This window comes from Cotesia glomerata, linkage group LG7 (genome assembly GCF_020080835.1).
Source record: "Cotesia glomerata isolate CgM1 linkage group LG7, MPM_Cglom_v2.3, whole genome shotgun sequence".
In the NCBI taxonomy this organism is placed as follows: Eukaryota; Metazoa; Arthropoda; class Insecta; order Hymenoptera; family Braconidae; genus Cotesia; species Cotesia glomerata.
In genome coordinates, this window is record NC_058164.1 from 20,202,888 (window position 1) to 20,274,001 (window position 71,114).

A 71,114-nucleotide genomic window follows, 5' to 3' on the forward strand; every position below is an offset into this window, starting at 1 on the left:
ATATATTTTTATTTATATAAAAAAAGAATTTTAATTTTTGCATACATATCTAATATTTATTAAGCATACATGAAAATAAATATATAAGGTGTATATGTACTACTAGAAATAATGTGAGCGCGCAAGCACGTACCTGAATGTAGAACCATATTCATTTTCATGCTTATGATACCTTCAATCAATCACATAACGAATAAATTGGCTTCACGAACATTTCGTCTCAATTTTATTATGGGATAAAATAAGTAATATATAAAAAATTGTTTATATATTCGCAATGGACACTGTAAACAATTTTTTGGTTTCGGTGTGCTGCAAATGATTTTGTGGAAAAATTTGCTGTAGAAGTTACACCAAACACGGTGTTAAATTTAAAGAGTATAAATGTAATCGAGAGATGAAGAGAATAGTGAGTAGTAATAGTCGAAGTATCAGTAAAAGATAACACCTTGTGAAAAATACACTAACAAAATTTTCAAACTAAAAACATTTTACACCGTCATTTTATACTAGACATAGCCGTGTGAAGCCCTCAGAGAGCATTTTTACACCGAAATTTTTTACCAAACATAAGTTTTAGTAAACTAAAATTTTTCTTGCACTTACCCCGTTTTCCCTTCCTTTCTTACCAATAAAACAAAAGATTTCAACATCAAATCTAAATATTTACCTTTTAAAATTAATAGCATAATATTTGTCCCTTGAAGCTTTATAATAATACAAACACTTTATAAATAGCAAAAAGCGCTACATATACGCTGAAGCAGCTTCAATTCCATCAGGACTTGATTCATTTGATCCAATATTGTCCATCGTAAATTTTTCCACCATACAATAAATTATCTCACCTAGTGAGTTTTTTACAAGGTTCTTTATTAACTTATTTTATATTTACTACAAGCTTAGAATTTTTCCAGCATGTAATTAATTCATTAAAAAAATAATATTTTTTTACCGAAGGAAGCTAAATTTTTTAAAGATTCGTTCCAGTGGTAATAAATAACTCTGAAAAGTAAAAAATAGAAAATCTTTGAGGTGTTGCGGAACCCATGAGGCTTCGTTGTAGCTACTTGTTGGTAGTATTTTGATGAAGTCCTTAGTATTATTCGATGAGCTATTCGTTTGGTGTACCCTGTTAAAAAATTCACGCTAAAAAAATTCTACGGTCGTTATAACTTTAAAACCCTAATAGTAGGTTTATTATTTTATGGAAGTGCTTCATACATTTCGTACGTACACATGTATACCTATACCCATACCCCTAACTGTATTTAGAATCTTAGTAGCAGCCATACCTATAACTACCTATAAACGTCTCAGCAAACTTAGAACTCAAACAGTTTATGTTCCTTATTGCTCTGTCGTCATTTTTAAGTGAGTATAATAAGAATTGTAAATCATTTAGAATTTTTCAAGCCCGGTAGCTGTATGCAGACAAACCATAGATCTTTTTTCAATCCTCGTTTCCTTCGTAAATTTTCTTATTCTTTTTTCCTCAAGTTAATTTTCGTGTTGTCTTCATCTTTATCCTGCTACATTTCTTCGGTTATGTCAGTTTAGTGGATACTCATACTTCATTTTCCAAACATTCGACCTTCAAGGATTCCACCAAAAGTTACTGATTTTTGCTACTGCTCTTCAAGGTCTTAACTTTTACTGAATCCCTTATAATGTATACTCCATGTTTCATCATGATGCAGAAAAAAATAACTACCAAAAGAAAAATTACTCTCGGTTTTAATTTTTGAGATTTGTCTTACTGAAATAGCAGTATTGAATTATTTTTCTAACACTACTGTTTGTATAATGACTTGATTGTAGAAATAGTATATTACACCGCTAGGGAAGTAAAGTAAGAAAGGTCTCAGATCACATGCAATTGTTGGCCGAGGCGAAGCCGAGGTCAACAAACATGTGATCTGAGGCTTTCTTATTTACTTCCCGAGGAGTGTATACTATTTTTTTCCCCGAGGAAGGCGGAAAGCGGCAACTTCGTTTAGCGCAGTGGGGCTAAAGTTGCCGCTTTATGCCCAGAGGGGAAAAAAATTTACTATGTGTACTTTTGAATCATTTCGATGGCGTCGTAAATTTAAAATCAACGTTTAAAAAATTGAAAAATTATTTTTTTGATAAAGAAAAATGACTTCCACAATAATTCCAACAATCAATTCAAAATTATTCGAACTTTCCATTTGCAGAGATCAAGGACTAAACATTCAGTCACATACCATCGAAAATTTGTAAACCTATTTTAAAAACAATTTATAAGTAAAATATAGATTCTCTAAATTTATTGGAAGTTTGAAAATTCTAAGATTCTATGAAAATCAAATTTCTATAAGCCATATTAAAAATTCTATTAGATCATGAATCAATCTGAAATTTTACTAGCGGGAAGTTAAGAGTAAATATCAGGACTGAGTAGAAAGAATTCGTCGAACGCCATCAATCGGGACTTCAATTGAAAGAATGAAAATTTTGAAAGGATTGACTCTGTAGGTGATTATATCGATAAAATTTTCCAACATTTGGGTTTTTAGGAGTTTAAATAGCTCAAGAATAACACCTCTTGTCAACTAAAAATGTCGATATCTATTCGAAATTAGATTTTATTTAATCACACTGAAACCAATAACTTGTCGAATTATTTTGAATTTATAATTTAATAAACATGTTATAAATTATGAAAAAAGAATTTGAATATTTTTAATGTAAGTTTTGAACTTGCCACCAAGATAATTTATTTTTATTTTTTTAATTATAAGAACGAATTGAGATTTTGATTCGACATTATGGGAGTATATTTTTGAATAGTTTGGCAAACAATTTATAAAATAGAAAAAAATGTAGAAAACGGTTAACCCTGCAGGTCATTTCTGGAACTTCCTGCTCTATTCGAGATCAAAACCCTCGGAATATTTTTTAATCCTAACACGAAGTTTTGAGCTCATCAAGCTCAATAATACAACTTTTATAAATTTCGAACTCTTCGAGCTTAAAAAACGATCTGACGTAAAATTTTGAAGTTATGGGGGAAATCACGTTTTTGAAATTTTTTCGATAGGTCAGAACGGAAAGATCTGTTGAAAATTCGATTTTCGAACTTCGGGGTGAAAGAAATAAGTTCCCAATTTTTTAACATTACACGGAAAGAAAAATATGGGAGCTATTCCCATAAATTATGAGAACTGTTCCCATAATTATAGGAAATTTTCCCAGAATTATGGGAAAATTTGCTATAACGATGGGAATGGTTCCCATAATGTTATAGGAATGGTTTCTATAATTATAGGAATGATTCCTACACAATTATAGGAACCATTCCCATAATGATATAGTAATGGTTTCTATATCATTATGGGAACTATTCCCATAATGGTATAGGAAGGATTCCTAGAATATTATAGGAACCATTCCTATACCATTATGGGAATCATTCACATAATAAAATATAGATAAAATCTTCATACGGAGTGAGTTCGAAATGTTTCCTATAATATATATACAGAAAAAAAAATTAGGACGACGGTTGACCCTAAAGGCCATCCCTGCAACTTCCCGCTCATTTTGTACTTAAGGGCTCAAAATTACACATTACATTTTCGAGCTCTTCGACCTCACAAATATGATTTTTGTGTCATTTTGAGCTCTTCGAGCTCAAAACTCTAATAGCAGCTGCTAGCTAGTTTAATAAAACACAATTTTTTGAATTTTCAAACGGCAATAACTTTTGAATGAATGAACCGATTTTTATGCGGTTGGCGGCATTCGACGCATTTTTTAAAGCTCCATAAAAAATTTTCGAGTTTAAATCGATCGAGCCAGGAATTTCGAAGTAATTCCGAAAAAATACTTTTTTCGGTTTTCTTTCGACAACGATAACTCATGAACGAATCAACCGATTTTGACCGGGCTTGCAGTGATCGACGTGGTTTTTTTTATCTTAAGAGCTGATTAGATTTTGGAATTGATCGGTAAAGCCATTTAATTATTTAAAGCCATTTAGTAATTCCAAAAAAATCACATTTCAAAAAAATTTTTTTTGTAGTTTTTTTAAGATTTCTCAAAATCGACTGGTCCGAAGTATATTCAAAATCTAAGTTTGGTCAAACTCTTTCGAATGGCGCCAACCGCGATGAAATCGGTCAAGCCGTTCAAAAGTTATAAAAGGGTTACATACATACATACACACACACACATACATGCAGACACACGGACATCATCGTGAAACATTCAGGGAAGCTTCATAGGACCTCAAAACGTTGAGATCTGATGAAAACTCGATTTTCGAAAATCGAGGTGAAACCAATAACTTCCCGATTTTTGAAAATCTTCGATTTTCTTAGCGGGAAGTTAAAAATTGGGGCTGCCACAGGAATGTATCATGTGGCAGCCACATGATTTTCATGTGGTAGCAACATAATTTTCATAAAGTAGGCAATAATAGTTAAAACAAAAATAATAATAATAATAATAATCTATATTATTAAGAGAATAAGAAAAATTTTGTGGCCAGTGTATTTATATGATTAAATGGGTTTTTGCTTGGAGTCGTGCCTTTTCAAGGTTTCATATCATTCTCACCAATAGTCAATTTATTATAATAAGAATTTAGGCTGCATTCGAAAATGATCTGTGTCTAGATACATAATGAAGAAATGACCTTGTATCTGGTAAACTATTGACATTTTTGAAGATATAAGCTCATCCCGATGTACACTCATCAAGAGCTTTCATTTGAATACCCACATGCATTTTAATATATTTTTCATATATACATATATATATATCTATATATATATATATATATATATATATATATATATATATATATATAATATATATAAACTAGTATACGTTGCGCGCGCAAGCGCGCGTGTGAATTTAGTATGGAATTATCTATATTTTCATACTTATGATATATTTGACCAATCACGTTACGAATAGTTTGTCTTATTGTGTATATTTTCATATTTTTCATCTAAATTATAAGAGTGGATATATGAAAAATTGATGTAGGTACTCAAATGAAAGGTCTCGATGAGTGTAATGTCGGGATGAGCTTATATCTTGAAAAATGTCAATAATTCACAAGATACAAGGTCATTTCGTAATTATTGATATTTTTAAAAATATAAGCTCGTCTTGATGTTACACTCATCAAAAGCTTTCATTTGAGTACTCACATGCATTTTGATATATTTTTTATATTTACATATATATAATATATATAAATATATAAAATATATGAAAAATTGATGTGAGTACTCAAATGAAAGGTCTCGATGAGTGTAACATCGAGATGAGCTTATATCTTTAAAAATGTCAATAGTTCACAAGATACAAGGTCATTCCTCAATTATATGTTTAGAGATAGAGCATTTTCAAATGCAACTTAAATATCTATCATCATAAATTGACTATCGACGAGAATGATATGAAACCTTGAAAAGACACAAATTCAAGTCAAGTCCTTTGCAATGACACTAAATTTCACTAAAAAAATCGATTTTATCATGTGACTATCCGCAGGAGACAAAATTGTTCTTATTTTCTTAATAATATAAATTATTATTATTATTATTATTTAATTATTATTGTTGTTTTAACTATTATTGCCTGCCACATGAAAATCATGTTGCTGTCACATGAAAGTCATGTATCTTCCACCTGAATGTATCATTTCGCAGCCCCAATTTTTATTTTTTCGTGTAGGATTTAAACCTATATATTATATATTATAACTATTCCTATACTATTATGGGAATGGTTCCCATAAACTATGGAAACCATTCCTATAATAATATAGGAATGATTCCTTTAGCATTATGGGAACCATTCCCACACGAAAAAAAAAATTTCGTTCTGGTAACCTAACTGTAGAGTTACCACAACTATACAAAGTTTACTATTCGTTGTAGAGTTACAGTAACATAATGTTATTTAGTTCTGATAACTCAATGTTGTTGAGCTCTCAGAGCTCTACGGGATTGTTCTCAGAGCCAAACGGTATAGTTGGGAGCGCCCTACGTTGCGCAGTAGTGGAGTGCGCTGACATATTTCATAACCTTCTAAAATGACAAACAGAATTATTTTGTTACTCATCCATATTATTAAAAATATATGAGGACAATTAAGTTTCCAGTTTATTTATTTAAGGAAATAGGTTTTTTTTTTTGTCAAATTGAATTTCGTTAGAACAGTTTTGTATTTGTCGTTTTTCAAGGTTCATTTGCAGTGACTGTTAATTAAATTTATTAGTTGAATATATTGTGATAAGTAATAAGTTATCGGAATACATTCAAAAGACCCCATTTAACACAAAATAAAATTTGTTTTCGTTTATTTACCTTTTCTTGTGCATATACGGTAGTGATTTTATGTCCAATATTTATTAATATAATCAAAAAAATAAGATAATTTTGTGACGACCATATTTTTATTTTCAAATAATTTTTATTTGTAATATAAGTTCTATTATTATTTTATTTCTATTATAATACTATTCTTATTTGTCATATACAATGAATGTTGGAAATATAAATTCGTTCTGTCGCATTTATTTATTAAATTATCAATGCTAAATGGTAAAAAAAATTATTAATCAGACTGTCAAAAATTTGTTATAGTCTCAGAACGATCCTGTAGAGTTGTGAGACGTAAATAACGTTTAGCTCTCAGAGCTCAACGATATAGAGTTGCAGGAGCCAAACGGTATTGTTACTATAAGAAAACGTTAACCTACTGGAACTTTTTACAACTAACTAACTACTATAGAGTTCCTATAGCAAAATTTTTTTCTCCGTGCATAATATTATGGGATTAGTTCCCATAATGATATAGGAATAGTTTCCATAATAGTATAGGAATAGTTCCCATAATTTTCTTTCCGTGTATTGATTTTTATAAGTTAAAAATTAATTCAGAAGTTAAGAATAGAGTTCTTTGAGTCCTTTAAATTGAATCACTCTCTCTCTTTTAAATAATTTTCAGACTTTGTGGCCGATCAGTATACATATGACTTTATATTACTTTTTTCTCAAAAAAAATTGCTAGAAATGAAACAAACTTCATTAAATTCGAAAGATTGTTCAGAAAAATATTATTATCTGAAAATTTTCATTAAATATTCTCCTGACGTAACTTCTAGATTTTAGAAAGTTCCAAGATGTTTAAAAATGATATATTTTTGAACTCATGAATGTATAAAGGTTCATGTTCGGCGCATCAATCATAGTTTGAAATACATTATATTATACATAGCAAAATACAATGTACAATAATCTAAATAATTTAAAATTGTGAATATTTGGAGTGCAAAACCCTTTTTTTTCATCTTTTGAATAGAAGTATAATAATAACATGACATTTCGAGGCAAAAACCCTCTGAAATAAAGACGTTACATAACCTTGAAAAATTAGAGAAAGTGTTCTAACCTGTACCTAAACCCAATATTATTCAACATGACTTAAAGCGCATAAGTATTAACTAAACGTAAAATTGGAAAGTGCTGAAACGAGGATTTACAAGCCAATAATTTTGTTTAAAATAGATGAGGAAGATATGTCTTTTTCCTTAAATAAACATAATAACAAGACATCTATGGGCTTTTCTGCCCTTCCCTATTCGGGAGCTAATTTTTATTCTCATCTCTTGCTTTTGAGTTTAAAATTGACGTACAAATGGAAGTTATAGCTTTTAGCTCCTCCCGGTTATGCCCAGCACCTTGACTACGACGGAGTTCAATTCGTTAACAGGATGTCCAATTGTTTACTCAAGCCAACGAAATCATGGAGAAAAAGAAAGGGAAAAGAAAAACTGTCCTTGAGACGACTTACCGGTTTAATTTAAGCGAACACTTGTGTAAATCTTTTTTTTTTTTCTTTATAAATTTCTATCCTCTAGCAGAAAGAGGAGTAAACTTAGTAGGCCAGTCGGTCAATATTTCCAAAATATTTAGCACAAGGCTTAACCCCCTGCTGGAGCGGCGCGTGTCACGCTAGCCCTACTAACACTCCCCATGGGAGATTTTTTAAAAATCACAACAAGCTTTGATACACATTTTCACCTTGTAAGTCTTTTTACTTACTTTAGCCTTGACCGATTCTTCACACAATAGTTTCTACTTCCGTTTCATTTGAACGAAGTAGTTATGAAGAAAGAGTGATTATGTTGAATAATTAACAGCATTTTTTTTCTGTTCAACAATTTAATTTTTTAAGCTTAGAGGCAAGTAGGCACAATAATAGTGCATTAAAATTTTTAACTTCCCGCTGAGAAAATTGAAAATTTTCAAAAATCGGGAAGTAATTGTTTTTACCTCGCTTTTCGAAATCAAGTTTTCATCAGATCTCGACGTTTTAATTAAGGTCCTAGAATGCTTCCCTGACTATTCCCGCGGTGATGTGTGTGTGTGTGTGTGTGTTGTTTTATTTTATTAGGTAGAAAACTTTTATTAAAAAACCTAATTAAATATAAGTTATGCCTTAAACTAATACGCTTATTAATATTATCACTAACGCTAATACTTAACTCAAAAACATGCTTCTAGGCAACGCAGGTAGGTAGGAAATAATCCTTGAATATTGACACAGACTGGTCAAATATGATACTTTGATTACTTTTTTTAAAATAATAAAACAATTTTTAAATTATCTTTTTATGTTGATTAGATATAATTGTATAACATTCTTATCGTTCATTAATAACAAATTATTACCTTGATTCGATTGTAAAAAATTCTATATATCATATTTTTAATGATGGTAAATACTAATCGATCGTACACTTAGTCTATCAATAAACTGATAACAACTGTTTTACATTAAATTTTCTGACAACATATTAAAGTAGGTATATAAATTAAGTACGGGTTTCATTATTGAGATAATTTGTTATATTTTTATTGTATATTGAATTCCAGCAATGATGCTCACTGATACTAATTAATTCTTATAACGTGAAATTGAAAATTACGAAAATGAAAATGAATATCACCTCTATATCTATATGATATATTTTTCGAAATAAAAATTGTCAGAGACTGTCTAAAACACTATTACTCAAAGAAATATTTCTTTTTAACTTCCCGCTAAGGAAATTGAAAATTTTCAAAAATCGGGAAGTTATTGGTTTCACCCCGTTTTTCGAAAATCGAGTTTTCAACGGATGTTGACGTTTTGAGGTCCTAGCCTAGGACTCCTTGGAAGCCTCCCCGAATGTTTCCGCGATGATGTCCGTACGTCTGTATGTCTCTCTGTGTGTGTGTGTGTGTGTGTGTGTGTGTGTGTGTGTGTGTGTGTGTGTGTGTGTGTGTGTGTATGTGTGTACGGCCGTATGTAAACTTCTCATAGCTTTTGAACGGCTTGACCGATTTCATCGCGGTTGGCACCATTCGAAAGGGCTTGACTAAACTTAGATTTTGACCATAATTTGGACCGATTCAAACCAGTAGATTTTGAGAAATCTTAAAAAAACAGCAAAAACAAATTTTTTCAAATGTGGTTTTTTTGGAATAACTTTCAAATGGCTTAGCCGATCGATTCCAAAAACTAATCAGCTCTTAAAAATAAAAAAAACATTTCGATTGCCGCCAGCTCGGTCGAAATTGGTTAATTCGTTCGTGAGTTATCGTTAACGAAAAAAATCGTTTTTGGGAATTACTTTGAAATTCTTTGTTCGATCAATTCAAACTCAAAAGTTCTTTATGAGGCTTTAAAAACTTCGTTGAATGCCACCAATCACGTAAAAATCGGATTATTCATTCAAAAGTTATTGCGGTTTAAAAATTCGAAAAATAGTATTTTATTCAACTTCCAGCAGATTTTTGAGCTCGGAGAGCTGAGTCTGAAAATAGCAAAATTTTTCAAAAGTTCCATCATGAGGGCAAATGCAATAGTTAGATTTCTATGGAATCAGTTAAAATGACAATAAGTATGTTAAAATTGAAAATCCATTCATAGAGTCTGAAAACATATTTTATTTAAATGTTTCATCAACTCTCTTCATCGCTTCTGTCTGCAGAACCATCTTACCCTCTTTCATTAGTATTCAAAATTATTGTCACATAAATAATTTCTCGTAGGGATGTCTCAACCCTTTTGTGACCCTATCCCAACGTTTAGAATTTAGCTTTTGTCCTATAGAGCCACTGTTGTCTAGCTGGCTTCTGAATTATAATAAATGATTGCTAACAATAATCTTTCCTATCACTTAAAACCATTAACTTTAACACTTTTTAGGTATAAGAAAAGGAAGTAGCCAGCCTCTTTTTGAAGAAAATCTCTACAATAGTATTTTACATCGATACTTAAACATCCTGCTGGACTAGGATACTTTCTCACTGAGAACTATTAAGCTAAAAATGATGCTAATGCTAAGTGTCTAGTCACTAGTGTATCGAATCAAGTTTAAACGTCAAAATATTGTGTCAAGGTCGTTGTCAAAAGGTATTAACATCAATACTTAGAAGGATAAACATCCAACGGCATTTCCTTTTTACAATAAACTTGTTATTTACATCTAAGAAAGCCGAACTGTAACTAAATTTATCTTTTTTTATCTATATTTACTTTGAGTAGTACACGAATTCGGGATTAGTTTTATCTTATTGTACAAATCTAATTTAAACGATGAGTGATTATACCAGTAGGTTAGTAGCTTTAACCATAACTATAAGGACTTTCCACAGCGATATGATAATGTACTTGCATTAGTGTACACTAGTGTGTATTTCAAAAAAATTACAGGATTTAAGAATAAAATTTTCCTCTAAATTTTACTCTTGTTTCAAAATACTTATTCATGTTTCTTAATTTGATAATTTAGTTACTAATTAATAAATTAAAGCTCGATTGAAAGTTTTTTGCAAAAACGTTATTCTAACGAGGTATTTTACTGTTATCAAAAAAAAAAAAAAAATACATGCACAGATACTTTATCCAAGCATTTCCTTTCTCTTGGATTTTAATTTACGCGGTGACGTTCGTTTAACATATTGACAACTTTGTTTCAAGAATGCCATTAAAACTACTCTAAGAAAAAAAATTTACTTAATTTAAGGGAAAAATTCTTGACTTTAGAATTCTTTTGCTTGACACACTAGACGATGGAACTTTTGAATTTTTACTTTTGAATCGAGTAACAATAGTTATATCAGTCAAAGATATTGCTATTTCAAAATAGAAAATCGACAAATATAGGACTAAATAGGTTTTCTGAGATAAATAACAGATTTAGGTTCTAATTTTAAGTAAATTTGAGTAATTAATTTATGTTACAATTTTGAAACATCCAACTGTGCTTGGTTAACAATTTCCTAAACTTTTGTTCGTTTCAAATGAATTAATAGTAGATTTTATACCTAGAGTATAATGAGCACGCGGATTGGGATATCCTATACAGTTAGCAATTTTCCGTTATCGCGCCAAAAAAATGTTTGTGTTAAATATTTAATAATTTTATGTGTAAATTTAACTAAAAATTTTTTGACGCAATAACGCAAAATTTTTTCCTATGTACTTTCCTCTCTTGGTGTGAAATTTGCTGTTAATTGGCTGATAGTTCAAAATTCTCTAGTTCTGGTTGGCTGCACACATTAAAACTCGCACTATTAATGCATATTATATGAAAATTATGAAAAATATAATATATGACACGCGATGAAATACTATACTATTACGTAAATTATCTATCAATCGGGAAGCAAATTTCTGTAACACGAGCCAAGAAAACTACTATGGTCATATTAAACTAATTTTTAATAGAAAGTTATCACGCTTATAATGAAAAATAAAAATTAAGACGTATAAGAGCAAAGGGGATTACTTGTCAGTACAAAATAAGCTTGTTAGAAATAATTGTTATAAAACAAGTGATAAAACTCAATAACTAAAGTCGCCATGTTATAAAGGTATTACTGGGCGTGTAGGATAACATCGATAATACAATTGAGATGAACAAGATTAGGGTGCCAGCAAGCCAATAAAACAATCCCTATTGCATAGTATAGTCCATGGTACACAATTTGTGCTGAGAAAAATAGAGATTTCGGACAATTTATTGCGTCCCATCTTATCATTTCTTATTATCTCTTCGATGAGTTGACTAGATATTATATTATATTTATACTCCTTTTACTTTATTGGCAATCTCTACTTATAAGAAGAGCTCTAAGATATAATATTATATTCCGAGTTGATTTAGCTAAAAGATGAGCTGGTATAAGTGTACGTGTACGGTATCTATACATGTATACACCGTCTTTTGTTATTTATGAGGAAACACGATAATAGCACGTATGATGGGACTCCTTGCTACTGGGTGGTGAGGGCAATCTTTATTGTGTTGCCTTGGCAACCGGTGGAGGAGAAATTTATCCTGGTAAGGGTAGTCAGGGCGGTACATGCTGCCTGCCATGTTGGTCTCCAGCCAGCTATCGATAATAGCTCTGATAAAAAGTTTCCTTATTTCTCTTTTTCTCGACTATTAAATGAGAATAAATAAAATTTTATTGGCCTGAAACTTGGAAATATATTTTTAAATTAAGTTATTTTCCTTGATAAAATTCTGGAAGGAATAATGATGGGCTAACTGTTTGAATATTTAAAAATTTTTTATTCGTTGGTTTCGTTTCTAGATAAGCTTTTGTTAATCAATGAAAAACTAATTTCAGAAACTATAAGATAAGCCACCCAAAAATTAACATTTTTATTTTTGAATTTGATGATAAACTCATCAAATTTCTTCATTATTTAACAAAATAAATTTTGTGAATTAAGAAAATTGAAAATCTTGGAAGAAGAGTAAAATTTTAAGAATAAATTTTTTTTAATTAACTAGTTTTTTATTCAGTGTGATAAAAACTTTTTTATTGAAATACAGCAATAAATAATTGACTTTATTACGTTTTTTAGTGTTTTGTGTTTTATTTATATTTTTATCTATTAACAATTTAAAAATAAAAATAAAAATTTTGTTAAAATTTATACTTAAAAGTCACTCGAAAATATTCTAGAAAATAATAAAATGGTGAAAAGAAAAATGAAAAGCATTTTTTTACCATTTTGAAATTTTTTTTAAATTTTGAGCGGCTTCTAAAAAATTGTTTTTTCGATCTGTTTTTTGAAGGACACTTGAAAAAAAAAAATTAATCAATTTTTTTACGCCTCCCTGTCATATACATATTTATTATCATTTTTTTCCCGTGTAGAGTAGTATATTTTGTAGGATATAGTACTAAGGCACTAGATTAATGCTACCATCTATAAATCAGTACATTACGCTATCCTGATACGAAATGTACTGTATTCCACTGAACTATACCATACTATACATATGTACTCAGCGTATATATTATAATATATCTATAGAGCAAGTGGTAACAGAGCGAGCAGAGTTAGTGGTACGCTTCAATCTGTTTGAGAATTCTACACAGCAGGTCTCAGGTGGTGATGCTCAAAGCCAATTATGCGAACTCTCAGCGCAACCCCTACATTTTATAGATACCCAAGCTTATTCAGTTAACGTATACATATATACATTTACAGAGAGAGAGAGAGAAAAAGAGAAATTTATAAAGTGATAACTTACCTTCAGACTATAACAAATTAACAGATGCTATTTATTCAAGCTGAGTTGATTTTAATTAACACCTATTTTCTTGCTACTGATTAATTATCAAATTTAAACTTATACAAGTTTTATTTTCAACGGGGCAGCAGGGAAGAGAACTAAGACTTCACGGAAAGAAAAGAATAGATCTTATTCCTATGTAGAATGGTAACCAATACTGTGTTACATAGTAACGGAAATTTTTGTGAGAATCCTGTGTAAATTTGGTGAGAAAAATTAGAACAATTAGAAATTGTGATAAAAATATGAACAATCATTCATTTGATGCGGAATTAAACCCTAAAAATAATGTTGTTTTTTTATTTTTTTGATAAAAATTTCAATTTGTTATTAACAAAAAACATAAACAAAATAAAAAATCTCAGTATTCCGTAAATAACTCAACAACTATAGGTGATATCAAAAATCGGAAAAAAGACCTTTAAAGAAGAGGAAATTTCTGAAAAAAATCTTGACTCCCCCGGAACTCTAGCTTCGAAAACAATAATTTTTATTCAATGTTGAAAACAGGGTTCCACACGACTGCTGTCGTATTTTTTAGCATTGGCGCGGTCGTGGGAGAAAATTATCGTTTCTTTTTTATTATTAACTTTTTGAAAAAATTAGTAATAAATCATTTGTCTAGTAATAGATTTTTCAGAAAAATTATTGAAAATTTTCCATAAATCTTGAAATGTTCTTTTGCCTAGCACTGTTATTTACTAATACTAATCCCAGACTAGAGAGTATTAATATAGACCAGTTGCAGTCTACGGATATACTTCCTAATATAAATAGTGAAATCGTGCTTGGTCGCCTAACAATTAAGTATAAGAGCTACCCGCAAACTCTGTCGGCAAACAGAGCTCGTAAATAACACCAGAGGGGGGTCTCCGTATTTCTCTCAGTAGTCTGCCGTTCACAGCTTTACTGAAAGTTATTTTTTGTATTATCTATCCGACTATGTGTATAATACATCTCAATGGTTAAATGTCCCTTTACCTTTTATTGTTACTCATTGTCGCGGCATAGCTTACGACAGACACGCCAAATTAGATTCGCTCAATATACACGGACACACTGAAAACATCTACACCTACACCCACTCTTATACATTTATTTCTCTTTTTAGTTGTGTTGGTTTGGGGATAATCAATTTTCATACTTACTATGGGCGGTTTGTGTACATCTTCCAAGGAACGGATTTTCATTATCACTCTTTTAAGTAAATAATAAATCTTTGTTATTATTATAATAATTGGACAGAAGCGAAAAAATATTTTGAGAGGTTTCGGTATGGATTAATAGCTTAATGGAGGCTTCAACTATTCTCAACATTATATCGTAAATATTTTCTGAATTATTGTAATCATTTCTTCATGCCCTCCTCGAACCTTCGAAAATCCGTTGTGGACCATATGGATATACAGAAAAAGAATTTTTTTTTTTTTTATTATATTACATGTATAGAAGCTAATTTTCCATTCAATGTTTCTTTCCATAATTTTTAATAATATTTCTTATTATCCTGGAAATTAATTGGAACAAAATTAAAAAAGATGACCGCGATTTGAAAAAAAAAATGTATGGCTAAAAAAAATCAACTAAATTTAAATTGTTCGAGCGACTATTTTTGAGCGTAACTATGATAGTTTCAATATTACAATGAGATTAAAATTGATGCATTAAAAAATTTTTCTTTGTATCAAAATAGTTCAACTTTAAAAAATTCATTAAATTAATTAATGGAAATATTTTATTCCTCAAATTTAATAATTTTTTATTTTTTATGTAACTTTATATTGATTACTTCTATAAAATGTAAAGAAAGGCAGTGCAGCAGAATTTTTTTAAAGAAAATATAAAGAGTATTCAGTTCTTAAAAACAAAATGTTTTTTTTAATTGAAATCTTATAATTTATAAAAATAGAATGATCCGAATTGTAAATTATTAATTAGTACCTCTTTATCAATTATTTAGATGATGATCCATTTTTTAATTTTAATAAATAATGAAATAAATATTTTAAGTATTCATAAATTTTTTCTCATGTTATTGAATTTAAAATGACAATCCATAAATATGAAATTTCCCAGTAGTTGAAAAATCATTTTTTCTCAAATTTTTGAACTGCAATAACTTTAGAACACATTATTCAATTTTGATTCGCTTGACTCTATTTGACTGTAATAAAGTCAATTGGTTTTGAAAAACCTAAAAGTGATCTTAGAAAAAAAAAATTTTTTTTTGCAATTTTTATTTTTCAAATAACTCGACGTTCAAAAATCAAGATGAAAGTACTAAAAATATCGAGTTTTTCAAAATTCCGAAAGCGGGATATAATAAAGGATTTATCTTTACGCAGACATTAAAAAAATCAGTTTTACTCGACACAGATATGTTTATTCAAAATAATCATTGAAAACAACTGCTTAGACCTTGAAACGCCATCTGTTGAAAGCTCACGATCCTAAAAATTAATCCAAAACTCATAAACTTGTCCATGATTTCAAACTTTTAATTTCGATTCAAAAAATGGAAAAAGGGAAAAAGAGTTTATTTATGATTCGAGTAGAGATAAAAAAATCGGCATTGTAAGTGATAAACTGTGAGCTATTCACTCAAATGAATTTATGAGCATTGTGATTTGTGACAACAGATAAACTGTTATTTTCTGTCCATCAGATTAAACACTATTGGTTTTATTTCTGTCTGCAAAACGATTTAAAACTATAATTCTGGATAGTAACCAATGCATTGACCCTATGACATTTAAAATGGCCATATGGACGTATCCTTTTTATCTGCGGGGGTGGAAAATTTCATGGCTCGAGATTTAATGGCCTCTTTGATTTTTTTCACCCCAATACATTATTGAAAGTATAAAACCACACTGACCAATGACCAGTAATCAATGACAACACAATGAATAGAGAGGAAATTTTCCCACCTAATTTATCCTGTTATTAATATTATTAATTGTCGAATGCTGTGTGAACGCGTTTGACATTGCTTTAGAGTAAATTCACGATTCTCGGATGTATTTATAAAAGGTTTGGGTTTTTATTTTCCCCGAAGAAATCTCGTCGTTTATTCCAGGACAGAGTGACAATAAATCCCGACTCGATAGATTCGTTCAAAAAAAAGTAGAACGTCGTCGTAGGCGAGCGCAATCTCCTGGTGAATTAAACGCCATAAATAAGCCGGACCCGGGCAATAATTCCGTCTCGATTGATGACATCAATTGGGCTTGATAGAGACCTCGAATACATCGATGAGGTATATTCCTTGAGGATTGAAAGGTGTGCGAAGTGATGTGTGTGGAAATTGCGAAAAGATGTTGAGTGGTTTTTATTCTTTACTTTTTTTTTAAACATATATATATATATCAATCTACAGACTGCCGATAATTCAAAGTTTTATTGAAAAAAACTCGAGCTCAATATTTTTTCATAGTTTTATTCAAAATATAGATAAATTGGGTACTTTTGAAATGAAATTAAAGAATAATGTTGCTGTGATAGGATTCATTACCAATAATTTAATGGAATTAATTATCGAACAAGCTTATAGAATCAAAAAACTTGACAAAGCTTGTCCAAAAACTGAATATAAAAAAATTGTCTATCCCTAAAAAAATATATAAAGTTTTGAAAAGGAACAATTTCAAATCAAGATCTATCTGAACATCTGTTAAACTAGAATTGTAAAATTATTGTTGCAAACAAAACCAAATAGGCAGAATCGCTAAAACTTTGGCTAATAATTTAGTGATCATTCAGTGCTAAAAAATAAAATTTGACGCTCTGATAGGACATGATCAAAATATTAACTAAGTTAAAAGCGATTCTACCTATACTTAGCTCCTTATTTTCTCTTAATTATTAAGATGATAAATTGGCTATCGCTGAAAAAAATATCAAACCGTGCCAAAAACATGAATTCTGATGGTACCAAATTTTACTATAGAAACCCATTTCATAATTAAGACATGCCCGTCACAAAATTTTCCTTATTCTCATAATTACATTGATTAATGTTCACCAGATTTTAAAAAATTTTCGGAGTGAATGCGGAGTGGATGATTTTCAATTTATTTACTCCTTTCGGGACCGATTTAAATCATATTATTAATAAATTTCACTCCGCGGAGTACATTTTTTATTTTTAGTTTTTTAATAAAAATACAAAAATAGTTCTGACTCATTTGAAAATTATAAAATGCGTATTTAGAGATTTTAAAAATTACAATTAATAAACCGTTTTTAGTAGATTTCATAGAAATCTAAATATTGTATTGGTTCTCATGACGCAACTTTTGGAAAATTTTGCTATTTCCTCACTCAGCTGATCGAACTGATTCAGAAAATACATATGGTTCAAAAGTTTATATATGTATGTATATATATATATATATATACGATATAACGGGCTATGTCTCTACTCTAACTTCCGCAATTCTAATCGGATCTCAATAAAATTTAACATACTTATTTTTTGACCGGTTTCTGAGGTTAAGTTCTAAGATGAGCCAAATCGGCCGGTTATTTTAGAAATGAGAGCAATTTGAAATTTTTGAAAAATTTCAAAAATTCCCATTTTTTTACTGTTTTTCCATGTAAATACTATTGAACACAATATCCTAATAAATTTATGTTTAATGCATCTGAAAGCCTATTAAATAAGCTTTAATTCATATATCTATTGATTTTTTGCGTTAAGAATGACCCTCCCAAAAATGAAATTTTACTTTTGCATTCGTTTCGGAAATGATTTCATGTGTCAGCATTTATATACAGTTTAACAATACATTAAAACAGCTAGTCGATTCATTCTTTTTTTTTCTTTGATTTTTGTTTTCATACTCAATGCAACCTTGATTAGAAATTTTTTTTTATTCATCATGAAATCTACTTCCATTTCGGCTGCCGAATGGTCTTTTTTTTTTAATTTCTGTCAGAATACTAATTTTAAGTATTTTTTTAAACAAATCAAAAAAAAATTTTTTTTTTCGAAATTCCAATTTTTTCAAAAACTTTTTTTTCTAATTTAATTTTTTTTTCTTGAATTCGCATTATTAAACAAAATTTTTTCTTATTAATTGAAAAAAAATTTTTTCTAGAAATCAAACTTGTTTTAAATTTTAAACTTTTTCAAAATTTTGATTTTTTCAGTTTTGATTCTTTTCTATTTTCTATGTTTCACAAATATATATAAAATGAAAAATTCATGTGGATATTCAAATAAAAAGTTTCGATGAGTGTAATATCGGAATAAGCTCATACCATATAGATAAGTCAATAATTTAGAAATGACATTCAATCTTGTTTTTACTCCCGATTTTTACAGTGTATATAACCACATTCATATGTTTAAAACAACATAAATAAACACACTTTGTCCGGAGCGAAATTCGAATCTATTACTATTATTGTTAAAAGTGAATAATTTAAAAATTTTAAAATAATTTTTATTAATACAGGAATAACAACTTATTATTGTTACTATATACATGACGCACATATCACAATTAAATACTTTACATAATAAAATTATCAGATACTACTATTATTATTTAGTAAAACGTTCAAAAAAAAATAAAAAAAAAACTAGTTTCGTGTTTTTTCATGTGCTTATTTAAGAACTAATTAATAAATATTTATTCAAAGAATACTTATAACATAAAAACAATAATGTTTTTTTTTTTTTTTTTTTTTCTTCTCCGTTATGAAAAACCAAGTTTTTACTGGAAATTACGAATTAATGACATAATTTATCCAATCGACTGTCTTAGCAACTCGATGGTATATACCCGGCTGCCCTGATTGAGCGCATGAGTAACCAGCGGAAACTATGCCGATAAGATACCATCTGCCGGTTTTTTCAAGCATTAAAGGACCTCCACTGTCACCCTGTAAGAATTCATATTGATCAGCATCTAACAATTATATATTCATCCCTTATCAATTAGTAGCAGACTGATGTCAATATTTACTGATACGTCTATGACGCATATTGACAAAATCTGTTAAATTTCTATTTTGTCACTAAAATGACAGTACTCTGATAGTCACCTTAACTGAAACTTGCCGTCAATCTACTGCCGCAATTTGAAGCCAACTTGACAGAAAGAGTTCGAAAAGCAAGCGGTTTTCAGTTAAGTTGCCTATAAGTTACTCTGCGATTTGACGTCAAGACTTGCTGTGCAAGTATTTCAGTCAAGTTGTAGTCAAGTTAAAAGGGAATTTAACTACAAGTTTGATTATTAACTTGTATTCAAATTGCGGCCGTAGATTTTCGTCAATTTGCTTAGAATTGTTATTCAGTGAAAAATTACCGCAAACTTGATGTTAAGTTAATTGTAACTGCTGAAAGTCAACTACTTTTTAAGGAAGCGTTGGTTATCAGGGTAAGTTAAACTAAGACTGAACATCAAACATTAGTATCGATTTGTATACAAACCGACACAATGCTTGGCTTCTCAAATTTTTACAATAGATTGATGTCAATCTGACAGAAATATTTGAAGTGATAACCTAGTTAGCACGAGTTGACAATTAACTAATTGATGTTCAATAGCTTCACCTCAATTTTACGTTAACTTCGCGTCAACTTTTGCATTTGCAACAGTTTCACGGCACTTGACTTTAACTTACGCATCAAGTTAGCGTAAACTTACTGCCGGAATTGACCGAAAAGTTCGCATCAAGGATGACGTGAAATTTGCGGAAAGTTGACGTTAACAAGTTATAAGTACAACTGTTGCCTTACTGTTAGCGTAAACTTTATATCAAATTCCGGCTGCAGGTTTACGTGAACTTCATCTCATTTGGGCTAACTGGATATAAAGTTTGCAGGGGTAGTAATTTGTTAGCAAATTTTGATATTACCTGACATGAATCTTTGCCTCCTCCGCGGTATCCTGCACACATCATTTCATCGTAAATGACAACATTAATACCATTGGAACGATGCCATCGCTCGCAGACTCTGTTATCGATGACTGGGACATCTACAGACTGCAAAGTCTTGGGTCTTAATCTCGATCCTGAAATGTAAACAATTATAGTTATAATGATAGTAGAGGAAATTTATCACTAATTATGATAAGCACCATCTTACAAAATAAATAGGATAATGATACTTTTAAAATGGTCTTTGGAAAGTTAATTGCATTTTTCCTACTCTTATATTCGAATAATAAATAACATTCAGTTAATTGGTTGAAAGTTACAGTTGTATTAATAATTAGATAATTTTTACAGCAGTTTTATTGGGTAGTTTTTATTAATTAAGATTATAACGAGGCTCAGGCTTGGAGCAACCATGGAGAAAATAAAGTGACCAAATTTTCTAAAATTGAAAAATTATTGTTTTTAATCGATTTTTAGAAATACAATTTCATCAAACAATTTATTATAATTTTTGAAAAAATTGGCTGATCCAAATGCGGTTTGCTAGATTCTAAAGAGGTTAGCTGAGTTTTAGATTTTTTTTTAATTTTAACCATTTCAGCTCGGTATATTGCAAGTGTTCTAAAAAATAGAAATGTAAGAAAAACTCTACGTTGAAATTACTTTTAGATGACTGTATCAATTAATTTCAAAATATGATTAACCTAAACAAAAACTTTGAATATGTAACAAAACGCATCCAAATTAGTTGATATGTTCAAAAGATATCGCGGGAGGAACTTTTTTAAAATAATTTCCAAAATTCTAGTTAGTTCGAATTTTAGAATTCTATCACTTTTTCTGTAATTAAGGGGTTTTACAGCAAAATTGAGAGTATTACTAAAAATTTAAATTTTTGTTCATCAATTGATACATGAGTACTGAATATATTTCCATTAAAAAAGAAAAAAAAATATCAAATGCACAAATATTCGTCAAACTTTTGATTTTGAAACCGTGTTAAGAAGTATTTTATGACGGGAGCAAAAATATTTGGTATGAAATTCCTGTTTTATACATTCACAAATAAAAACTGACTTAATTCATAAGAAATGATATTGAACCAAAAACATAATTTAGACGAATTTGATCATCTTAAATTAAACATAATATTCTTGAGCTCAGAAATTATTCTTGATTCACGATTTTTTCTCTTGATTGAAATTAATTTTTTTGTAAGCGTAAAACTAAGAGTGATTAGATTGTTAAGTTATTTAATCTTAAACTAAATGATTAATAAAACAATAATGAATTACTTACCAGCTTGCAAAGCACCCCATCCAGCGGCCCATCCATATTGCCCCAGAAAATCTTCATTTTTTTCCGGTAAACAAATTGGAGAAATATGCGGCATGTAATGAACCGGACGATCCAATCTCAAAACAGCTACATCAAATCGGTCAGCCTGGGGCGTGAATTTAAAATAAGGGTGCACTCGAATTTCTCTAACTCCAAAAGTATAAGCTGGTAAATTTTCGGTTGCTGAATTGACCACGTAGTCACCCAAAGTGACTTGTACTTGCCTTGCAGACGCCCTAAAGCACAGAAAGAAAACTTAAAATTATATAGCCTTTACAATTACATAATGGGTATTACAGAACCATAGTAATAATGGTTAATAATGGCTCTTATTTTGACCATGACTATTGATAGTTTACTTAGCAACACAATGACCGGCTGTGACAACGTGGTAACGGTTAACTAATGTCCCTCCGCATCTACTTGACCCGATCCGTATGTAAGCCTAAAGTTTGAATTAAAAGTGTAATTAAAGTTCGAGGTCAGTTACATATTTGAAAATAAATTAGTGTTTAGAGAAATTTTTATAATTGTTAAATACCTGCCAAGGAAAACTCCCGAAGCCTGCGTCATCACCTCCAACGATTCGTCTTTGTGCTGTTTGTTTGCTTGACGAAATCCCGCATTCTGAAAAAGATAATTTGACGTAATAAGTGTTATTATGGGAATTTTCTTTTTCTCATATGGTGTAAGGTGAAAAATCCAATTACCAAACATGTCGCAACAGATTCCAGATTACGTATTACTTATTTTAATTATTTAATGATAAAATTCCTAAAAGGTTAAACAAATTGTACAATTTTATTATTAATTGTTTTTCATATAATTTTTAATTTTATGAGGTGTCATTTCTTACACCAAAAAAAAATTATTTGAGCGAAGAAAATATTTCCTTCAAAAATTCAATCGTTATTCAAGACATTTTTTCTTAATTGAAGAAATTAGTTTGCGAATCAATAAATTGAAACTCGAGGATGAGCAAAAAATTCTTCAGAAGAATATTACTATAACGAAGAAATTACAAAAAAAAAATTAGGAAAACGGTTGACTGTGAAGGCCATTCCTGCAACTTCCCGCTACTTTCATAATTAAGCGCTCAAAATTGCACTTATTATGTTTTTGAGCTCTTCGAGCTCAAAAATATACTTTTCGTGTAGTTTTGAGCTCTCCGAGCTCAAAAGTCTGATAGAAGTTTAATAAAACACTATTTTTTGAATTTTCAAACCGCAATAACTTTTGAATGAATATACCGATGAATAAACCGATTTTCACGCGGTTGGCGGCATTAGACGCAGTTTTTCAAATTCTATAATAAACTATCGAACACAAATTGATCAAACCAGATATTTTGGTGTAATTCGAAAAAAAAAACACTTTTTTTTATTTCTTTCGTCAATGATAATTCACGAACGAATCAACCGATTTTGACCGGCTTGGTGGCGATCGACGTGGTTTTTTTATGTTAAGAGCTGATTAGTTTTTGGAATTGATCGGTCAAGCCGTTTAGAAGTTATTCGAAAAAATCACATTTGAAAACATTTTTTTTCATCGTTTTTTTGAGATTTATCAAAATCTACTGTTCCGAATCAGTCTAAACTGTATTCAAAATCTAAATTCAGTCGAATCCTTTCGATTGGCACCAACCACGATCAAATCGGTCAAACCGTTCAAAAGTTATGAGAGGTTTACACACACTTACACACACACACACACACACACACACACACACACACACACACACACACACACACACACACACACACACACACACACACACACATACACACACACACACACACACGCACACACACACACACACACACACACACACACACACATACATACATACACACACACACATACATACATACACACACACACACACACACACATACACACATACATACATACATATACATACATACATACATACATACATACACCATCGCGGGAATAGTCAAGGAAGTTTCCTAGGACCTCAAAACGTCGAGATCTGATGAATACTCGATTTTCGAAAAACGGGGTAAAAACAATAACTTCCCGATTTTTGAAAATTTTCAATTTTCTTAGCGGGAAGTTAAAAACTATATGTGAAAATTACATGCCCAATTTATTTATATTCACAACAATTAATTATCAAAGGGCATAGCCGGATTAATATGGGAATTTCGCCTCCATGGCTTTTTTGACTTATACTTAGGGAGTCGATTTGGTGTTGAATGAAAATAATTCACATCAATTTTTAGCTCTTTAACTCAAACGGTACTCGAGAATTTTAAAAAAACCTGTTTTTGCAAAATTATTTTTATTTTTATAGTAAAATTCGGAATTATTTAATGATGATTTTTGTCCTAATTCTTACGAGTCCAAAACATGAAAAAGTCATATGATTATGATTCTCAAACAGAAAACCGATTTTTAACGGAGAAAAGAAAATTATATTTTTTTTTTTTTAGCCTTCTTGAAATATGTCACTCACCAAAATTTGTCAGAAAATGTCTTTTATACTCCTCTATTCAAAATCTATTCAAAATATTTTCCAATAGTATAAGAAAATATATAAGTATTACCTTCAAGTGTCTTTTGAATCATAAATAAACCTTCTAATCACTTTAACCTACGGATTCTTTCTGTTTATCTTTTGCAAAGATATATTTTGGTAAAAAAAAAATTTTCTACGTATTTATGTGTACTAAATAAAAATGTAAGTTTATTAAAACGCAAGATTTTGAGAAAAAAATCAGTTTTTAATTTTTCTTAAATTGTTCCACCACTTCAAAAAATTCAAAAAAATTCCTGAGTATATAGGAGTATAAAAGACATTTTCTAACGAATTTTAGTGAGTGACATATTTCAAGAAAGCTAAAAAAAAAAAAAATAATTTTCTTTTCCCCGTTAAAAATCGGTTTTCTGTTTGAGAATCATGATCATATGATTTTTTCATGTTTTGGACTCGTAAGAATTAGGAAAAAAATCATCATTCAATAATTTCGAATTTTACTATAAAAATAAAAATAATTTTGAAAAAATAGTTTTTTTTTAAATTCTCGAATACTCTTTGAGTTAAAGAGCTCAAAATTGTTGTGAATTATTTTTATTCGACACCAAATCCACCTCTTAAGTATAAGTCAAAAAAGCCATGGGGGCAGAATTCCCATACTAATCCGGCTATACCCTTTACAGGTATGAATATGTATATAAAATTGAATTTATTCAGTTAAGTAATGTCATATTTACAACGAGCAGGCCTAATTTATCTTTTTTTTTTTTCTAGAGAGAGACAGTTTTCTGGTAGTTTTTATGAAGATAACAGTCCTTAAACGCAGGATACAGTTTATTAAAGCCTGACAACTGCTTATTGTCTATGAATTAATATTCTTTCATGACGATTATTTCTATTTAACAAGATATGTTTTTTGTCAGTAAGCAATTTGAGCTTTTGACATCAAATCTTTTGCATATTTTCTCAGTAATATTTGGAAGTCATCAATTAAATAAATTTGGAAGCGCCCTATGAATAAAATGCTTTTATCAAATACTGTAACTTTTGTATAAAAAAACCGAGTAAATAAGTGATGCGATTCCAATTAAGTTTTCAGCACTTGATGCAGTTTTTTAGATGCAATATTAACTTGACTCAGTAAATGTATGCATAGAACAAAATCAAATTTAAATATACGATTTCCATTTCAAAATTTTACAGAGTATTAAGTTTTTCAAATTTCCAATTGCAATTTCATATGAAAAATTATACTTTGACACAAAAAATTTATAAATCTATAGAAATGGCGCCATTCTGAAGCTTATTATGAAGCTAATATGACAATTTCAAGTTTTATTTTTATGTATTATCTGTAATTTTTTATGTTGTAAAGCAAGCATACTTGTTATTATGGAGATAACAATATCATTAAACTATCATTAGAACAATGATTTGATAACAGTTCAATATATTTCTATTTAACAGTGAACTGTGTATTAATGAAAAAACTATTCGAATATAAAATAGTCACAGTCAGTGAAATAGGTGTTTCTTAAGTTGTGTGCTTGCCGGAAAACAGTATGCAGAAAATTTTCCAATTACTCTGTCTTATTGTGATATTACAAATAACTTCTACAGTAAGTTATGTACTGTCTTCACGGACGACGATAAGTCCACCAAAACCATTGATTCCTTCCGTGAAACGATGTAAAATGTTTGATTCCGTACGTATATACACTGATAGAAAAACAATCTTGATTCAAGAAACTTTTTTTCTTCAAAACTTGAACTCTTGAAACTAGATATAGATATATCTTTCACGAATTTTTGTCTCTTGGTTCAAGATAGGCGATAACATTGATTCAAGATGTTACCGATTTGTGTTAAGAATGGTTTTTTTTTGAGTCATTAATTAATTTACTTATTTTCAAGAAATAATTTTTATTTGGTATAACAATTAAAGACTATTATTTTTTGAAATATACTTTGATGAATTATTTTAAGTTTTTTAAACGATAATGTTATTTTGATTGAAAAACTTAAATGTATCGATTGAAGATAATATAGCTCTTAAGGGGGTATTCTAGTCTAGAATTTTGAAAAAAATGAAAAAATTTTTTTTTCATAATTCGATAGTTTAGATATTCAAAAATATCTCCCTGAAAGGATTTTTCAAAATTCAAATTATTTTCAAAGTTACAGCCGTTTTAGTGTCGGTGCTGATAAATTGACTGATAAAGTAATCACTCAGTTGTCTGCATACTACGGATTAGCTATCCGTCGTCATCCTGAATCCGTTGAAGATATGAAACGAGAAATATGGGCCACGTACTTGCATAAAATTTCAACTGATAAGAAGCCTCAGCACATGAATTGCTCTCCTGGACCAGACAGCTGGTGCAAGTGGCAGAAAGCAGCGGCCGAAGGAACTGAGGATGACTTTCACCATGAAAATCCACCTTAACTGATAAGGTTTTAAAAGTTATGAAACCTATTTACGAATGCTTATCAGATGATTCTTTATTAGAACGTTGCTTGGGCAGCGAAACTCAAAATAACAACGAGTCACTTAACTCTTTAATATGGACATTTGCACCCAAACATATCCATGCCGGGTCCCAGACAATTAAGATTGCTAATTGTTTAGCAGTTTGCATTTTCAATGAAGGCTTTTATCCTATTTTACAAATAATGAGTCTAATGGGAATAAGAATAGGTCTGGAATCTCATGGGTTTGCTGTTAGGCGCAACGCAGTAAGGATGGAACGGTCTGAGGTTCGAGCTTCAGATGCTTCAAAAGAGGAAAAAACTGCTCGTTATACAGAGAGAAATGCTGAAAACAGTCAATATGAAGTAGAGGAAGGCCCAATGTATGAAGCTGGGATGGCTGATTAAGAGAATGTAAGTTATACGTACTATTTTATCAGTTACGCTGCATGAAACTGAACGTTAAACTTTAAACGCGTTTTTCTCGAAACTACTTTTTTCGATACGGTGATGCAGATATCTTAGGTTCTAATCAGCCGATTTACTTGAAATTTAGCATGAATATTCTTCAATTATCTCGCTTTCGCAATAACTAATAAAAATTGAAAATTTCAAATTTGTAATATTTTTAAAAAATTGTAGGAAGTTGAAAAATGAGTAAAAAAATCGACTTCTATTTTTAAACAGCCGCCATTTTGTGAAAAAAAATTTTTTTTTCAAGTTTTGTTGGTTTGTGCGACAATGACATTTGTACTGATCAATAATTTGGCATTGTTTTTTTTTTCAGATGGATACAAAGGGAGAAATCCTTTTCACGAGGACACGGCCTTTTTTTTCTCTACTTCAAGGACTTATATCTTTTTGAAAATTTATTTTTTTTTTTAAATGTATTTTTTTGTATTCTTGAAATATCAATAAACAAATGATAAAAAATTGTATAGTAAAAATATTAACTGCTTCTTTTATATTAATTGCCAAAAAACGCTCGAAATTCAGACCTCTAGACTAGAATACCCCCTTAAGCCATGAAAATCTAAATTAAAACGAGAAATTCTTAAAGCAAAATAATCATTTGTCTTCCAAAATAAATTCTTAGATCAAGAAAATATCTCTTGAGTCAACATAAATTTTCTATCAGTATACTTCGAAGCAAAAATATTTAATTTACATTAAATTTGTTTATTTATGTATAAATATATATTTTTTTTTTCAGTGTGACGATACAACTCATTGCTGCAAGGGTCATTGTAAAACCAAAATTGTTTTTACAAAGACCATTCATGTATGTACGGTTGAAAGTCTGGTTTAAATCATTATTATGAGTTTTCAAATTTTGCAATAAAAATTCTTCCGGAAAAAAAAATTTGTAACTTCACAACGAGTTAATTGAAATCTTATTTCTTTCTTAATTCACTTTAAAATTTACTTATATTAGTCTTAAGATTTAATGCACTAATTTACTTTCAATCCTTATCTGTGAAACTATTCAAATAAATTATCAATTTTTTCTTCGATATTGAAGTTCAATGGATCGATGAGAACTTTTTTGTAGAGCATTCAATTTCTCATCAGAATATGCACTGATCATAATCGTGGTGACATTTTTTTTGAAGAAAAACAAATAATTACAAAAAGTTCCAAATTCCCATGTTATTTAAATGGGAAATGTAACTCGACTTCGGCACGGTTCAATTTGGTAATTAAGCGCTTATTTGGGTAAGATATTTTTTTTTAGGTCAAGAACTAAAAATCCAGGGGGCGATCGCGAAAAAAAAGTCAACTTGGGAAATAACGGACACCCTAGTATGTATGTATGTATGTATGTATGTATGTATGTCTGTGTGTGTGTGTGTTTTCCAGAGGGGGGAATCCTTTTTGCGGATTCCAGGCTTAGCTGTTTCGCCTGGATATGTGAAGACTCGACGTAGCGTCATACTAAAACTCGACGCTAACGCCCCTACTCACTAAACCCTAAACCCCTTTTCTTCTTTCCTCTAATCCCTCATGGGAATCGCCGTCAAGCATTACTTCGTGAGGGGAGGAACTAGCTACTGCTCTTCCTTTTAGTGGCTAAGGTGTTAACTACCTTCCTTCTATCTTCTGATATTTGCTCTTCTTCTTTCGGTGGAACGCAAGTCTTTGAGGACTTCTGTTGCAAACGTGTTGGTAGCGTTCCAGGCAGCTTCTGATGACAACATTGCTTCTACTAGTGAATCTGGTTGCATTCTCTGGTTTACGATCCTCTCCAACTCTTTACGCTATGGATCGAAACGAGGACATACAAAAAAGACGTGCTCCGCATCTTCAGCAACTCCTGGGCAGGACAGGCACTCCGAAGAGTCATCGTGCTTAAAGCGGTGTAGATACTCTCGAAAACACCCGTGTCCCGGCAACATCTGCGTAAGATAGTAATTGACCTCGCCGTGATTCCGGTTAAGCCAAATGTCGATCCGAGGTATGAGGCGGTGCGTCCACCTACCCTTCTCTGCAGCATCCCATTGTAGTTGCCATTGGCCTATGCTGTTCTGCCGTTCTTCAATTCTAAGTTCTTCAGGGCTCAGTGCAGTTGACCTTTTTCGTTGGTAAAGGGCCCGTCTTTCCTCTGCTAGAACTCTAAGAGGTAGGGTTCCGGCAATGACGCACACTGCTTCTTCTTATATGGTGCGGAAGGCACTAGCTACTCGTAGGGCACTCAGTCGATATACTGGTCCAGCTTTTCTCCATGATTTCTGGGTTTCCAGTGCATCAGCCCAAATGGATATTCCGTAAGTGAGCACTGATGTGACTACTGATGACAATAGTAGCCTCCTGCTCTGTATTGGGCCTCCGATGTTAGGCATCAGCCGTGCGAGACTAGCCCTCACTACTGACCCTTTGGCACTGACGTGTTCCACCTGCTGCTTGAAGTTGAGTCGGGCATCCAGCATCACTCCCAGATAACGGATAAATGGTTGTGATGTTATTTCTTGTTCTCCGACTCTCAACTTGATGGTTTCTACCGTTTTTCTACGAGTGATGAGCACTGCCTCGGTTTTATGCTTGGCTAGTTGCAAGTTCATCATGTCCATCCACAAATTGACTCATCTGAATGTAATATCAAATGCCATTTCTATCTCTTCGAGGTGCTTTGCGACGATCACGACAGCTACGTCATCCGCATATGCTACAAGTTTGACTCCCGTGGGCAATGCTATTCTCAGGAGGCCATCATACATGATGTTCCATAGCAGAGGACCTAAAACTGATCCCTGTGGCACTCCTCCGAAGATTTCGTACACTTCCGTACCGTTTTTCGTGTCATATTTTAGTACCCTATTCGTGAAGTAGCTCGCTACCATTCTGCGAAGGTATCCTGATACGTTTTTTTCTTCTAGAGCCCGCATAACGCAGTCCCAGTTAGCGGAGTTGAAGGCATTCTTGATGTCCAAAGCAGCCACCAAGCAGTATTTCTTCTTTCCACCCTTCCATCTCGTTCCGGCGATTGCATCCTTGGCTGTATCAACAACCAATTTGATCGCATCCAGAGTTGACCGTCGTTTTCGGAAACCAAACTGGTTCTCTGCCAGGAGTAGATCGACTTCAGCCTCTATTCTCTGATGAATTATGCGCTCGAATATCTTGCCGGCCGTGTCTAACATGCAGAATGGTCAATAGGATGACGGTTCTTCCGGCGGCTTTTTCCCCTTCGGAAGTAGCACTAGCCGTTGCTGTTTCCACTTCTGGGGAAAAGTCCCTTCCTTCAGGAAGTGTGTGTGTGTGTGTGTGTTTTTTTTTTTTCTTTAACTTAGGGGGGGGGGAATCCCTTTTACGGATTCCAGGCATAGCTGTTCGGCCTGGATATGTGGCGACTCGACGCAGCGTCATACTACAACTCGACGCTAACGCCCCTACCCACTAAACCCTAAACCCCTTTTCTTCTTTCCTCTAATCTCTCATGGAAACCGCCGTCAGACATTACTTCGTGAGGGGAGGATCTAGCTACTGCTATTCCTTCTGGTGGCTAAGGTGTTATTTTTTCTTCCTTCTAGTTTCTGTCATTTGCCCTTTTTCTTTCAATAGAACGCAGCTCTGTAAGCACTTCGGTGGTAAACGTGCTTGTGGCGTTCCAGGCAGCTTCGGATGACATCATTTCTTCTACTATTGACTCTGGTGTGATTTTCTTGTTCAGGATCTTCTCTAACTCATCACGCTGTGGGTTAAAACGAGGGCACTCGAAGAAAACGTGCTCCGAATTTTCAGCAACTCTTGGGCAAGACGGACACTCTGGGGAATTATCGTGCTTAAAGCGATGAAGGTACTCCCGGAAACAGCCGTGTCCTGACAACATCTAGGTCAGATAGTAGTTAGCCTCGCCGTGATTCCGGTTAAGCCAAACGTCAATCCTTGGTATAAGTCGATGAGTCCATCTTCCCTTCTCCGCAGCATCCCATAGTTGTTGCCATCTTGCTATACTATGTTGTCGCTCTTCAGTTCTCAGTTCTTCAGCGCTCAGTGTAGATGACCTCTTTCGGTGGTATAGGTTCCGTCTTTCCTCAGCTAGGACTCTAAGAGGCAGAGTTCCAGAAATGACGCACACTGCCTCTTCGGATATTGTGCGGAAGGCGCTTGCAACTCTCAGTGCACTTAATCGGTAGACCGGTCCCGCTTTCCTCCATGATTCTTGGGTCTCCAGCGCGTCTGCCCAAACCGATATTCCATATGTGAGCACTGATGTGACTACTGACGACGGCAGTAGTCTCCTGCTCTGCTTCGGGCCTCCAACATTCGGCATCAGTCTTGATAGACTAGTTACCACCGCTGATGCTTTAGCACTTACGTGTTCGACCTGTTGCTTAAAGTTCAGTCGGGCATCCAGCGTCACCCCCAGATATCGGATAAATGGTTGCGATGCGATCTCCTGCTCGCCAACATTCAGCTTGATGTTTTCTACGATCTTTCTGCTGGTGATGAGCACAGCTTCAGTTTTGTGCTTGGCTAACTCCAACTTCATCATCTTTATCCATAGGTTAATCCGGCTAAATGTGATATCGAAAGCCAGATTGATCTCTTCCAAGTGTGTGTGTGTGTGTGTGTGTGTGTGTGTGTGTGTGTGTAAACCTCTCATAACTTCTGAACGGCTTGACCGATTTGATCGCGGTTGGTGCCATTCGAAAGGGTTTGACTAAACTTAGATTTTGAATACATGTTGAACCGATTTGGACCGATAGATTTTGAGAGATCTTAAAAAAACTGCGAAAAAAAAATTTTCCAAATGTGGTTTTCTTTGAATAACTTTTAAACGGCTTGACCGATCAATTCCAAAAACTAATCACCTTTTAACATCAAAAAACCACGTCGATCGCCACCAATCTGGTTCAGATCGGTTGATTCGTTCGTGAGTTATCGTTGACGAAAGAAATCGAAAAAAAGTGTTTTTTTTCGAATTACAACGAAACTTTCGGTCTTATCAATTTGTGTTTAAAAATGTATCATCGAATTTGAAAAACTGCGTTGAATGCCGTCAACCGCGTGAAAATCGGTTTATTCATTCAAAAGTTATTGCGGTTTAAAAATTCAAAAAATAGTGTTTTATTAAACTTTTATCCGACTTTTATGCTCGGAGAGCTCAAAACTACACGAGAATTATATTTTTGAGCTCTTCGAGCTCAAAAACGTAATAAGTGAAATTTTGAGCGTTTAATTAAGAAAGAACACGGAAAGATTAAAACCCGACTGGTTCGTGTTCTGCACCAGACTCAGTCGTGTGCGGGTTACTTTGCACGGATTCTGGTGCATCACCCGACTAAGTCGTGTGCGGACCAGACTAAGTCGTGTGCACACACGACTCAGTCGTGTTCTGCACCAGACTCAGTTAGGTGATGCACCAGAATCCATGTAAAGTAACCCGCACACGACTGAGTCTAGTGCAGAACACGAACCAGTCGGGTTTTAATCTTTCCGTGAAGCGGGAAGTTGCAGGTATGGCCTTCAGGGTCAACCGTTTTCCTAATTTTTTTGTTTTTAAATGGAAGCTAGAATAATTCTGCGTATGATAGATAACATAATTTAACATGAAAAAACTCTGTAAAATTCCAATGAAGTTAAATTTTAGTGGTGGGTAATTTTTACTTAGTTTGTCTGTCAGGGATTAAGTTTTATATTCTGCTGCTTGACATAAATATTAGTAACATTTAATGACCTATCTTTTTGTATCAAGAAAAACATCCAAAAAAAAATTTGAAAAGCAATTGACCCTAAAGGCTATCCCTGAAACTTTTCGTTCCATTTAAGCTTGGACCGCTCAAAAATATTCAAAGTGATTGAAATTTGAACTTTTTGAGAAAAATATTTTTGACTAAAGTATACGTATAATTTCTTAGAAAAAGTAAAGTTGTTTTAATTTTTTGATGTGAAACATCTATAGGCGGAGGGTAAACCTAATTGTTGGCGTGGCGATACAGGCCGTGGCGACGCTTCGCCACGCTATATTATGATGAAATATATATACTATACGTAGTCTATAGGTATAGCGTGTTAAACATGGCGCCGTGATGCCATGCGCAAGTGACTGTGCGAACCTCTCTCGCCACACTAAGCTCGCATACCTATAGTATATATAGTGTTACTAGAATTTAAATTGGCGCGCGCCTGACTATAGAGTTTGCATATATTTTGATGCTTATGATATATTTGACCAATCACGTTACAAATAGTTTGCTTACATGATATATTTTCATATTTTTCATCTAAATTATAAGAGTGGATTTACTACGTTCCATAAGTGAAAGTAACCTGAGTTTTATGTAAGAAATAATTTTTTTAACGAACAAATATGTCTGATAGCGATAATTCAGAAAGTGAATTGGCCAAACTTAGATTTTGAATACAATTTGGACCAAACTTAGATTTTGAAAAAAACTGTGAAAAAAAATTTTTTTTGTGGTTTTTTTTTAATAACTTTTAAACGGCTTTATCGATCATCTCCAAAAACTAATCAGCTTTTAACCGCGGAAAGCCACGTTGATCGCCGCTAATCCGGTCAAAATCGGTTGATTCGTTCGAGAGATATCGTGCAAGAAAGAAAACCGAAAAAAATGTTTTTTCGGAATTACTCCAAAATTCCTTGTTCGATCATTTCAAACTTTAAGATTCTTTATGAGGCTTAAAAAACTGCGTTGAATGCTACCAACCGCGTGGAAATCGGTTCATTCATTCAAAAGTTATTGCGATTTGAAAATTCAAAAAATAGTGTTTCATCAAACTTATATCAGACTTTTGAACTTGAAGAGTTCAAATGCATGGAAAAGCTATCTCTTTGAGCTCGGAGAGCTCCAAACAACACATAAATTGTATTTTGGAGCTCTAAGTTTCAGGGATGGCCTTCAGGGTCAACCGTTTTCCTAATTTTTTTATCATGCCATATTTAGTTCCTGTCATAATCTGTACTTTTGTGCCTATTACTTGTACAAAATAATTTCGATGTTTCACATCTGCCAGGCGTCCCGTGACGGCTCACAATTTTTTTTGATTCGTAACTAATTTTTTGAATAAAAAGAAAAATTTTTTTTTCATCAAGTTCTTTTTTTAGTGTATGCAATTATAGAGTTGGATTTTCCACCTTATAGAGTTCATTAGACTTGGAGTAATTTTACAAAAGTAAAAAATTTCAAAACTAAATAAAAGAAAACAATGCGAGCATGCGATTCAGCCAAATGTATACATGCAGATGGTAAAAAATAAATAATAAATAAATTGCATGCAGACAATTGGCAACTTACGATGATTGTCACTGACATGGTCGAAGTTCGGCTTAGCAAGCTGGGGATGTAATAATTGCTCTCTAGGCGTTTCAATAAGATTATAATCACCGGCAATAGCTTTACCGTCTTTACGTTGACAACAAGCGTACATAATACCACCACAACTGCCATCCAATAGCCCAGATGTCATCCAACACTTAAGAAAAAATTCGCAGCTTCGTCCGTCCGAGCACAAACTTTCGTCACCTTCCCATGCTGGCTTTTTTTCGGTCCGCGATTTCTCTGTACACATAATGGTATTTCTGTTCACATATAAACTGACACATGAATCAGCGATTGTCTGTTTGTTTTAATTTTTAATATGTCATTGTCGAATTTAGTAAATTACTCCAAGTCAATGAAACATTTGTCATGAAAGAAATAACTTAATTATTAAAGTGTTGAAAAATTTTATTGTCCTAAAAACCTTTACTCGTTGTGCGTGTAACAAAAAAAATTATAATAATAATAACAGGTTAAATTCTTCAAAGATTATCAACGAGGTTAGTCAGCGTGACGTTATATTGTAGCCTCTTATTATCAGTTAGTTTCATCATATTCTAACATCCGTTTTTTTAAGACAACATATTTCTTCGAGAAAGCTTTTCTACTGCGTTATTAGTTAGTATAATTATTGTAAGTAGACAGAGGATTAAATGGGCATTGTAATGAATATTTATTATGTTTTTTAGATACTCCTTTGTTAGATTCATTGAAAAATGAAAATCAATAAAATGTTTGCTGAATTGCATACTGATGAAAGAATTCATTAACTGTTAATAAACTTATTTGTCTACAAATAATTTAATATATAATTTATTAATTTAATTAATAAAGCTTATAAAATATTAACGAATCTTCCTATCAGTACAGTATTTAAATTAAATTTTTGAAAGCGTTGTCAATCTAGAAAGATGAAACATTAAAAATCTATCAAAAATTTAAAACAATGTTCTATTTACTATATTCGAAATTCCGAGTCAGTAAATCGAATAGTCATAGTTTTAAGGTCAATAATAGTCTTTCTCATCGGTAGTTTAAGAATATCCAATGACCTTGAAATGTCATAACACTTAGCTGAACTCGGAAACAAATTAAAATGAGTGAGTTGAAAAAAGTATGTAGTCCGAAATAAATAGATTGAAGGTCACTTGGAGAATAATTACTGCAATATCTTAGTAATATGACATGGTATAAGTTTTTTAAATATATTAAAATTGGAATATGTAATTATGAATAATAAAATTGTAATTTAATCTTTCGTGCCTGGAACTAATAAATTTTATCATTAGTGGAAAAGAAAACTCCTTGTAGCAATTGAAAAGTCAATTAAGGTTTATTGAAAGTGCAGTATATCATGATTTTCTATTAAATAAATAGATTAATTTTGATTTTAATTGAATAGCAGAGAAAAAGGCTTGATAATGATAATAAGTAATCAATTATTCATTCAAATGTATTATTTTAATTTACGTTTTTTGAATCAATATCGATAAAAAAAAAATCTTTTTTACAAAAATTATGGAGAAAATTGTAGGTAATTTATTGGAGATTCTGGAAGAGCTCTTGAATTTTTTGTTCTCCTATTGGTTGCTGAGATGGTGATTAAAGACATAAAGGTCTTTTTTCATTTCAAATCGGATATCAAGACAAACGACGTTGAAATTAAGTTAATAAGGGAATTAAAGCGGGAAAAACAGGGTATCCAGTTTAAATGGCTTAGCGTGAAAACATTTTTCCAAGTAGACCAAAAAGGAAAATGAAAAAAGTTAAAATTTTTTTTCGCCATATTTCTTGACATTATGTTGACTATTTTTAACTTAAATATAATCCGTCAAAAAATCACTGAAAAATGTAGAAATTATTTCTTGATCCCTTAAGTTTTTGGAGGAGTGTATTTCGAAAATAAATATTACTTATTTATTGTATTACAATTATCGCAATGCCCATTGTAGCTTCCTCTCTCTTTTTACATTGATATAAATTCAGGAAAATGTTAGTGATAGAAACACAAGCAAAAATTCGAAAACAAAATTTAATGTTAAAATAAAAAAAAAAAAAAACACAAGTATTTGTAAAGATCATACCAGTTTCAAGTTTGGGATAATCTGTAAAAATTTGTTTCCGCTGATCTGAAACAATTCAATTATTTATGTATAATAATAATTATGATAATTACTAATCGATAGTTCACTGATTAGCATAAAATAAAATACCTCGGAATTCGTCGTCAGTTTCAGGAGACAGCTGATTAGTTTGAAAAAAAGATGATCCGACTCCGCTGGCAGGAAACGTTGGAAAGTCATCACGAAATATTAACCTGGGTGTTCTATGGGCTAAAACTGGTCTCGGTGGAAAGTTTTCAATGGGCGATCGCCAAAATGATGATTTTGCCTGGCGCCAGTTCGATGGTGCTGGTTGAAATGGTGGTACTGGAGAAAATCTCGCTATTGGATAACCAATCCTTGCACTAACTCCTGGTGGGTTATTGTCGAATACATAATTCCCAGGTGGATATCTTACCAGCCGTTTTCTTCTTGTCGAAAAATTTAGGACACTGTGGGTGCGGTTTTTTGTGTTAACTGTATTGTTGTCGTTTACTGTTCTTGATCTTTGTCCGTTTGATACACAAATTAATTCCATTAATGCCAGTATTATTGCCATTTTGTAGGATTTACATTTATTGAACATCATTGTTATTCTGGAATTCGTAAAAAAAATTTTTTATCAAATTAAATTAATAACTATATACCCTCATTCAGATTAAAATTTGTATGCTGAAAAATATTTTAGTATACTTCATTAAAAATCGATATTAAAAATATTAAAAAAAATCAATGGATTAATTTAAACTGAAATTTTTTGGAGATACTTATTAAAAAGTTCAGAAATCGTATTAAGTAGAGTACTTATTGTATTTTATTAGCTTCATTTCTATAAGTAATGACCGGATAGCTCAAATGGTAGAGTAGCCGACATGTCTTCGGAAGGTTCTGAGTTCGAATCCCAGTCCGAGCTATCTAATAATTTTTTCTCGCATATTCTATAAACTCACATTAAGATGATCCTCTCCACATTCCTTTCTCAATCCTTTCCTACCAATATCCTGTTACGTGAATGTGGAACGCTTCACGTAATAATTACCGTAACTCCTATTCTTTCCCGCTTCACAGCATTATTTATATTTGTATAATTTAATTTATAGTATATATGCTATATAATATATATAATTTATAGTATATATGCTAATATATAGTATATATGCTTCCTTATAATAAGCTAAGAAATACTCTATTATAAATATACTATATATAAGTATACAAAGAACATATCGGTAATATTAAACATAAAAGACTTCTTTGGAAATGAACTCTCCTTAAAAATATATATTACACATTTTATGATGTTAAATAAATAGAAAGTCATAAAGTTATATATATAAAGCGAAAAAAAATTTTCTTAAATCCTTTAAACTTTGGCCTTCTATTTTTTGAAACGACTAGAGTTATGGAAACAGTGTAAGAAACTTTTTTTGTATAATTTTCTATATAAATAGGGATCGAGTTTTCTGTATCTGGGAGAAAAAACTTTTACAATAATTACGACTTTGTTTAAAAAAATACTATCTCAAACGAATAGGTTGGCAATAGCCTAGTCGGCTCGGTCCCCGCTTTTCAAAAGAGTGGAACCCGGGTTCGATCCCGGCACGCACCAATATTTTTCAGTGATTATAAATAAAAATATGTGCGTTGCGTTGCCAGCCTCTAAAAATGGCAAATATAGCCGGGCGGCACACGTCTGACTTGGACGATCACCCATTTAAGCAACAACTTGAATGGGTGACCACTCTAGTCGGCGTTGGCTAGCGCGAGGGATTTCTGCACACTAGGAGAGGGGCCTAATGCTATAGTGGACGATAAAGAAGAGTTTCTTATCAATCACTGTAGATGAACACAGCTCCGACTGTACTAACATGGGTTTTCTCTGTGGTTTTCCCATATGTTACTGTTCCAATAGCCGAGTGGTAAGGATCAGGGTGAATACGGTACAGAAGGCACAAGTCGGTCCACAGCCGCAATATAGAGTGGAGATATAAAGTGGGGATATTGTTGATTCCCCAAAAAAAGAGTGGGGATATCAGCCTTGTAAAAACCAGATAACGGTATACAAGTAAACCTCATAAATAAAAAAAATACTATCTCAAACGAAAAATTATAATCTCAAATGGACAATTATAGTTTATATATATTTATAAAAAAAAAATTAACTATGAGATGTAAAAAATTACAATTTAGACAGTAATTTCGTTTTATCATTATTATAATAATCTGAAATATAATTATGAGTGACTGATTACATTAGAAATTTGCATTAGACTGTACGAGTTGGTAAAAAAAAAAATAATTTTGTGTGACAAAGCTAATAAATGATTCTAACAAAATTTTGGTAGTGACAATAACAATTATATAAAAAGGAATAGATTTTCAATTTTAGTAATAATAGAATGAAGAAATAAAAAAATCAATAATTACAGTCTTTATTGAAACTGATTATGTTTAGTACTAAATCGTAACTGGTTATAAAAATTAGATTAGAACTCTAATAAATTTCATTCGAAATGTTGGTGAAAATTTTATTTGTTTGATAAAAATTTTGTTTAATATAATTTAATTGTTTTAATTTTACAATTTAAATTTGACGTTTCAAGCTTTACAATAATTACTAAGTATACTATAAAAAATTACTGATATTAAAAAATTATGTGAAATAAAATTTTATTTAGGTGACAGTGATATTAACATGTGAGTAAAATAAATGCAACCTGAGGAGATAAAAATTATTATTTAGGAGCTCATATTTGGAGATCATTCTCTAGCGATGTCTAGTAGCGAATTTTTTTGTATAAAAAATAAAAAATAGGGGAGAGTGGGGCATAGCGGCCCACCTCAAAAATTAGGTAAAATTTTTTTTTTTTCATTTTCCGTTAAGTTATAACCTCTATAATGTTTTTATGATATTTTGGGCCGATATGTGATATGTGAGCCATAATGAACCACTCGAAAAAAAAATTGTAACGAAAAAATTTTTTTTTTCTTTTCGAATTGTGAGAAATTTAAAGAATTAATTTTTTTAAGCCTTTTCAGGTCAATTGTATTTATCTCGGGTAAAATGAATAAGGAAAAAATTTAATTGAACTGAAAAATTTAACAAAAAATTGAATTATATGACTGGTAAAAAATTGAAAACACAGGTTTTTGAAATCAAAGCAGTAAGTTAATTGTAGTATCAACTCTTATTTGAGTTTCTTCGAGGATATCTTACCCTACGCTATTCATATTTATAATTTTGAATTAGAGACTCAACATGTGATTTCAATTAACGCAAACTAATGTAACCAATTACACTGTAAAAAATTTGCGGAGTGAACGCGGAGTGAATGGAGAGTAAATGATTTTTAATTGATTCACTCCCAGCGGGGGTGATATTTACTCCGAGAAGGAGTTAATTTTTATTGATAATAAAATTCACTCCGCATTCACTCCCAAAATAAATGAATTTAGAAATAAATAAATTTTTGTAAAGAAAATATTTTTATAAACCCTTTTTATATTTAATTATTAAAAATTTAATTTATTATTTTTAATAATATTTAATTTTAATTATTATTATAATGTTATTATTTATTTTTTTTTATAAATTAATTATAATTAAAAATTGTCAAAAGAAAATATGTAGATATATATATATATATATATATATATATATATATATATATATATATATATATATATATATATATATATATATATATATATATCATGTACACATGTACACACGTCTTAAATTTAGAAATTTTAGGAATGAGCTTGTATAGTTAAAAACATCATTAGTTAACAATATGCAATGGGCATTCTTCAATAATTAACATTTTCGTAAATATAAGCCCATTCTGATTTTATACTCATCAAGAGCTTTCATTTGAGTACCCACATGCATTTTTGATATATTTATATATTCTACAAATACCATATATATAAAATATATAAAAAATGTTATGTGGGTACTCAAATGAAAGAACTCGATGAGTGTAACATAGGGATGAGCTTATATCTTTCAAAACTTCAATAATTAAGAAATAACATTGTATCTTGTCAACTAATGATATTTTTAAAGATATAAGCTCATCCCGATGTTACACATGAATTTTTTCTTATATCTTATATATATGATATTTATAAAATATATGAAAAGTGCATGTGGGTAGTCAAGGTCAACAAAAATTTATAAATAAAAAATCTATTAAATAAACATTTTCTCGTGGACTGAATTGTGAATCTAAACCATTCTGGAATCCACCGGAAGACACACAAAAAATTTCATTAAAATCGGTCCAGCCGTTTAGGAGGAGTTCAGTGACAAATACACGCACAGAAGAAATATATATATGGATGGGGAGGGGATAAGGTATCACATCACATTTACATTCATTCATCTTAATTAAGTTTAACGCTTGCCTTATAAATAATTTTCTAAAAACGCCTATCGCTCTAACCGAGATTCGAACAGTACACCCAACGCACGCGAGACTACAACTTATCCGCAATGCCATACGAACGTTGGAGAAATTTTAATGTCAGGAGTTTTATTAACCAAATGTATAGATCTAAAAAACTGATTTCGGCCTCCTTGCCCTCGAGTAGAATTTGGAGGCTGAAATTAGTTTTTTAACTTTGACTTGGGTGAGCATTAGCTTTTTAACATTAAAATTTTACGCTTAAAAAAATGAAATCATAACTTTGTGTCTTATAGTGTCAATAATTGGGTCTTTTACCTTATTATTTATTACAGTTTACTTTTTTCCGTGTTAAAAAAAATGAGTACTGTTTATTTGTGGTATTGAAATTACTATTACTTTTTTTAACTTTCTCTACTAATAAACTTTCGAGTTTGAAACAGTGTAATAAATTTATCATATGTGTGTTTATATTACCCTATGTCCATATACTTATTGCTACTAATATATAATATTTTAACCAAATTTTTGAACTTTAGTTTTTCATATTCAAAGTTAAAGTGAAAACTTTGAAAATTTTACTGAGAGCATAAAGTAGAAAAATTCTAAGTCCAAAATTGGGCTTAGTTAATGTATTCAACTATAAACTTACGAAATTCTATGTTCTATGAAATCGTAAAATTAACCTACTTATGCTCTTAGTAGGCTGAAGTACTGCAAAAAAGGTGTTCAAAGCGATCCTAGGTTTTGGAGGTTGAAAATATTATTCTACAACATTAATTTTGGCATCCATACCCTATTTTCAGTACATTAAGGGTCAAAATAATATTTTACATTCAGCGGTAGGCACAACATCAAAAGAAAGTAGGCTTTTGAGGCTTGAATTAGTATTTTAATTTTGGCTCGGGTCCGCATTTTTTACAGTGTTCTTGCCGAATACCATCTCTGTACTTTTTCTTGTAAGGAGATTTTTAAAACCTTTAAGTGCAATAAAAGGAATTAATTATATTATTAATTAATATTTATTTAAAACTAATTAACAGCTTTATAATAAAATTTATAATTTTTTGAAAACGTTGAAAAAAATTAAATCTTGAATAAAACATGAAATATAAATTTTCGATAATTAAGAAATCACATCGAGATAATTTGATATCGACGGTCTAATTAGCGATTGGTCTAACTCCTTATTTTTTAGAGGGTATTTTTTTTTTAATTTTGACGCAATTATAGTTCGCTTATAAATTATTTGAATGATCCTAACCAAAATATTATACCTCTATTAAATATTAAATGCTTTATTAAAGTGATAATAAATTTCGGACTAATTATATTTTCGTACAAATGGAAGATTCGTTAAAATGAAGTTAGACAATTTGCTATTTAGAACGTCGATATACGATTATTCGCAATGATCACAGACATATTCGTGGGAATAATCTTCGTCAATACCTACGCAAAAATCATGAGACCATTTTTTATTCCAATTTTTACACTGATTTCATGACTGTGGATTCTGAGTAAAATCCAATGCATAAAGACAATGAATATCATCATTTTTATATTTTAAGCATTTTTTTTCAAATTTTTTGGGTTTAATTTTATTTTTTTAACTGAGGTCCTTTTTTTTGCTTCTTTTGATCTTTTTTTTCTTTGAGTTCTTGGTGATACTTAAGACTCGTAAAAATCATGGTTTTCCCTCGACGACTTCTTTTGGGAGGAGAATCTCCAGATTTTGATAGTAATGACTTCAGTAAAAAAAAAAAAATTTTTTATACGCTTTTTTTGGGAAGTGGGCCGTCATGCCGTCATGCCCCAGAAAAAAAAATTTTTTTTTTTCGATTTTCTGCTAAATTTCGACTGATTTATTCAAAATAGACGGAAAATAAACAAATTTAATGGTTAGAAACCACAAAAAGAAATAACAAGCTTAAGGAGGTCCTTTCGCCATCAATGTTAAATAAAAAATATTAGATTATGCATAAAATTAAATTTTATCTAATAGTTAAAGTCCTTACGTATCTACTAGTGAAGTTTAATTTATTCTTCACCGTGCAAATTTTTGAAAAAAAAATTTCTAAAAATGTTAGTATTTTTTCCGAGTCTTACGAGAAAGTCAGACCTTAACAACTTTCTCGAATTATGGCATTAATCACCGATTAGATGGGGTAAAAAAAAACTCAAAATAAGGTTTTCGAAATATTCAGGTTTCATTTTTTGCAATAAAATATATAGGTTGCCGTGAAATTTATGGAGAAATTATAATTATAAAATCACGGAAAATTTTTAAGTAACCTACATTTAAATGGCATCAGAACATTTGGCAACGTTGTGTAGCGCGAGCTTCAGACCATTCAATAAATTCAAACTAAACTTTAACGCGCTTATGTTTTTCATATATACTTATTAGTTAATTTATTGTTAACAGATTTTCATATTTCATAATTGAAAAATAAAACAATAATTAAAAAATACTAGCATTCTTGCCATGAGACATTAGAATGTTATGGTTTTGTGACTAAACATTTTAAATTAATTTATTTATTTACACTGACTGCAAAAAGTTAAACATGGTTAAGGTTATATTGTGCAAATAAAAATGTAAACAACCGAAATAAAGCGTTGCCAAATCACGAACAGGTTACTAACAGCTGATTTACAAGAGTCAAATTAATTTTTGTATTTAACTATTTTTTTTTTTTTTAATTTTCAAAATTTAAACGATTAATGCCTCATATACTATTTATTTTTTAATTTTAGGAATTTTTATGGGTTTTTTATTTTAATTCATCGAATATTGACTACTACAGTTGTTGTGACTCAACTGGAGCGAAAGGACTTCCTCAAGTGGGCCGCTGTGCCCCACCCTCCCCTAATTCTTTGTTTTTTTTTTTTTTTTTTCTGTTACACTACACTAATTTTTAGATAGTTTTTCCTAGATTAAGTGTAAAAAAAACAATAATAAAGACAATACTGTCTCTTCTTTTTTGTAAATATGTGATTTCCATTCTCATTAATTGAATCATATATTACTAAACTGACCGATAAGGTACGAAACTAATTTATCTGTTATTAAAAAATAAAGAGATCAATAAAATTTTTCGAAAAAGTGTCGTCTTTATTCAAATTTATTCTTGCCGCTTTTTGAGAAATGAGCTTGATAATTTGAGAGCTGTCTGTAGCAAGAAATTTGGAAACTTTTGTTTTTTTCTCTTCACATATTTTGCTATGATTTTTAATGAGTAAAATACAAGAAAAATCTTCAGTAGCTTCCGCAAAGGCCTTTTATTTATATTGTTATTTCTAGCTTAATAAAGCTACTTGATTGAAAATAATGTTGAATACAAATGAGTTTCACTTTCTAATGTCCGCGTGATCGCACGCGCTTCACATGCATTCATATGTTAAGTGTAATATTTTTTATTACTTTTGAATGATTAAGATCTTTCTAGCACCGACATTATCTCAGAAAAGTAGATTTGAGAGATATTGAAAACGAAAAAGTAAATATTTATCTTCTTAGATCTGATACGTTCCGGAGCGTTGAATCGATGTTTTTTTATAACGGTTCATTGGAAGAGGTAATAACTATTATGTAATAACCAAATTTATTTGTCTATTTTCAATCATAATAAATAAAGAACTTAGTCAAAGTTGATTTCACCTCGAATGATGCAAAAGATTATTATTCATGCGACAAAACTAATCTCTGTTACATCGACCGGAAGCTACAGTATGATGTCTGTCTCAGATACATGACAAATTCCAGGATGCTAATTAATCGTCCTACGTGTAAATAACGAGAACGAAATTAGTCTTATGCAGCCACAAACTTTTTTCATTTCATGTGTAAAACAAACCAGTTAATAGCAATAAGTAATAACACGTAATTATATTTATGTAAGCTGATAGTCTTCTATACAATTCGAGCATATAACACATATTATTTTATTGATTTATATACATGATTATGATTATTATATTATATGGATTGTTCAGATCTATCATTTTTAGTTTCCAAGAAAATTGACCAGCTTACCCTCTAATTCAATAAGAAATATATGATGAAATCATTATAATTAATAATTTTTTTTGAATTAAGATTCAAAAGAATTTTATTTATTTAAAGATGTCATGAAAAAAGGGAAAAAATTAAAGAATGCCCAATTAGAATTGTATTTATTTAGAAAAAAAAATGCTGATGGATTTTAAATACGAATTGAGTTCTTTCAATTTACAAACATTCGCTATGATTGCTAGATTTTATTTTTTATCATAGAGCTTATGGGCTTGAGTTCTAACGAACTACATGTATTTATATTTTGATTATAAATTTATAATTAATGCAGCCAAGTATGAATTTTTTTTCTATTATAATCATCATTAATTGATTAACTTTCACCTTGTAGTTTTGTTTTTAAATATTTGTCGACAATTCCTAGGAAAAAAAAAAAAAGCAAAATCGTGTCAATGTTAAGAGGTAACTCGTTTTATTTCTTCTTTCAAGTTTATGATTTTTACATTTCCGTAGAAAGGAGAATGCCCAAATCCTTAGGAGCCTTGGCCCCCCAGCCTCGCAAGACAAAACTTGTCTTGATGAAAAGTACTCAACAAGATATGAAAAACAGTCAGCGTAATCAAAGCTGTCTGGGCTGTCCTTAAGAAGATATAGGCTGATAAAGTCTCGGACTCAAAATTGGTATTTTAACATGAACCTATATTTTTATTTGTTAATTAAGGCTCAAAACTGTTTTATATAAATTAAAATATTTAGGCACTGTCTTCTTTCTCTGATTCTTCAAATACTGCAAAGATATTATTTAATGTTTTGGCAGGTTCACTGATTTCTGTTTCAAACCTGCCTCATCCTAAGAACCAGAGGACTGTCATTATATGGGCACAGCACCCAATAGTCCTTTTGTCTCTTTTGCATTGACAAAAGTGCCCTGATATTGCCTCTGCACCACTTTTATCTTCATCAACGGGTGGCGCCACACATTCTATTTACTAATTAAAATTCATAACCGAGGTGTCGCTCAGGTTTTCTCTTAACTTTAAACACATGACATTGGTCTCATAGAACTTTTTTATTGTCTTGATGAGCTGAATCGAATGCCATTGGTTTTATTTTGCGAGGACTAGGGGCCGTTTTGGGCATCCTCCTTTATTTTTTAAATACTTCTCCAACAGACAAAATCATAGAAACGTTTTAACAAAAATTTCAAACAAAATTTACGCATAGCCAACTGTGCAAATTTTTGTAAGCCATTCTTGCAAGTAAAATTTTTTAATTCTAATATAAGTCCAATAATAATTTATTTTTCAGATTATTTAGTTAATTATATAATTAGAAAATGAATAATTAACTAGTAATTATTAAAACTTCGTAACACCTAATTAAAGTTATTAAATAAATTGTAATATATAAATAAATATATTAGTATAATTTGTTACTATACATAATGTATGATTTTAAATTATTTTAGTTTATGTAAGAAAATAACGCATTTTTTTTTACGTGTTTAATATTCTGTCTAAAATTTTACTTCTAATAAAAAAAATATTACTTTCATTAAATTAACGTTGTTTTCATAATGCATCATTTGATTTTTAATTTTTTTAAATTAGCAGTTTCGTTTTTACACACTATTGATATTTACAACTTTTCTACGGAATTACTCACTCCGCACTAGGAACCAAAAATTCGTAAAGTAAAAAAAACATAATTAATTTTAAAATCTAATAATCATTTTGCACGACTCATGATGCGAAGCATCAGAGAATGCTTTACGATCGAAAAATTTTTTTAGATTGCTGCAAGAATCACGCAAAGGAATTAATTCGTTGAAACTAGAAATGTCGATGATGAAAGACTTGAATAATAACGAATAATGAGATTTTCTCATTCGTTGAATATCTCGGAAACTATTGATCCGAATGATTTTTAAATGTAATACTGTTAAAGTATTGATGAAATCCTTCCAATGCCTGTTAAAATCATTCAAATTGATTGATTTTTGTAAAAGTTATTTCAACAAATCGATTACGATTATCCCAAATTTTCTGATTTTTTTCATTATAAGAAAAAATATTTTTGCAATACTTTGATAGTCGAATTTTGATGTATCTCGTAGAGAAAGTGCTAAATTTATTCAGTCTTTGCTCTATATTTCACTTTATCGCATATGTTCGGTAAACATTATATAATTCAATAGTTTTTATTTTGCCGTATACAAAAACAAAGGAATGGCACGTATACAGCGCCCAGTGGCCTATTTAGTTTTAATTTCTGCAAAAATCACTGACCTGTATAAGATTAGATTTGCTTTTTGGTCGTATAGAAATCAATGACGAAAATATTTGAGATGATAGAAACGCCACTTTACACATTAGTAACTCCATCGAGACAACCCGTTCCGGAGTGTAATCTTACAACGAACAACGTAATTCAATTCATAAATATTGAAAGGAATACTTTTGCATCTTATAGTTTTCTATTTCTCTCAAATTAGATGTTCAGAGTAGGCTTGAAAAAATTATGTATCCTACTTGCAGAGAAAAGGTGGGATCAGAAACTCAACAATCGATTTCACAATATTAATAATAAGATTATGTTACATTGGAATGACAACTCTGATTGATCTCATCTTTCTAACTTGACAAATTATGAAAAAATGTCGTACTTCTGTAAAAGAAAAATTTTTCGCCAAATTAAGACAAATCATGTGGTAAAATAGAACAAGTGTTAAATTTATGTGAAAATAAAAATTTGTTCTATGGTATAACATGGCCATAATCATTATTAACTTCGTTAAACAGGTTGTTGAAAATAGATTAAAGGAAAATTTTGTGCTATTTCGATTAATCCAACGAGATCAAATAATAATTTGAATTGCAGTTGAGAAGAAATGATAAGAATAATATTCGAAATAATAATATTCGGAATAATAATATTCGAAATAATAATATTTCTCTTCCCTCGATCATTGGCGAAGAGTAGAATGCGGAAATTCATAAATTCGCAGGATTTCGACAATGACCAAAAAATTCGAGAGTTAATTCGGTCAGTGATCATGATCAAGTTCAAGAAGCTAGATTCACAAGTTTTAGGCTAATACACAAGCTATGAATATACCAGTTAACATAATTAATTTAATTTTTATTGAAATAAGATATTTATCCACTTCCTACGTATAATAACCGGTTTGCTCTAGTGAAACTTAGCTTATAAATTCTGATTTTCTAAAAGTTTCGATTTCAACAAAAAAAAAAAAAATGTTATTTTGAAATAACTTCCAGATGTTTTATTAATCATCAAATTAGACATCAAGCAGCATAAACCAAATTGTAATCGAACAATTAGTTCAAAAGATGTATTATCCAAAAATTTACGAAAGAATTTTTCACCAATTTTTTCAGATCAAAGAGTTGAATAACTTACTTTGGTATATTTTCTGACGCTTTAAATCCGAAAATAGCGGAAAGTATTATATTATGAATGGTCTGAAGAGTAAATTTTTTGTAATTTTTTTTTTTTTACATAATTATAAAGAAAAATTTTTTTTCATCAATTGTAAATAATAATTTTTTCTAATTATAAATTAAACTTTATTCACATAAATGTTTTTATAATTTGAGCGTTTTGGATTCTCTTACTTTTTTTATAACTTTTCTTATTATTATTTATAAAAAGTATAATATAAAATTGGATTTGTACATATTTTTTATGCAGTGAACAAAATGAATAATAAGTAATAGATAATCTTTTAAACGTATCGTAAAATAGTCTTTTACGTCATTGGTGACTTCGTAATGGAGTGAAAGTAAAAAGCATCTCATCCGAGTGTACACAAATTATCTTATTTTCTTTTTACAATAAACGACAGTAAACGCTCAACAAAAATTCACTTTTACGACTTTTAAATTGGATTATTCAAAAGTCATCTTATATATATTTACCATATTTTTTTTTTTTTTTTTAATAAAAAACTCAACTAAAAGTGAATAATGCTGTTTAGCATTTTGTGAACATAAGAGCAAATAGAAACTCAATAAATCCATACGACGAAGAAATAGGGAAAGCGATATATCATCGGCTTAAAAACTGGTTGAAGGCTTTGACAACAAGGGAAAGTAGCAATAGCCTCGTCTTCCTTTTCTTTATCATATATACACACACATAAACATGAATCATACATCTTTTGCTTAACAACTCGCATGCATACATAGAGACACACACTCAGACACGTTACAACAACCATTGATGACATTTTTATGTGGTTATAAATAGCGAATCATTTCGTAATCGCGTACTGTCAATTTTACCAATCCGGATGTTGACTTTCACAAAATATCGGTAATCCCGGATTCATACCGACATTTTTTCCAACTTATCTGTCATTATTATACATAATGATAATAACTTTTATTTCTTAACAGATTAGCTTGTTTCTTGTTCTTACGTAACTCAGCTAGATAAAATGATGGTCAATTTTACTAATATCAACAGAAAAATGCATCAGCTATACGAAAAAACTACTGATGTTTAAATGATACTATTATTAATATCAAAATTAAAGCTTAAGTGTAGTATGACTTCACAATCGGTTTAGCGTTGATAAAAAGTTGGAAAAGTCTAAAAGCACATGCTTCTTAAAGATTATTCATTAGAAATAAAAAAAAATCAATGGTATAAATAATATTAAAAAAACAAGTAAACAGAAAAAATGTACAGGATAAAGAGAAAATTGTTTTATGTCAAACAGAGAGAATGTTCTTTGAAAATATCAAATGTGATAATAAAAATATTTTCTTAGATGTATCGAAATATTACAAAGTCAAAAAATAGTTTTCCTTAGAATCAAAACGTTAAATTCATCACTAATTTAAAAACTGATGGACCACTTAAAGATATTAAATAAAAAAAAAAATTTATACTCTTTTTTAAACTTTTATTTTTTCATAATCTAAGAAAAAAAATTTTTTTTTTAAACCACTCTATCATACAGATATTCAGATTACTCTATAAGTGCAAAATTAACTCTATAAATGTAATTTAGGCCCAGGAAAGTGCTTGACCTTGACAAATTGAGAGCAGAATACAATCTTAGGCACTTCGTATCATAAGACGGGCATTATATCAGCACAGTTTTTATACGGCATCCCATATCAAATCGACCACTTTTTTAGGTCACTCTCTTCTATTTTTTAAAACCAAAATTTTACATACTTTTGAGACCGATAAAAAATGCGTTTTTGAATTTTTTCGACCATCTGTTTTTGAGACATGAATTTTTTTCAAAATTCAAAATTTTTTTATTCAATGCTCTTTTGAAAAAAAAAAAATCTGACTTTTTTCGATTTTGCTTTTATCATTTCTACTCCTATATAATCTTATACGAACTTGATGATACTTTTTTGACAGGTTTTCTTAATACTTTTCGTGAGACATTTTTCTGTAATAATTCGTTTTAATATTAGTCATCAATTTATCCTTAACCAAATATTAATTCAATTATATACTTCAACAACATAAAAATATAATTCTTAATCACATATCGTTTGCACTTAAATAAAATAAAAAAATTCCACACATTATTTATAATCAAAAGCAATAATGACCTTGAATAAGTGAGATATGTTTTGTAGGTCATTAACTCATGCTTACCACTGAAATGAGCTATTTTCATAATAACAATAATCATCCATCATTAGTGAACTATAATAAACTATAAACATTCTTATTTGCATAGAAATATAAGAAATTAACTGGTAATACTAGTCAGCAAGAAACAAGAAGTGAAAGTGCATGTGTTTTTGTATCAAGAAACAAGGATTGAAGTTCACGTTCACGTTCACACTGCCGTGATTCAGTTTATACATTTACCTAATTACAATATTATAATCGCGCTTTATATTAATCCCACTTCCTTCAATTTATATATCAATTTCCAAGCCTGTCCAAACTACACCATTTCCGCGGTTCAATAAAACTCTATAAATTTATCATTTAACACATCTAAAATCTAACAGACATGCGAACTTTCACCTGAACGTCTTAGTCTCTCAGGAGATGCATCACTCGAAAGTCAATCTATCTTTCTCTTTTCTATCGATACAAATAAGTGTTTATTTTAATAAAGTGAACGTGAAAGTAGACCTCAAAATTTTAACAAAATAAACAAAAAAATCAACACTAAATGTGATGTGGAATTTTTTGGTAAAAAACTCCACTATCACAAAGGGACTTTAATGTCATGTAAGAGAAATTTTATTTATATTTTTTTACCGACGATCAGCAGCGCTTTCGATTTCTTTCCATCTGGGGGATTACACGTTTGTTTAATTTATGCCGAAAGAAATCTTTTATAACTCGCTACTTGATTGCCGGATAAATTGTACATTTAAAAAAAAAAGTATCGTACGTTGTTGATGTAGTCCCTTCTCTCCGGTTATTATTTATACATCGTGTTTTCCTTTTTTTCATTGGTGGCCTTGAAACAATGCTCTTTATGCTCTAATTAATTTTATCTTTTTTCATCTAAGTACATCGAATAACTTTCCATTGTGTAACGGATATTTTTTTTTTTCGAGTAAATTAATAAATAAAATAAATTTTGACAAGTGAGACAATAACTGGTAGCTACTTACTTTGTTTCGTTAATTTTAAAAACACAAGTTCTGTCCAAAATAATTTTCTCAAATTAATTAGAAACTATTATTTACATTCAATTACATTTCGCGTGAAATTAATTAATGTAAACAGAAAACCAATTATTCACTTCCATGATAAACTTTTTTCTTCATAATTTTAACAAAATAATAAATTAATTAAATTTTTCAATCCTATTAAACTTCACAGGCATTTTTCACTTTAAATTTATTGAATTAATTTTCGTACAAAAGATCACTGAGAACACAATCATTGGCTTCGCCTCTACTCGTTTTTTTTTTTTTTGAAAAATATTTTTTTTTAATTTAGCGTTGAGGCGAAGCCAGATTAGTTTTTGAATAATAAGAAAAAAAAACGATCAAAATATTTTCAAGAAATAAACAAATCTTAACCGATGAGATACAAATGGACTCGGTTGTACTTAACGTGCTAGTGGCTTAACCAGCAGTATCCACCACAACACGATATACAACCAAACGTTACAAGACAACACGGACTAGCTCTCACTTTCTCCGGCGAAGTAGTTTCATTTTGGTTGGTATAAACTCTCTCGTGACTCTCTTCTCCCACTATTATGGTTATATTTATTCGAACAATAACAACAATTATTATTTTTGTATTTCTACCGTCGAATATTCAACTATCGGATGGTCAATAAATGAGACAAAAAAAGACGTAACATAATTGATGTCTATTGAGAAAAAAAAATTGTCAATAAATTTAAATAAATAATTAAGCGAATAGCTTATTACCGCTTTTATTTTAATTACAGTGAACAATAACGATACATAATAACTATTTTATTTAGCATGAGAATTATTGTGCAATTGTGTGATAAATATGATCCTTTTGTTGAATTGCGTGTCAATTATGCGACCAAATACGGAATTATTTTCTCCGGAATAAAAAAGTTGGCATATTTTAAAGATTTCGAATTCTTTGTTGTTTTAAATGTCACTTTTGTATGATCTTTGTTATATTTTTGATTGTTATCACAGAACAATGTTTCTTAAGAATGATCTTATTGTGCTCCCTAACGAGAGCGTGAAGGAAAAAAATACTTTCGAAAAAAATTTTTCGGTAGATTTAATAATTTTGCTGATTTAATTTTTGATGTTTTATATGTTTACTTATTGAATAATCGAGACTTTGAAATTGTGCAAGCGGAACTAGGCAAAGATTATTCTGTTTATTATTTGTAGTAGAATAAAAGATTAGTGATTATTGTCAAAGAGATACAGAATTCGTTTCATACGGCTGGATACTTCAAGACGTTTAAAAAGTTATTTTTTCGCAATTTTGTCTCTTGGTTATTTTGTTCCGCACTTGTAAATTTTACCTCGTAATATTTCACAATTATAATCACTAACTGTAACGCGAGTAAGGACTTTGTTGTAAATGAATTACGATTTTTTTTTTCGGCTTAAAAAAATTGTTGGCTCAACCTTAAATATTATACACCAGTTTAGGTGTTGAGAATTTTTAATAATATTTGTAAATGCCTTTAATTGTATTTCATTGACGAATAACTTTTGAACAAAGTATCTCCGAAGGTTAAGAGAGGACGTGAAATTTTTTTTTCTCCAAAAAGTTAACAAAGACGTTTTATTTTTTAATTAAATTTTATCGAAAGAAAGTTTCGTTTTTTCTCTAATGGCTTCGCAAGTATTATGAAAAGGGATAGATATTTATTATTTCTATCAAATTTGTTATCAAGATATTTCAGTTTTTAACTTCCCGCTAAGAAAATTGAAAATTTTCAAAAATCGGGAAGTTATTGGTTTGACCCCGTTTTTCGAAAATCGAGTTTTCATCAGATCTCGACGTTTTGAGGTCCTAGGAAGCTTCCCTGACTATTCCCGCGAGGGTGTCACTATGTCTGTATGTGTGTGTGTGTGTGTGTGTTTTTTTTTTTTTTTTTTTTTTTTTTTTGAAACATCTATAGCCGCACGTAAGACCGATTTCTGGCGTAGCGACGCATGCCGTGGCAACGCGTCGCCATGCGCAATCGACTGTGCGATTCTCTCCCACTCGATCCGGCGTTAAGCCATCTCTCTCGCTATACTGAGCTCGGATACCTATAGTGTATACTCCGTAGTGTATACAGTGTTGTTTACTACAGTACACATAACCTGTGTTTTACTTGAAAACAAATTATTTTTCTGATAATAAAATGTCTGACCGTGATAATTTAGAGAGTGAAAGTGATCAGCCTCCTGCAAAGAAAGCAAAATCACACTATGACACACTATCAAGTCATCAGTAAGTTAATTATATTTTTATAATTAAAGTATGCATTTATCTATGCATTAAGCACGCGTATATTTGGTGTGTTTTGAGCGCCAGTAAATGTAAAATCTACTCTCTTGGTAGATTAAAATTCACATAAATATCATTGCATATAATGTTTTTAAATTAATTATTAATTTTAATTTCATTTTTATTGAAATTAATGCATTAAAACAATTTCGAAATCACTCCGAAATCACTCCACAAATAAAAACTCCGGATTCACTCTCTACGAAGGTGATTAATTACTTCACTCCGGAACTCCGAGTGATGGGGGTGAAATGGGAGTGAAATTTACTCCCGATTCACTTCGGATTTTTTACAGTGTAGTAAAAATACAGTTATCGTAATGAATGCATAATGATAATAATAAAAATACATAAGAATAATATAAAATAATTTGATAGTTTCCATATAAGTAGAAGAGGGGTGGGCAAAATGGGGTACACCAAAAATGAAGTAAAAAAATTTATCGATTCAAAAACGTAATTTAAAAAATTTCTGCGTGTGAAAAGTCACTTTTATCGATTTTAATACCATTCTGAACTCTATAATTTGTTTTATTTACATGGAATGTAGTTAAAAAAAAAAAAGATTTACTAGATTTGAGTCTTCGAAAGCACCTCATTCTACATCTCTTTCCGATATCTTTTACCGATTAATAAATATTTGACATGAATAAAAATAGTTATTATAAGAAATCAGGAATTAACTTCAACTCTTGATTACTAAAATATTCAAAAAATTCCCGCATAACTTCCGGATCTAATAACAAACTTTGAGCAATATCAATAACAAAATCGTCTACTTTGACTAAGAATTCTGCTCTTTCTAACACTTTTACAAGCCGAAACTCTATACTTCCGTAATGATTAAGCCTAGGTAAAATTTCTGACGGAATACATGGTTTCTCAAAATTACAAAATCTATTTCGAAACAAATACTTGAATCTCAAAGCTGATTTATGAATTGATTTTCTCAACAAATCATGACAAGTTACTCTAACATCAAAAGTAATCGACGCTTCATCAAGCTTCATCAAATTGACTTCTTTAGCACACTGAAGATAAATTAAATTATAACTCTTGTGAGCAAGAGCCGCTTTTTTATTTTTTGAACATACGTACAAATTTGCGGCTATTAATTTGATAATGTGCTTTTGAACAATCTCAACAAAATCACGTTTATGATTATATTGTTCCAGATAATCAGCGGCAACTTTTTTGTTCTCATCTTCCATGTTGACATCATAACCAGCCATTAGTAGATACTTAACATTAGCTGATACGGTTGTATAATGCACCATCATAATTTGTAGGCAGCTCATGTTATTATAAATACAACTGACTTCAGCTTGGTTATCAATTAGAAACTCAATGATTTTACAACTACCAGCTTTCAAAGCGTAAAAAAACAGTATTCGATTGTCATAAAACTCATTTACATTGACCCTACCTTTGGCTATCAAATACGAAACTATTTCTAAGTTATCATATTGAATAGCTACATGAAGTATTTCAGTAGTAATTAAAGTAGCATCTTGCTCCATGATAAATCTTGCCATTGAATTGTAATGTCTATAAACAGCTAATCTTAATAGTATTTTTCAATCTAATTGGCCCCAATCTACATTCTTATAACCACAATTCGCTGCCAAACGTTCAACTAATTCCAATGGATTTTTGACTGTTAAATATGATGGTGATCTTTTGAGATCAATAGAATTCACATCCGTATGGTTATTTGACAAGCTTCTGACTGCTTGCAACATGTAATGATCAGCGGCCTCAGGAATAAACGATCTTTTGTCACTGGTAGAAGTTTTTCTAACAAATATTGAGCTATTTCGAACGGGTTTCTACAAGCGGCCACACCAAGTAGAATTTCACGGTCACAAATAGCAGTCAGATCAGCACCATTCTCTATCAAAAATTTCACCAATTTTAGACTTTTGTTATTTATAGCTAATTGTAATGGCGCTATACCATTAGAAATAAGATTCACATTAGCGCCTCTGTGAACCAAATCTCGAACTGATTTTAAGTTTTTGTGAATGATTGCTAAATTTAGTGACGTTTTGTTGTCGCAAAAGGCATCAATGTCAGCACCATTCTTTAACAACAATTTAACTATCTTGTTGTTATTATTACGAAGAGCTAAATATAACGGTGTTTTATTGTCACAAATAGAATTCACATTAACACGCTTGTTTAATAAAAGCTTTACTATTTTGATTATTATTGTTAATTGCTAAATGCAATGGTGATTGATTGTTATCAACGAAGTTTAAACTAGCGCCCTTAGATAGCAATTGTTTTAGTAATTTTATATTATTACGCTCCACTGCTAAATGTATAGGAGTTTTATTTTCAGAAGCAAAATTAATATTAGCGCCTTTTTGTATCAAATATTTAGCAATTTCATTTTTATTTTCATCAGTCTCTTCATGATCTAAGGAAATGGCTAGATGCAACGGTGTTTTATTTTAAAAAACAGCGTTGACGTAAGCACCTCTATCTATCAGATATTTGATAATATTCAAATTTCGAAGACGCACAGCAAGATGTAATGGTGATTTGATAGCACAATTAATACAAATAGGATTTATATTAGCACCTTTATCCAATAGATATTTAATAATTTCATCGTTTCCTTCTGAAATAGCTACGTGCAATGGAGTTTTTTTACTAATAATAGCATTGATGTTGGCACTTTTATCTACTAAATATTTGACAAAATCAAAACTACTATAAGTAATTGCTAAATGCAAAGGCATTTTGCCACCGAAGCTATAATTAATATCTGCTCCTTTGTCTAACAGATATTTTGATAGTTCAATGTTATCGGTTTTAATAGCTAAACATAACGGTGTAATGTCACCGTCTAATATAGTATTTAAAGAAACTCCTCTATTTATTAGAATCTTAACCTGTTCTATGTTACGGGATACTACAGCGTTGTATAGTAATCTTCTGTTTACCTTAGCCGCATTTTCATTTCCTTGTTTTGAATCCATTATGTTTTTTTTTCATTTATCGGCCTTGTCACAATCGATCCGCTTAGAAAAAAAAAATTATTCATTAATTACAATTTCTATTAAATAATAATCTAAATTATTTTAGACTTTCATTTTTGATGAAAAGATTTCAATGATCTTAAAATTTTTTTAATTTTAAGAAGTTTGCATATTATCATTCAAAAACATTTTTTTAAATATTGAGAGTTAATATTTGTAACAACAAACAGTACGTTTATTGAATACGGATAATTATTATAATTATTCGGAAATAAAGTTCAACCTATTTTTGGCCAAAAAAATAAACATTTCCGAAAAATTTGTAATCGAGTGTCTAGTAAAATTTTGTTCAAAAATCTTCAGAAAGTCTGATTGTTGGAACTTTATAATTGATTAACTGAAAACTGCGTTTTGAAAACCGACTAATTCAATTTTAAATCTGTCAAAAAATAGAGTATTCAATGCCAAAGAAAGAATTCAGTTGCGAAGTGAAAAAAGTTTAAGCTTTATAAGTGACGGAAAAATAGAAAAACTATCTTGATCGGTTGATTCGTTTTTAAGATTAGAACCTCAAAACGTGGAGATCTGATGAAAACTCGCATTCTCAAACCCACACTGAAAAAATATATATGCGCATATATGCTGACAAAAATACATATACGTCGCACATATAAAATATATACGCCACATACATTTTTTTGCCCCCGTATATGCGGCGTATATTTTTTTTCAGTACGAGAAATTGGACCAAAATCTATAATTCCCTACTTATGAAAATTATTAATTTTCAAAGCGGAAAATTAAAAAAATTAATGCGACCATTGCAGGTTTCATTCCTGTTGTACCTAATTATCAATAAAATTTTCCTAAGAAAAAAGAAAAGCATTTTTTATTTAATAAAATAATATTATTCAATGTTATTTTTTAGAAAATGTTTATTTTTTTATTTTTTTTGACAAAAAATAGGTTGGATTCCTTTATCAATGCATTATCAAAAATATATTATGCTATATTTAAGATTGATGCGCAAGGCATCAGCTACTTTTATTTGTGGAGTATTGAACTCTTTTGATCAAAGTAGTACCATCACCAAGTGGTTGTTCTTGGGGTTTTTTTTTTTTATTTTTTGTAATTTGGATGGATTAATCTTGACAGAAATCTGCATACATTGGAGCAGAATAAATTTTCTGAATAATACAGTTTCAGTGATATTAAATTTCAAAGTTCAAGTTTTTGAGGCTTTTAAACATTGCACTATAAAGATACCGAGAACCTTACTTATGTAACTGATTATAACTAAGGAGCCCTTTTAAATTTTTTTCCAATAACTATACTAACATCAATTGACAATTATTAAATTTTTTTTAAATAATTTGTTTTATATTTGCAACATATTTTCTAAGGTATGATTAATAAATTAGTAAAATATTCGAAAATGCTCATGAGTAAAAATGAATGAGAGAATAAAAAATAAAAACTATACCGTATTCAGCGCACTATAGTTTGTATATATGATCGTACTACTTTAAATAAAACGTAATTTCCAGAAATGTAAGTTGTTATATTAATATATTGATTTATTAATTTCGCCAATTGAGCAATCGGCTATAATAACAATAATGTAATAAAATGGTTATGATCATCAAAATCGAACTGCCAATTATTAATTTGGTAACTTTTGATCAGGCTTCGGAAATACATACTACAAAATACGTGGTCATGCAAAAATTGGAACATTCTCAATGTTAATATATAAAATTATATTTACCTTACTACACAGTTTATAATAGCGATTAAACAATATCGTTAATATATATTGCACAAAATGAAATCTTGAAAAACTAATAACACTTGTAAAACTTATTAATTTAATCAATAAATATACTATTCAACGGAACACTATCTGTTAGCCTCATCCAAAATACACAAACACGATTTACTATTTCACCCTGTACGCATGTACCATAAAATGAGTACCAAAAATTATCACCATGTATCAAATTTCTAGTCAAACAATTTGACTAACACCCCGCAATATTCCAAATTTGAACGACCCTTCTAATTTTATGCCTTATTCCATAAATAACTTACTAGAAGTAACATTGCGAATTTTTGAAGCACATTGAACCCTTTAGATGTATTAATATTTTTTGAAAAATTCACTCTTTCAAAAATTATTCGAGGCTCGATTAGATATATTAAACATTTTATGTAGTTATTTAAGACGGTGTAAAAACGAAATTTTTAAGCTTAACAATTATTTAAAAAACTCTTAAATATAGTAAATAAATTAAACAGCAATAAATATAGGTTGAGTGTTAATAATTATTTACTTTAGACAAAAAATGAATTTCAGCAAACTATTGGCTTCAATAAAAATAAAATCAGCTTTATTACAAATAAGTATAATTATCATAAAAACATCTAATTTTTTCTATTTAATATCTTTCCAGATTGTTTCACTGAAAATGAAATAAATATCACAACTCATCGCATTAAAACAAATTAATTGAAAATAACAGTGTTTTTAATGTAAAAGTCGATCAAAATACTTTCCAATCAGCCACATCCGGTTAAAAGTTTTATTTATACAGATTTTAAAAAATAACCATTTATTTAAGGTCTATTGGAAAGTCAAAATAACATAATTATTAATTTAATCACAATTATTTTTTATTATAACTTATAACTATTCTTATTTAATAGCGTTATTCTTTTACTACCTTTTTCGGCCACTACCAGCTGCAAAAAGCATAATAAAAAAAAACATGGTCAGCAATAAAGTAATATAATTAATTCTTTATGTTTAATACAATTTCATATACATCTCTGTATAAATATATATGTATATTACTTTCACAAGCATAAAGGTATACATGAGCTGAAGGATTCCTCTTACTTTCTCCGAAGTAGAAAAGTAGGTCTCAAAACACACATCACCGATCATATTATGCTGACGAGAGACTGAGATTCGACCTTGAATGTCATTATAATTTATTGACCTTTATTAATAAATATATTCGAAAACAATCAATAAAACACTAAAATATATAGCTGCGCTTAAATAAACGGGCTTTTAAAAAATTTGTATAAACAACAATTTACTAGCTCTCTTTGTTTATACAAAGTGGTAATGAAGATTTTATTTTTAACAAAATGTATTAAGTATTCTCTATGTGACATTTAAACTTCCGCATTATATTGTAAGACTTGTATTTTCAACGGCCAGTGAAAGTGACTAAGACATGACTTAAATTTATAATTTATTTTAAAATGTACCGAAATTAATTTGCATCCTCAAATTCATACTTATAACCACAGAACAGTAGCGTTCGGAAATTTCCGCCGCTGATCCCTTCAAATTTTTCGTAAGTTGTCAATCTCTCAATCTACGTGCTGAATACTGGTTGGGTAACAAGATAAAGATCCTGTTAAAATTTGAGGCCTTAATAATGAGATTTAAAGATCACTCATCAAAATTTTTGATTTTCTGTCTAAATAACACAAACAAAAAATTTATTTAACTTTTGAAATTGTATGTCTCCTTTTACAAACAACATAAAAAAAAAAAAACGACACATACTTTTGTAGGAAAGTAAATGTTCTAAATAAAAGGTCTCTTGTGATTTTTCAAGCAATTTACTTTTTCAAAAGTTATTCAAGATTAAAGTTGGACATAGTATCAATTTTCTTTTATTAACGACGAAATTGTTGTTATTTAAATAAAAATTTGTTTTTTTCTTTTTTTTTTTTTAATTTTTTTCAGATTGTATTAATTAACAATTGAGAGTACACATTTCAACCGACAGAAATTAAAAATCTGTACATAAATTTATCGGATACAAAATAATTAAATGCTATTAATAATTATTTTTTCTCTTACAAATTAATATGCACATAAATTAAAGATTATTTATAGATATAATTATATGGCTGTAATTATTGGAATGATAAATAATTTTAAGCATATATTTATTGTAAAGAAAGGTATTTTCATTAATTACAGTAGGAAGTATAGTTTTAAGAATATAATAAAAAATAGTTAGGTACCAAGCGTGACAGGTTCAACAATCGATCTTCAAGAACGTCGTATAGACTTTCGCTTAATAGAAACATGCTGTATATATTTATCATATTTTTATTTTCAATTGACCTTTCAATAATTACGAAGATACAATTTTATACAAGTCATAGAATAATTATTTACGCTCGAAAATATACTTTTCTTTTGTGGATAATTTTATATTTACTATTATAATAATTAATAGTAAAAAGATTAATTAGATATGTTTATAATTTATAATATTTCTTTGTTATATTGTGAAATAATTATTTTTAATTTGAAAATTGCGAGAAAAGCGTTTTTATTAAATTATAGTCATTGTTTGTTTATTTTTTATTTTATTATTATGTTTTGTTTGTGCTATGATTGAATGGTTTATGGTATTTTGTGTTTTATTTAAAATATAAGTACACTATAGTTGCGATTACGTTATTACTACATCTTCATTGTTCACAGGAGCTCATTGGGATAGCAGAATCAATCTGTAAACAAAAATAGTTTATTTTTAAAATGTCTACCCGACTAGAAATTTCAGTGAGGCAGTGATTTGGTGCAAGTAAGGCATGCCGAATTCCAAACTTGCGGTAAGTGAGGCATCCAAACCTGGCCGAAGTTTGGGATGCCACACTTGCTGGTGATTATCTAAACCTCATTCGGTCCGAATTTGGCTACCTAAGTAGGCAGCATTTCGGAAACCAAATTCGCAAGGAAGAATCCAAATTTAATTCTTTCTTGGTTTTTAGCTTTTTATTATCAAGCGAAAATTAATAATAACAAATGCTTATTTTTGTTACTACTTTTACTATTTTAAGTATAAATTTGGAATTTAGGACTAAATTTTTCAAATATTTCGTGAATAAAAAAAAAACAAATTTTTTTTGCTTTTATTTAATATTATTTTTTATTATTTAATTTTAGTTTTTCGGTAATTTTTTTTTTTATTTTTTGGAGCGTTTTTTTATGTGAAGAAGTTTTTTTTGATTGGTAGATTTGATAAGTCAAGGGGGAAGGAGATGATGTAGGAGTTAGATACATTAGTCATACATAACACTTAACTTTACTTCACACTTGCCTTAATAGTAATTATTAATTATTAAAAATCGTACATGTCGAACGCGAGACTCGAACACCGTACCCGACGCACGAGAGCCCTATACCATACCGCGACGCTACGCCGATGATGAGCGACTTCGTGCTTCAAGATACTTATAAGCACAACCAAAGTTCGGCTTGCCTAATTTAAACCAAATAAGATTCGAATTGGGGTAGCCTAAGTTTGGAAAGCCAAGTTCGCTTCAAACTGACAAAACTCAGGTTATTGTTACTTGAAACCAGTTCGGCATTCCCATGATATATCAAACTTAAGGAATCCATGAGACTTTCCTAGTTACGTCCAAGTTTGGCAAGCTGAACTTCAACAATTATTTATGGTTACCGTTATTACAAATCAGTCCGGCATTTCCGTAATATGCCGGACCTCGGCAATGCCACAGTTTTAGGATCACAACCAAATTTGGAATATTTTCGGCATGCCAATTTTCGTTCTGCCTACCTTGGTTTTTATGAGGAGCAACTTAGGCAGGCCTAAGTTAGGCAAACCAAACTTGTCCCTCACTAATCCTTCAGTATTCCTCACTACAAGTTCTAGTCGGGAGTTTAACATACTATTAGTAAGCCTGACTTGCATGAAGTCACAATTACCGTAGATTTGCTGAAGTTCGGTTTGCCAAACTTGGGTGAAGCTTGGAAAACCTACGGCAGAACGAAGTTTGACAAACTATTGGTATGCCTGACTTGCATGAAATCACGGTTATCGAAGATTTGCCGAAGTTCGGTTTGCCGAATTTGAGCGTAGCTTGGAAAAACTATGGCAGTGTCGAACTTTGGCTTACCTATAGTGGAATTAATAAGGCGTGAATTGGGCTTGCCAAAGTTCGGAAAGCCAAACTTGCACCGAATTGATTGTTCGGCAATGCCTCACGAAATTTCTAGTCGGGTAGTGAGTTGTGCAGATTTAATTAATTTATTCGATTTCGATAAACTTTATCAATTAATTCTATTTAAAAATTGTATTTAATTATGAGAATGAAATTAACAAGCATCTGAAAACAGTTAAGATTTTTATAATAACTAAATTATTAAAAAAAAAAAATTTAGAATAAATTTCCACGTAAAATAAAAAAAAAATTTTTTTCCACCATGATTTAATAGTTATCAAAATTCAAAAAATGTCAGATGTCTGCTGATTTTAATATCACTAATCATTTTGAATTCAAGAAACAAATAAAAATTTGAAGTTTCCTTTACAAAAATCGAGTATCTAAGATTTGTTTTTTATTTTTCAACATAAATTAATTTTTATTCAAATATTCGACATCTAACCATTTACGAATTCAGAGTAATATAAAAAGAAAATAAATTCTTGCCATGAAAATCAATGATTTTAATTTGAAAAATTATTAGTTTAAAAAAAAAAGAAAGATTGGAATTATTTTCTAACGAATATTATTAGACTACTTTAATGATATATATTCGGACTACCGCTATCGAAAAATTTCAAAAAATCACTTTTAAAAAATATCAAATTCAGTTCAAACTTCAATCCAAATAACTTTTTAACTTTGTTTGATAAAAGAATGTTAATAAGGATAAATACTTCACGTAATATTTGATGTTATGATGATACGTCACTTGAGAAAATTTTATCTATATCGTATAATTAATTATATCTATTAATTAAATATTGCACGGTACCATAAGTATTACACAATTTATTTGTTACTTTTAGATGATAACTGATAATTCGTGTGACATATTCCAAAAATGTAACTATGCAGGGAAGTTCTCATATTTGAGTTAGATAATTTTACATTAATTATTTAGTTAAATAATTCACTCCTTCGTACACAGAAAAAAAATTTACTTGAATCAAGTAAATAATTTTGAAGAATTTCATCTTTTTGATTTGAGCAGAAAAATTTTTAAACTAAGGAATTTTTCTCAGTTCAAGTAAATTTTACTTAATTCAAGAATTTTTCATCTCAATTCAACAATGAAACTCTCCAAAATTATTTTCTTGGTTCAAGAATTTTTCTCTTCATTCAAGTTAATTTTTTTTCAGTGTAGCTCGTATTCAAACACAATATTTAATTTGAAACTTTTTTTTTCTAAGTTTGTAATTAAATTTCCGACCTGACTTCCCTTTTGGTCTGCTCTAATAAAATTTTCAACGAAAGAATGTCGTGCGTCTATCCTAATATAGATCAACTTTTATGGGAATACATTATTTGACATAAAAATTAAATAAAAAAGTAGCATCATCTCTATCTTGAAATAAAAATGTTTTTAGTAAATTGATAATAAAATATTTATGTAGATTATGGCTCATGGCGCTCAAAGCAACTGTATTATCGGTAATGTTTCTTTTTCGTTACGTTGGTAAGTCGTAAACCTCTTAGCCATCAAACGGTCTTTCTTGCACTGGTACTTACTCTATTATTGACGTAATAAAAAGTGTTTATAATCTATGATAACAACATAGAAGTAAAATTACCTTAGGAACTGATGGTTTCCACTTGATAAAATTGTCTTTATGGAAAATGTATTGATCATTTTTGCTTTTGAAATTTTCACCGTCAATATAGTCAACATTATCTTTAGGTAACTGTTTGGTACGCCGTTGCAAGCGATAAAAATATCTCAAAACATCTTGAATATTATTTAAATCGATGAAATTTTCTCCATTACTGCTACCAAATAAATTGTTATTGTTCCTTTCTCGTTTTCCATACCGACTTCCAAGGTAAAAACGATCAACTCGTGCCATTAGTTCATTGGATTTATCGTTTGTTGCTTTTGGTTCAATATTTTCGCCTCGTCCGTATCTGCTTCCAAAGTTGAAGTTTACTTCACCGGCTGCTAACAAATTAATTACTTTAAATAATTTTATACAATTATTACAACGTTTGTAATGTAATTACTGAAAACTAATTAGTAAATAATTTGAGCAAACTCTCTATAAATGATGACTTAGGTTTCTTTTGGTCGCGTGAGCTACATATTATTTATAAGGTTTGCGAACTAAAACTGCTGTTGATAACAAAACTTTTTCAATTTATAAAAAAAAAAGTGTTTCACTTATTTTCATACTAAATTAACTCTAACTGGAAAAATTTTTCGTTAAAATTAACGCTGATCGCGTGTAAGGTAATGTTTTTTCATACATACGCGTTATTGTTACCCACATTCTAATAAGTTGTGTACCACCAAATTTAATAAATCTGTTTTTGTTGAGATACAACAGTACAAAACTTATAATTTATTTCTAAGTTCTATTTATAAATATACCTTAACTTTGCCCAAAATATTTTTTGTGTAGGAGTTGAAAGAAAAACTCATTTGAGTGATGTATTATTTGAAATCATTTCGATAGAAAAAGAATAGAATAATAATTAAATTATTTAGCAACTTCTCGTAGCTGTATGAGAATATTATAAATTTTCAACTAAATGAGAAATTTACTTTCAAGCTTTTTTAAAAACTAATTTAATGATTTAAGTTGAATTAAAATTAAATTCTTGCAAATTAACAACTAGGTATATGACGAAAAAAAATTCAAAATTTTGACGTAAAAAACTCAAGCTCAATATTTTTTCATATTTTTGATCACAACATATATAATTTTGATCATTTTTAAATAAATGTAAAAATAATATTAGTATGACAGGATTTATTACCAATAATTTCATAGAAAATGAGACGGAATAAACTTGAAGAATCAACAATCTAATCAAAACTGTACCAGAAAATTAATATAAAAAGATTGACAACCGGCCAAAAATATACACTGACAAAAAATTAACAACAAGAGTAAAAATTTTAAACTAAGACATCATTTTTTGAGCCAAGATATTATTCTTGATTTAAATAATTTTTTTTTAGGTTTTAGAATTTTTTCTTGAATTAAGTTAACCTTTTTATCAGTGTATAAAATCATGAAATGGAACAAATTCACGTAAACAACTTTCTGATTGTATTAAATTCAAAATAGTACAGTGGTAGAAAAGTAACCATTATCGATACTGTCTTAATTTAATTACACTAAAAACAAAATTTACTTGAATAAAGATAGAAATTTTTGAACTAAGAAAAATTTCTTCGGTTAAGAATTTTTCAACTCAAATCAAGACAATAAAGTTTTTCACAATAATTTACTTGATTCAATTTTTGTTTTCTGTGCAATTCCATTTTTCTTCAAGGATTTTATATTATTGAGTCAAGAACTAGTTTTATCATTCATGATAACAAAAAAAATATAACTATTTGATTCCATTAAAATAAATATTACTTATCACGTCACTTTCATTCAAAATTCGCATTCAAGAGTGTAAATACAAATTAAACTTTGTAATTACATAATTGAACACAACAAAGTATTTTACGAGATGATTCTCTAATTTCAATCGACATTGGTACTGCTTAACGAGTACAAAATTAATGCTTACACCGTGATTCTACAACAATAATTAACACCACGTGGGATGAATGTATGGTAGAGTAACCTAAATATAAATTTAACTATACTCTATTGTATTTCGTTCACTAGAAATAAGCTCATCCGACAGTTAGCAAACCCACAAAGCAAAAACAAACCACAGCTCCTTTTCTTGCAAGGATCAAATGACGCATAATAGAAGACCAACGAGCAACAAGTTAATTACATACAGAAGAGCAGAACTCATATAGGCAAATAAATTACTCCAACACAATACACTATTTTTATAAAAATTGTGGATTATAGGCTAGCGTGAAAGAATTTTTCCTCTCATTTACGTTAATTAGTTGGGATCTATATTTAAAAATAAATATCACAACTAGTCCTGTTACATTTATTAGCAGGCCGAGCCTGAACTGTTAAAATTTGGCCATAGTCGTGATTAGTTCGATTCATATTCATGCTGATATTTCAAGTTAATTACTAATCTTTATTGCTCCGAATTAGATTTATAGTTAATTTCACGAATTACGAACATTAACCTCTCTCGATGAAAATAAGAGAAAAATGTCGAACTTTTCAAAAGAATTATTTAATTTTGTTCAAGTGACTATTATTACTTGTAAATAGCATCAAGCCATTTAAAGAGCTTGAATATCTAAAATTTTGCATAGTTTATCACAAATAATGTTCCCTTTTTTTCACTTTTTGGATAAAACGATTTTAGACTATCAGTAACGTTTCAAGGATTGCAATTGACAGCTTAATATCAAAAAATTGATGACTGATCTACTCCAATAAAAAAAAAAATAAGTTAGTTCAAGAACAAAGACCGTAAACAAAAATCATTCTGAAAAATTTTATCTTGAATTGAACAGGAAAATTCTTGAATAATTCGACTATTATTTATTAAAAAAGCTTACGTTGCAACATTTATTTTATATCTATTACTCATAAACAATGTATAGTTATAGATTAGTATACGAGCAACGATAATAATAAACTCGAAAAGATTTTTTGCCAAATTCTTTCCATAAAACTAATAGAAATATTATATGGTATTAATATTAGCTGTCACTTACACACAATTTAATATTTTTCAATATAAATTAGAAATTTCTTTTTAACCATTAACGATTTCAAAAAAAAAAAAATATGCTTAAAGTAGTACCCTCACATACTACATCAGTACGTTAAATACAGTATAGTTATCGCTATTTCTCATTCTCCCATTTACTATCCTTCATTCACTTTTACTCATGAACATTTGTGAACTAATTTATTAATCATATCTTAGAAATTATTCTAAAAATTTATTATTTATTAATTAATATGAATTTAGTTTTTTAAAACAATCCCGAGTAAAAATGAAATTATTATTTTTTACGGAAAAATAATAAATTTCGTTCGACCGCCGCACCACCGCTGCACGACCGCCGTTTGGCGGACTATTACGCCGCACGCTAAAAATTTACTCCCCCTAGCATCGCCGCACTACCGCTGCACCACCGCCGCACCAATGCTAAATCATACCTACAATTTCACAAAAAATGGTATCATAATTAATTTATCACACAATAATTAATTAATAAATAATGCGACTAGAAATCTTTATGTAAGGCCTATTGATCAACCTCCTTTTAATCGAATGCCTAATATTAAAAAAAAAAATTTTTTTTAAATCAGGCCAAAGCACCGCGAAATTATTGATTTTTTTAGTCGTATTGTTGATGTAGATTTTTAATTTCGTCCTCGGGTTGCACAGAAGCGGTACGCCTATCGAAATATTCTGAAAGAATTTTAAAAATTGAACTGTGATGGGATTCGAACCTGGATCGTCTGCATGGAAGTCTCGAACATTACCAATTGCACTGCAAGCCATACTTAACTTAAAAAATTTAGTTAAGCTATTTGAATGATCAACGAATATATCATTTCAATGTATATACCATCAAACAGTGGTATGGTGCGGCGGTGGTGCAGCGGTGGTGCGGCGAATAGAAATTTATTTACTTGTCACGGCGCTGGTGCGGCGGTAGTGCGGCGAATAGATAAATTCTTTACTTGTCACGGCGGTGGTGCGGCGGTGATACGGCACTTATAAAATAACCAAAATTGTCACGGCTGTAGTGCAGCGGTGGTGCGGCGCTTAAAAAGCCGTGCAGCGGTGTTGCGGCGGTGGTGCGGCGGAATTCTGTTTTTACTCGGGATCTTAATGGGGTTTCTCAGTGAAAATCACCTATATAAATAAATTTGCCGGTATCCTGTATAGTGCAATGTATAAGAGAGAGTCTCAAAAACTCAAACTTGAAATTCAATGTCTCCGAAACTGTATTGTTGAAAAATTTCATTCTGCATAAATCCATGCAAATTTATCTGAAGATTAACGTCTAAATTTTGAAACAATCCTAAGAAAAGCCACTTGGTAAGGGTACTACTTCAATCATGAAATTTTCTTGAGATTATATATCGATATCCACGATCTAAGATATCGTAACCCACATTTTTACAGCAGAAAATTTTATAGTAGACAATAAAAAACGTTCATTTCTAGCATTGATGAAATTAAATTCAATGAATGAAAATATTTGTTTACAAATAGTCATTAAACAATTTGACGTCTGAATTTTTAATATTAACTGCATGATATTTTTATGAATCGATTTTTAAAAAATAGTCAAGTTGTGAAATTTTGTGGATTGAGAAATCTTAGAACCTGGGTATCGATATACATTTTATCTATAATATCTATTAATGAACTAGTAAATTCACAATATTGAAAAATAATTTTTTCTGTGTTATTGAACTAGGAAATTAGGGCATTAATATTAAACTTGAGTGCTTAAATTTTGATAGGATTTTTATCGTTATTATGAACAACATTTTCTCTATAACTAAAAAGAAAATTTTTTATAAACTTCTACTGAGTCCACCTTATATCTTAACTTTCTACAAAACTGCGTATTTAATGGTATTATAGAATGTTATAATCTAGATAAACGAGTGCATTGTTTGAAAAAAAATTATTAAAAATTTAATGAATCATTCGTTTGTTATTTTCGATGAAAATATTGTTATTGCTAAATAAAAATTTATTCAAAAAGTCGTTTGTTCTACGAAAAAAAATAAAAATTATTTTTTAAGTCGTAATTTACTTATAAAGATAGTGACATTTTAAAAAAATTTCATTTTTAGAGCTAAAATAACAATTTTAAAATAATTATTTTATGATTCTGGATATATTTTTAAATACCTATAAAAAGTAAATAAAGTACAAAAAGACATAAAAATTCATTGAAAAGTAATAAAAACAAAAAAAAAATAAAATTATTCAAATGAACAAATAAATGATAAAAGTGTGCTTACTTGGTGGGGTCTCTTCCCGTTTACCATATCGACCATGAGTGTAAAAATTCGGTTGACTAAAGGCAACGTTTACGAGGGTGAAGATGATACATAAGCACGCAATCATCTTTGTTCTTTCCAAGTTAATTATCCGGATCATAGAGGGCTTACTTGTATTTATATTATTACACGACATCCCAGCATATAGAGTAAATTACAATAAAAAATTATTATAACATAAAATAATAATATACTTTAATAAATAGATAATTATTTTTTAAGTGTCAAATTGTTATTGATATGGTTTTTTTAATCACACTTGTCACTAATTAATTAATTTTTTTTTCCGTTACCTAATTTTAGAAAAATTTTTGTTCAATGTTGGGATTTGTTGTTTTCACTCCATTACATTCGTCGATTACTTTGAACTTTGAAAATAAATTTGATAATCAAAAAACACTTCTTTTTTAAATCAAATAATTATTTTGATATCTGTTGTATATTCGTTTGTAATTGAAATAAAATTTATAATTATTAATGTGTCAAATGAGTATGACGACGAGCTTGCACGATGACAAGCCTGTAAGTTTGAGCGTGCTAGGGTGAAACTGTGGAATTGTAATGGTCAGGTGAGAGCTTTATATACTGAGCACCCAACCACCCACGATCGCGATAGATAGACTCGAAGAGAGGGAAGTTTGACCTGTTACATACTGAAAATCAACAAGTTACGGAAACATTTTTCTCATTATTTTTTGAACTTATTCATTTTTTTTTAATCAATCTTTCACTCTTTTATTTAAACTGCCTCTTGATATTTTCTAATAATTGATTCTCAATTAATACTTCGTGAGAATTTTCTTATAATTACTTCAAAATGTTAAGCTATTCCGTTTTTTAAAAATGCTATAAAAAAACAAACAATTGTCAGACGCACTCATAAGATTGGTGTAAAAATTATAGCATGGAGTTTTTCTATCAAGAAAATTTTTAAAGTTGTGTGAAATACTACGAAAGAGAATCGATAGATAAGTTTGGAAAAAAAAAAGTTGTCTTTATGCAATTTGCTGCATATTGTTTATTATTGTTGATTATCGACGCATAACTTA

The 71,114-nt window shown here is 30.1% G+C and overlaps 4 protein-coding genes across 9 annotated transcripts; all 4 read right to left on the reverse strand.

Annotated features, from left to right (window-relative positions):
* Positions 1–19,336: 19,336 nt before the first annotated feature.
* LOC123269161 (testisin-like) lies at positions 19,337–52,282 on the reverse strand. 4 transcript variants are annotated; one of them, XM_044734735.1, is made up of 9 exons: positions 51,777–52,282; positions 36,829–37,313; positions 36,700–36,744; positions 34,592–34,855; positions 22,407–22,492; positions 22,225–22,310; positions 21,827–22,101; positions 20,504–20,661; positions 19,337–19,525 (listed from the first exon to the last, which is right to left on the reverse strand). In XM_044734735.1, exons 2-9 carry the CDS (start codon positions 37,304–37,306, stop codon positions 19,367–19,369), a joined length of 1,551 nt encoding a protein of 516 aa, XP_044590670.1. In that variant the 5' UTR covers positions 37,307–37,313; positions 51,777–52,282; the 3' UTR covers positions 19,337–19,366. The 4 variants fall into 4 exon arrangements, with proteins under 4 accessions (XP_044590670.1, XP_044590669.1, XP_044590671.1 ...); XM_044734734.1 differs by lacking the exon at positions 51,777–52,282 and adding an exon at positions 51,551–51,727; XM_044734736.1 differs by lacking the exon at positions 51,777–52,282 and adding an exon at positions 47,433–47,501.
* Positions 52,283–54,715: 2,433 nt separating this feature from the next.
* On the reverse strand, positions 54,716–59,136 carry LOC123269202. Its single transcript, XM_044734793.1, has 2 exons — positions 58,872–59,136; positions 54,716–57,145 (listed from the first exon to the last, which is right to left on the reverse strand). The coding sequence occupies exon 2, from the start codon at positions 55,649–55,651 to the stop codon at positions 54,779–54,781; it is 873 nt and encodes a 290-aa protein (XP_044590728.1). The 5' UTR covers positions 55,652–57,145; positions 58,872–59,136; the 3' UTR covers positions 54,716–54,778.
* Positions 55,813–57,103, reverse strand: LOC123269733 (putative ankyrin repeat protein RF_0381). The gene is made up of 4 exons (XM_044735569.1): positions 56,599–57,103; positions 56,290–56,481; positions 56,073–56,243; positions 55,813–56,009 (listed from the first exon to the last, which is right to left on the reverse strand). Exons 1-4 carry the CDS (start codon positions 57,101–57,103, stop codon positions 55,813–55,815), a joined length of 1,065 nt encoding a protein of 354 aa, XP_044591504.1.
* A 2,337-nt stretch (positions 59,137–61,473) lies between the features above and the next one.
* LOC123269215 lies at positions 61,474–70,604 on the reverse strand. Of its 3 annotated transcripts, XM_044734811.1 has the most exons (4): positions 70,359–70,604; positions 70,027–70,175; positions 64,720–65,084; positions 61,474–61,648 (listed from the first exon to the last, which is right to left on the reverse strand). In XM_044734811.1, exons 2-4 carry the CDS (start codon positions 70,163–70,165, stop codon positions 61,610–61,612), a joined length of 543 nt encoding a protein of 180 aa, XP_044590746.1. In that variant the 5' UTR covers positions 70,166–70,175; positions 70,359–70,604; the 3' UTR covers positions 61,474–61,609. The 3 variants fall into 3 exon arrangements, with proteins under 3 accessions (XP_044590746.1, XP_044590745.1, XP_044590744.1); XM_044734810.1 differs by lacking the exon at positions 70,359–70,604 and having other exon boundaries at positions 64,720–65,081; positions 70,027–70,252; XM_044734809.1 differs by lacking the exon at positions 70,359–70,604 and having other exon boundaries at positions 70,027–70,252.
* Between the last annotated feature and the right edge of the window lie 510 nt (positions 70,605–71,114).

What these genes read in the sequence shown, in the direction of transcription:
- LOC123269215 (XM_044734809.1), bottom strand. Translation starts at nt 70,201, where the DNA reads ATGTCGTGTAATAATATAAATACAAGTAAGCCCTCTATGATCCGGATA. An exon ending in ACGGGAAGAGACCCCACCAA is followed by an intron (nt 65,085 to 70,026) that starts GTAAGCACACTT and finishes TTAATTTGTTAG; the next exon opens with CAGCCGGTGAAGTAAACTTC. An exon ending in GGAAACCATCAGTTCCTAAG is followed by an intron (nt 61,649 to 64,719) that starts GTAATTTTACTT and finishes TTTTGTTTACAG; the next exon opens with ATTGATTCTGCTATCCCAAT.
- LOC123269161 (XM_044734734.1), bottom strand. Translation starts at nt 51,612, where the DNA reads ATGAAAAAAAGGAAAACACGATGTATAAATAATAACCGGAGAGAAGGG. An exon ending in GAAGGGACTACATCAACAAC is followed by an intron (nt 37,314 to 51,550) that starts GTACGATACTTT and finishes TACGAATTCCAG; the next exon opens with AATAACAATGATGTTCAATA. An exon ending in GCCGGTCATTGTGTTGCTAA is followed by an intron (nt 22,102 to 22,224) that starts GTAAACTATCAA and finishes TCTGTGCTTTAG; the next exon opens with GGCGTCTGCAAGGCAAGTAC.
- LOC123269733 (XM_044735569.1), bottom strand. Translation starts at nt 57,103, where the DNA reads ATGGATTCAAAACAAGGAAATGAAAATGCGGCTAAGGTAAACAGAAGA. An exon ending in CAAATATCTGATAGATAGAG is followed by an intron (nt 56,482 to 56,598) that starts GTGCTTACGTCA and finishes TGATACAAAAAG; the next exon opens with GCGCTAATATTAATTTTGCT. An exon ending in TGTGAATCTTATTTCTAATG is followed by an intron (nt 56,010 to 56,072) that starts GTATAGCGCCAT and finishes AATTTTTGATAG; the next exon opens with AGAATGGTGCTGATCTGACT.
- LOC123269202 (XM_044734793.1), bottom strand. Translation starts at nt 55,651, where the DNA reads ATGGCAAGATTTATCATGGAGCAAGATGCTACTTTAATTACTACTGAA.